The sequence below is a fragment of the Ursus arctos genome, unplaced genomic scaffold (genome assembly GCF_023065955.2).
Source record: "Ursus arctos isolate Adak ecotype North America unplaced genomic scaffold, UrsArc2.0 scaffold_14, whole genome shotgun sequence".
Classification (NCBI taxonomy): Eukaryota; Metazoa; Chordata; class Mammalia; order Carnivora; family Ursidae; genus Ursus; species Ursus arctos.
In genome coordinates this window covers 20,077,047-20,148,768 of record NW_026622808.1, presented here as the reverse complement: position 1 = coordinate 20,148,768, position 71,722 = coordinate 20,077,047, and the positions used below count along the sequence as shown (strand labels likewise).

The 71,722-nt window shown below is 43.8% G+C and overlaps 1 protein-coding gene across 2 annotated transcripts; it reads left to right on the top strand.

Annotated features, from left to right (window-relative positions):
• The first annotated feature begins 38,832 nt into the window (after nucleotides 1–38,832).
• Nucleotides 38,833–62,978, top strand: LOC113243036 (zinc finger protein 709-like). Of its 2 annotated transcripts, XM_026481490.4 has the most exons (5): nucleotides 38,833–39,019; nucleotides 58,406–58,530; nucleotides 58,890–59,016; nucleotides 59,199–59,259; nucleotides 59,854–62,978. In XM_026481490.4, exons 2-5 carry the CDS (start codon nucleotides 58,528–58,530, stop codon nucleotides 61,502–61,504), a joined length of 1,842 nt encoding a protein of 613 aa, XP_026337275.2. In that variant the 5' UTR covers nucleotides 38,833–39,019; nucleotides 58,406–58,527; the 3' UTR covers nucleotides 61,505–62,978. The 2 variants fall into 2 exon arrangements, with proteins under 2 accessions (XP_026337275.2, XP_048083003.1); XM_048227046.2 differs by lacking the exon at nucleotides 58,406–58,530.
• The last annotated feature ends 8,744 nt before the right edge of the window (nucleotides 62,979–71,722 follow it).

Here is a 71,722-nt window from a genome sequence, read left to right as displayed (position 1 = left end):
CCTAGTATACTTTTCTTTTCTTTCTTTCTTTCTTTCTTTCTTTCTTTCGAGAGGTGGGGAAGAGAGAAAGAGGGTGAGTGGGAGGGGGAGCAGGGGGAGAGGGAGAGAATTTCAAGCAGGCTCTACACTCAACTCAGAGCCCGACATGGGGCTCAGTCTCAGGACCCTGAGATCATGACCTGAGCCGAAATCAAGAGTCGATGCTTAACCCACTGAGCCACGCCGGCGCCCCCAAGAGCAGTAGTTTTACAGAAAACTAGAACAATATACAGACTTCCTATACAATCCCTCTACCTTGACACCGTTTGTCCTGTATTTTAGATTTCGTGTTACCGTGGTGCATTCATTACATTTGATGAGCCAACTTTGTTTTTTTTTTTTTTTTTGTTTTGTTTAAAGATTTTTATTTATTTATGTGACAGAGAGACAGCCAGCGAGAGAGGGAACACAGCAGGGGGAGTGGGAGAGGAAGAAGCAGGCTCACAGCGGAGGAGCCTGATGTGGGACTCGATCCCAGAACGCCAGGATCACGCCCTGAGCCGAAGGCAGACGCTTTAACGACTGCGCTACCCAGGCGCCCCTGATGAGCCAACTTTGAAGTATGTGTGAAAGTCCGTAGTTTGCGTGAGGGTTGACTTTGTCATGTAGTCTCTGGGCTTGGCTACTGTAAACGACATGACTCCGTCATTTCTGTATCACAGGACACTCTCAGTCTCCTGCAGATCTCGTGTGCTTCTCGTGGTCACTGATCCCGCCCTCCCACTGCAAACCTGGCAGCCAAAGATCCTTTAGTGCCTCTACTTTTATCTTTTCTGTAATGTCGCATGCTTAGAATCATGCAGTATGACTGGCTTCTCTTAGCAATATGATTTCAGGTTTCCCCATGTCCTTTTGGTTTCATAATCTCATTTCTTTTTATTACTGAAGAATATTTCATCCCGTGGATACGCCAGTTATTGTTTTTCCCTTTGCCTATTAAAATTACCTTGGTTTGGGACACCTGGGTGGCTCAGTCAGTTAAGCATCTGCCTTCGGCTCAGGTAACGATCCCAGGGTCTTGGGGTCAAGTCCCACATTGGGCTCCTCGCTCCGTGGGAAGCCTGCTTCTCCCCGTGCCTGCTGCTCCCCCTCCTTGTGCTCTATCTCTGTGACAAATAAATCAATAAATAAAATCTTTAAAAAAAAGATTTTATTTCTTTGTCAGAGAGAGGGGAAGAGAGAGACAGAGAGCAAGCACTCAGGCATCCCTAAATAAATAAAATCTTAAAAAAAAAACTTAAATGAAATTACCTTGGTTACATCTCAGTCTTGACAATGATCCATAAAGCTCCTATAAACATTCGGAGTTTTTTGCGAACGTGGGTTTTCAACCCATTTGGGTAATCACGAAGCACATGATTGCCGGGTTATATGGTAAGTAGAGGCTTAGTTCTAAGAAACTACCTGTCTTCCGAAGCTGGCGTACCATTTCCCATTCCCACCAGCAATGCATGAAGGTTCCCGTTGCTTTCGATCTTTGCCATTATTCAGTGTTCTCAGTGTTTTTACTTTTAGCCTTTGTAATAAGCGTCTGCTGGTAACCCTTCTTTAATTTGCAGTTTCCTAATCTGTAATTTTGAGATGGCTTTCATGTGCTTATTTACCATCTGTGTATCGTCACTGAAATGTGTGCTCAGATCTTTTGCCTATTTTTAATTGGGTCACTTATTTTCTTTTTGGTGAGTTTAATAGTTCTTTGGGTGTTTTGGATATTAGTCCTTTATGAGGTGGTTGATTTCCAAAGATTTTCTGCCAGTGTACCGCTTATGTTTTCATTCTTTTATCTCTGTGTTCACTGAGCAGGAATTTTTTTTTTAAGATTTATTTATTTATTTATTTGAGGGAGAGAGAGGGAGGGAGGGAGAGGGAGGGAGAGAGCACGTGAGCAAGGGGGAGGGACGGAGGGAGAAGAAGAGAAAGTCCCAAGCAGACTCTGTGCTAAGGCCTGAGCCCAAAGTGGGGCTCTGTCCCGTGACCCCGAGATCACAACCTGAGCTGAAACCAAGACTCAGTCACTTAACCAACTGAGCCACCAGGCGCCCCGGAATTTTTTGTTTTAATGAAGACAAAGTCTTTTTCTCTTTCTTTCTTGGATCTTACCTTTATTGTTGTATTTTAAATAAATCACCAAACCCAAGGTTAGTTAGATCTCTCCTATGTTAATCTTTCAGAAGTGTTGTTATTCTGCATTTTACACTAAGATCTGTGATGCAATTTGACTTCATTTCTGTGAAAGATGTAAAGTCTGTCTCTAAATTCTTCCTTTCTTCCTCCCTCCCTTCCTTCCCTCTCCCTCCTTCCCCCCTTCCTTCCCTCCCTCCCTTTCTTTCCTTCCTCCCTCCCTTCCTTCCCTCTCCCTCCTTCCCCCCTTCCTTCCCTCCCTTCCTTCCTTTCCTTCCTCCCTCCGCCCTCCTCTTTCTTTTCTCTTTCTTTCCTTTTCTTTCTTTCTTTCTTTCTTTCTTTCTTTCTTTCTTTCTTTCTTTCTTTCTTTCTTTCTTTCAGATTTTATTTATTTATTTGACACAGAGACAGCCAGCGAGAGAGGGAACACAGCAGGGGAGTGGGAGAGGAAGAAGCAGGCTCCCAGCGGAGGAGCCCGATGTGGGACTCGATCCCAGAACGCCGGGATCACGCCCTGAGCCGAAGGCAGATGCTTAACGACTGCGCCACCCAGGCGCCCCTCTTTTCTTTTCTTTTCTTTTCTTTTCTTTTCTTTTCTTTTTTCTCTTTTCTTTCACGTATGTCCAGTTTTTCCAGCATGATTTGTTGAAAAGACTGTTTCCCATCGAATTGCCTTTGATCCTTTGTCCTTTGTCCCTGGCGCCCTGGCCGGTCACCGCACGCGGCGTGACCATGGGGACGGTCGTCAGAGGACCATCCTGACTTGGTCTCCAGGGTTCATGACCGGGAGGTACCATTACGGTCTGTGGGGTTCCCTCCTTTGTCCTCAGGGGGATCCGTTTTCTCCTGCGTTTTCCAAATGTTTGATGAACAGGGTCTGAAACCACGACCCTGTCTCCCGGTCTGGTTCTTCCCAGGGCTGACAGTAAATCCCCAAATCCCAGATGTCTCCCGAGCTTCCCAGACTCCAGATTCACAGCATCATCAACTACTTGTCCTACAGGTGGGGCTGTTATGGAAACCCCAAGTTCTGCTGCCGGTAGCTCAAAAGGTCAGTACCTGGCTCTGTGTCACACTGGAACTACAGTGTATAAAAACAGTGTGCCTCTCCCCTCAAGATCTTTCCTGGCTGCGGACATCCTATGGAAAGTTCTTTGGATGGCAGTTCCTCTTTGAAAACTTTGATCTCTCCTGTCAGCACAGCACTTCCTGGGTCTATCACCTGGAAAATACTTTTTCACTTACTCCATTTGTCAATAGGGATAAAATGTATTTCATTAATAGAACTTGAAAGGCAGTAAAAAATACTTTGAAACCAGCAAAAAAGAGGTGAATTTCATAAATATAAAATATTTCAGTATTACATTCCATTTTTTTAAAGATTTTATGTATTTTAGAGAGAGCAGGATCAGGGGGAAGGGCAGAGAGAATCTCAAGCAGATTCCCCACTGAGCAGGGAACCCAACCCGGGGCTCCATCCCAGGACTCTGAGATCATGACCTGCGTGGAAACCATGAGTGGGAGGCTTAACCAGCCGAGCCACCCAGGCTCCCCTACATTCCATTTGTTAAGAATTTTGGAATCATTCTTTCTTCCTTTGAGCATGTGTATTAAGTTGCTGAGGTCTGCTCTTTACTTTTGGGTGACTTCATGGGGACCCTGCACTTGGCGGGGAGTCTGCTTCTCCCTCTCCCTTTCTCTCTGCCCTTCCCCATGCTCCTGTTCTCTGCTTGCTCTCTTACACATATAGATAAAAATCTTAAAAAAAAAAAAAAGACTCCCTGCCCACATTTCCTGCTCTGTCCCTCTGCTCTTTGCTCTTACTCCAGCCCTACCCTCAAATAACCAGTTTTGATGACTGTGTCATCCTCCCACCAGTGCTTCTTTATATAAAACCAAGCCAGTTTCAATGTCTGTTTTTCTTACGTGTTTGCTCTTGTCATAATTGGTAGGGGTCCGTGTTTGATGATTGACTACTGAAAATTTGAGGGTCACTCCTCCCTTTTCCCTGTAGTGCTACTGCTTTTTTTTTTTTTTAAGATTTTATATCCTTATTTGAGAGAGAGCACAAATTGGGGGGGTGGGCAGAGGGAGACACAGACTACCCATGGAGCAGGGAGCCCGATGCGGGGCTCAGTCCCAGGACTCTGGGATCATGGCCTGAGCCGACGCTTAACCGACTGAACCACGCAGACATCCCTCCCTTAGTGCTGCTTACCGGGACAGGCTGATAAGAAAGCCTTGGGGGCTCGTGCCCTGGGAGCCTCTGCTTGCTGGGGGGCTGCTCCTGTGTGCTGTGCTGCTCTGTGTCACACTGTGGGCCCCACCACAGCTGGGTTCTGTGTGCGGAGGACTGCGAGTGAGCAGTTTCAGTAATTCCTTGACCTGTTGGAACAGGAGTATGGGAATTGGACCCTCCTTAATTTGGTCCTGGGTTCGTGTCTTGGCTGGAGCCTATCTGTATTTAGAGTGAAGTTGTGAACGAGGCTGGGCTTGCCCCAGCATTAGGTGGGGTATTGGGGTGCACAAGGATGATGATACCTTGTGAATGAGGTAGATCCATCGGATGGCCACTTCCTAAAGAGCAGGGTTTCGGGTTTCTTTTTAAGATTGATTGATTTATTTGAGAGCGGGAGAATGTGCGTGTGAGAGCGTAGGCTGGGAGGGGCAGAGGGAGAGAGAATCTCAAGCAGACTCCGCACTGAGCACGGAGCCTGACACAGGGCTTGATCCCAGGACCCCGAGATCATGAACTGAGCCAAAACCAAGAACTGAATGCTCTACCCACTGAACCACCCAGGTGCCCCTAAAGAGCAGGTTTTGTTTTTTTTTTTAAAGATTTTATTTATTTATTTAACACAGATAGAGACAGCCAGCGAGAGAGGGAACACAAGCAGGGGGAGTGGGAGAGGAAGAAGCAGGCTCTTAGCAGAGGAGCCTGATGTGGAGCTCGATCCCAGAACACTGGGATCACGCCCTGAGCCGAAGGCAGACGCTTAACGACTACGCCACCCAGACACCCCAAGAGCAGGTATTTTATTTTTTATTTTATTTTTTTGTTTTTTTGTTTTTTTGTTTTTTTTTTAATAATTTTTTATTATATTATGTTAGTCACCATACAGTACATCCCCGGTTTCCGATGTAAGGCTCGATGATTCATTAGTTGTGTATAACACCCAGTGCACCATGCAATACGTGCCCTCCTTACTACCCATCACCGGTCTATCCCATTCCCCCACCCCCCTCCCCTCTGAAGTCCTCAGTTTGTTTCTCATAGTCCATAGTCTCTCATGTTTCATTCCCCCTTCTGATTACCCCCCCTTTCTTTATCCCTTTCTTCCCCTACTGATCATCCTAGTTCTTATGTTCCATAGATGAGAGAAATCATATGATAGTTGTCTTTCTCTGCTTGATTTATTTCACTTAGCATTATCTCCTCCAGTGCTGTCCATGTTGTAGCAAATGTTGAGAACTCGTTCTTTCTGATAGCTGAGTAATATTCCATTGTATACATGGACCACAACTTCTTAATCCAGTCATCTGTTGAAGGGCATCTCGGCTCCTTCCACGATTTAGCTATTGTGGACATTGCTGCTATGAACATTGGGGTGCATATGGCCCTTCTCTTCACTACGTCTGTATCTTTGGGGTAAACACCCAGTAGTGCAATGGCTGGATCATAGGGTAGCTCAATTTTTAACTTTTTAAGGGACCTCCACACTGTTTTCCAGAGTGGCTGTACCAACTTGCATTCCCACCAACAATGTAGGAGGGATCCCCTTTCTCCACATCCTCTCCAACAATTGTTGTTTCCAAGAGCAGGTATTTTAAAGAAAAAGAGCGGAGCTAGGGAAAGGCAGCCAGTAGCTGGTGGGCTGAGTCCACAGTCCTACGACCAGAGAGCTCACCAGGACCCTCAAATCGCTCTGCTACTGCTGCCAGTCCTGCCCCCACTGCACACAGATCCTGAGCCTCCGGGTTACTGGGGGACAGTGTCCAGCAGTGGGAGTAGATGACACTGATTTAAGCCCGCCGTGCTTGAACTCTGTACAGCAGCCACTTGTCATTGCGGGGGTGGGGGGGGTGGGCAGCGGGAGGCCACTAATCCTAATGGCACTGATTTGAGGCTCTCAGGAGGAAAGAATTCATGAATACTGGGGTAGAGGGGATAGCTTCCCAGCCCGAAAAGTATATCCAATGACTTAAAGATGGGGGAAGAACAGAGGGAGGGAACACAAGAAAAGAAGTACTAAAACAGAGGTCTGCAATCTGACCCAATTGGAAACTCAAAGAGACTAAAAGAATTTGTATAACAAAAGACAGGTCTGCTGGGCTTTCATCTTCAACATGGGTTATGAATGAATATTAACATCTGTAATGCACTAATGCACAAGTCTTTATAAACTAGGCTTCAGATTACAAGTAAACCTGGGAATCCCACCAAATGTAAGCAATTTAACTCACGATGGAAGAGGCATTGGTGAGTAAAATACTGGGGAGAAATAAGTGTTTCTTAAGCGTTGCTCATCTGAATCATCAGAACATTTGCCTTGGCTAATTTCTCATATTCCTATCACACATTGTCCTAGACTATCCCGTAGTGAGCAGAAGTGCTCTGAATCCATGATTCCTAAATTACGAGTAAAATGTCTTCACTACTTTTAAATTGCTTGACAAAATGATATCCCACTGAAATGACCCCTTTCCCCAATTAAATTAGTTAATAATGGCCCACGGTAAAGGCATTTAAGTATTTGAAACCATTGTGAAAAATCTATTTAGGATGAAGCGATTAGCCCTGGGCTTCTCCTTTAAATAGCCTTGTTTGGTCTGTTCTTAAACCTGGAAAGAATGAATGATCGTCACTATGGAAAGTCTGAGGTCTGTCCTGAAAAAACAGAACCACAAGAAACGGGATCAAAGCAGACAGGCCCAAGATGGCTGACAGAGTGGGCGGGGAATCTCTTTATTCCTTCACTGTACGCCGTTACGATGCTAAAATCTTTTCCCCAAGGATGCCATGACAGGAAACCTCTGACTTTAAGGAAGAAAAGGTGTGTAACCCACATTCCTGGAAGAGAGCACCCAGCTTTCAAGAAATGCCCGCCAAAGTGTTAACAACTGTCAGTAAAAGAAACCAAAACCCCAGTGGGCACAGTCGAGTTCTCCTGCTGAGAGTGTACTTTTACGTTAAATAACTTTCCTGTTTGTCGTGCTCTTCAGCGGTGTTGTGTCTGTCCTGGAATTCTTTCTCATGAGGAGACTAAGAGCCCCTGGCCACATCGTTTGGATGGGCTGGGTCTAGGCTCAGGGCCCAACCAAGGACTCCCCAGTCTCCCGGGCAACCTTGCGGCTCCTGGTATTACGTCATTACCGACTCCATCCAATCAGCACCTGGTATACATCCTGCTTTCACGGATTTGGCCACGTGTGTTCTGTTCAGTGCTTATTTTCACATACTCTTGGATGTATCTGACCTTCATCTCTGAAGGGACGTGAGACACCTTTACACGGTCGCCCTCGGGGAGCCTCAGCCTGGCCACCTACAGTCTCTGCAGGCAAGGTCTGGACTGCATCCGCCTTGTGCCGAGGGACCCAGATAGGGCCTTGCGCTAATGACACATCGTTCTCTGAGGACATTTGCTTCATAATCATTCAGGACATACAAGTAGTGAAAAGGGAGCTCTCGTAATGTGGTCGGGCCGTTGACTCACATCTGCTGGGAGGCCCTAATCCCTTGGTTAAATTTTTTGACATCAGACAGCTGCTCCTTCCCTGACCCTGTGAAGAGGTGGGTGTAATCCTTTCAGCAACCGCAACATCTACTAGGTTCTTTGGTGTTTGGGAGGCAACATAGTCCGTGTTAACAAATTTTGCTTAGGCCCATTTATACTGTTAATTGCAGATTGGCTCTTCTTGAGGTCACCCCTACCTCAGAAGGCTCTAGAATGTGTTTGCCTTGCCATATAACAGGCACTGGTGTTACTGCCTCCGGGTCTCCTTCAGTATAGAGGCTTCAGGATTTCCTCTCCCCCTCCCCCTGTTTGTGCTCGCTCTCTGTCAAACTTAAAAAATAAAGTTGCATATATATTACGTTTACTGAACCTCTTTTAAAAAGATTTTATTTGAGGGGCGCCTGGGTGGCGCAGTCGTTAAGTGTCTGCCTTTGGCTCAGGGCGTGATCCCGGTGTTCTGGGATCGAGCCCCACGTCAGGCTCCTCCGCTATGAGCCTGCTTCTTCCTCTCCCACTCCCCCTGCTTGCGTTCCCTCTCTCGCTGTCTCTCTCTCTCTCTCTGTCAAATAAATAAATAAATCTTAAAAAAATAAAATAAATAGATTTTATTTGAGAGTGAGTGACAGAGAGTACAAGCTGTGTGTGTGTGTGCAGGTGGGCGGGGTAGGAGGTAGGCAGAGGGAGAAGCAGGCTCCCTGCTCCGGGCAGCCTGATGTGGGGCTCGATCCCAAGACCCTGGGATCATGAGCCAAAGGCAGACGCTTCACCAACTGAGCCACCCAGGCGCCCCTATGGGCAGCATTTTAAACACATCAAGTTGCAGTATTAACATGAGGAGCTCTGCTGACGTACTGCACGGTGAACGTCTTAAAAATTATGTTAAAAACGATCATTTAAAGTCTTTGGAATTGAATGTAAAGGTAAGTAGGAAATGAGCATCAATTGAAGAGATTCTATGAGAATTCTACAAAAAAGGTGTGAATCTGTGGTATTTCGGCTGTGACTGCTCCCTCCCTCCCACCGTCTCAGCTCACACTCCACTCCAGAGTAGTGCATCCCCAAATACAATGTTTTCTGTTCCAGCTTCCTTTCGGGGCCCTTTTTTCTTTTTTTTCTAGGAGTAACAGGACTTCACCGTGTCTCATTCTATCTCGAGTTACTGATTCTGTGAGGTTGCATTGCACACGAGCGTGCTTGAGAAGTGGGAGCTTGTCTTGCGCCTCGCCCCTGCTCGTGTTAGACGGGCTGTAGCAGTGGGCATGGTATGCTAATACTGGGACCTGGTCACCCTTGCCTCAGCTCCTAAGTTGGTGGTTCCGTGTCAGCAAGAGACAAAAGCAGAACAAGCTGCTGTCCTTCCTCCACTGAGCGGTCCGTTCCTAGAAAGAGAATGGAATTCTGACAGAAGCTTGCCGTTGTCCCTCCCCATGCTCCAGAGCCCTAAGCAGAGAAATGATGCCCGAAGGTGAGGGGAAAGCAAGCTGTAAAGCAGCTCAAATCTCTGGGCAAAGTTGTAACTTCTGGTGCCAGAGATGACGAGAGTACAAGCGAAAGATGGGGAATGGACACAAAAGACAATTGGCAAAAGATCGGTGGATCTAATGAAAATGCAGCCGGGTCTGTAGGCAGCTCATTCACGGGAGGGAACCGGGAATACGGCTGCTAAGAGGAGTCGGCTAAGGCTCAGAGCGAGGATCAAATGCCACCTTCACATAGTATTACTGTAAAGGGTCCACGGTACGTTTGCATTAGTTTGTAGCGCAAATTTGTCCCAGGACTTTGTTGAGAAGAGTAAAGCCATCAGTCAGCAACGAGTCCGTTTTATCAAGTACGCGTGGTCCAAGAAAGAATAGAAGATGCCCCTGCCAGTACCGATGTCCGGGCTGACGGCCATAATCAGCTGTATACCCCCTTCTCTGCCAAAGAGCAACATCAGAGGCCTAACACTGTCAGGGATAGACTTCGCCAAGATCATCCAGGAAGTCATTAACAAAAGACAACCCTAACAAGGCCTGGAAGAGCGGGGCGTACAGAAGGTGCGGTATATTCTCTAAAGTGTCGTTGCAAGCAAATCACGAGAAATGCAGAGAAACAGGAAGGTATGACTCGTACGCTGGGTGAAAAAGGCAACAGAAAATGCATAGGAGAGTTTAACAGATGTCAGAGTTAGCAGAAAAAATATTTCAGAGTAGACATTACAAGTACATTTCACAACTAAGGGAAAGCGTGATTAAAGGAGTAAAGGAAATGACTGCGCCACCCTTCGGAATTCTGTCAAAAACAGCAAAGGAAGTTGGTGAGAATGTAGACAAGTTGGAATCCTTGGACACTGGTGGGAATATCGGTGCATCTGCCACGGGAAACCGTCTATCACTTTCTAATACAATGACCCCTATGATCCAGCAGGTTCACTTCTGGGTATGCTAGAAAGAACTGAAAGCAGGTTGTCAGAGAGATATTTGCATATCAGTGTTCGCAGCAGTCAAAAAGTGGAAGGTTGTCTATTAATTGATGAATTGATAAAAAGTGATAGACACATATAATGGAGTATTACTGAGCCTTAAAAAGGAAGGAAGTTCTTTTTTTTTTTTTTTTATTTTTTTTTAATGATTTTTTATTATATTATGTTAGTCACCATACAGTACATCCCCGGTTTCCGATGTAAGGCTCGATGATTCATTAGTTGTGTATAACACCCAGTGCACCATGCAATACGTGCCCTCCTTACTACCCATCACCGGTCTATCCCATTCCCCCACCCCCCTCCCCTCTGAAGTCCTCAGTTTGTTTCTCATAGTCCATAGTCTCTCATGTTTCATTCCCCCTTCTGATTACCCCCCCCTTTCTTTATCCCTTTCTTCCCCTACTGATCATCCTAGTTCTTATGTTCCATAGATGAGAGAAATCATATGATAGTTGTCTTTCTCTGCTTGACTTATTTCACTTAGCATTATCTCCTCCAGTGCTGTCCATGTTGTAGCAAATGTTGAGAACTCGTTCTTTCTGATAGCTGAGTAATATTCCATTGTATATATGGACCACAACTTCTTAATCCAGTCGTCTGTTGAAGGGCATCTCGGCTCCTTCCACGATTTAGCTATTGTGGACATTGCTGCTATGAACATTGGGGTGCATATGGCCCTTCTCTTCACTACGTCTGTATCTTTGGGGTAAATACCCAGTAGTGCAATGGCTGGATCATAGGGTAGCTCAATTTTTAACTTTTTAAGGGACCTCCACACTGTTTTCCAGAGTGGCTGTACCAACTTGCATTCCCACCAACAATGTAGGAGGGATCCCCTTTCTCCACATCCTCTCCAACAATTGTTGTTTCTTGCCTTGTCTATTTTTGCCATTCTAACTGGCGTAAGGTGGTATCTCAGTGTGGTTTTGATTTGAATAAAAGGAAGGAAGTTCTGACACAGGCTTCATGTGGACCTTGACATTACGCTGAGTGAAAGAAGTCGGACACAAAAGGACAAATACTGCGTCCTTCCACGTATATAAGGTACGTAGAGTAATCCAGTTCCTAAAGACAATGTAGCCTGGTGCTTGCGGGGCTGAAGGCACAGGAAATGGAGAGCTTTTATTTAACAGGTGTAGAGTTTCTGTTTTACAAGATGAAAAGGGCTGTGGCGATGGATGAAGGTGATGGTTGTACAACATTATGAATGTATTTAATACCAGTGCTCTCTGTGCTTAAAGATGGTCCAGATGGGGGGCACCTGGGTGGTGCAGTTAAACGTTGGACTGTTGGTTTCAGCTCAGGTCGGTGATCTCAGGGTCCTGAGATCAAGCCTTGGGTCGGGTTCTGCGCACAGCGGAGCGTCTCCTGCTCTCCGCTTCTCTCTCTCTCTCCTTGCTCCTCCCCCCCCACCCTTGAGCTCTCTCTAAAATAAATAAATCTTTAAAAAGAAAGATGGTTAGGATGGTAAATTTTTTTAGAAGATTTTATTTATGTATTTGACAGAGCGAGAGAGCACAAGCAGGGGGAACAGAGGGAACAGTAGAGGGAGAGGGAGAAGCAGGCTCCCCTCTGAGCAGGGAACCCAATGTGGGACTCGATCCCAGGACCCTGAGATCATGACCTGAGCTGAAGGCAGACGCTTAACCATCTGAGCCACCCAGGCACCCCAGGATGGTAAATTTTATGTATGTTTTACTACAATAAACATTTTTTGAAAATTAAATATAAAAGGACAGAGGTGCCTGGGGGCCTCAGAAGAGCAGGCAACTTTTGATCTCAGGGTCGTTAGTTGGAGCTTTAGTAGAGATTAAAAAAAAATCTACATCTCTAGTAGAGATCACTAAAAATATGTAAATAAATAAAAACTAAAAAACATAAGAGGACTAATGAACAATGAAGCCCTAGGTGAACACACAATGTAGAACTAGGGACGGGCAGAAGAGGAGTGCAAAGAAGTAAAAGGTTGTGGGAACTCTCCAGAAGATGTAAGCAGAGCACACCCCAAAAGATTCTTGCAAATGGAAAAGAATAACTTTGAAATATAACAATTCAGTAAAGGATGGTCAAGGCGGAGAACTGAACCAGTGGCCTGTGAGATAACGGGAGAGAAATAACACAGTACGGTGCAAAAAAGAGAGGTCGAAATCGTAAGAGAAAGATAAGAAATGCATATGAAGTGGCACCTGGTGGCTCAGTCAGTTAAGCGACCAACTCTCGATTTGGGCTCAGGCCGTGATCCCAGGGTCCTGAGATCGAGCCCCTCATCGGGCTCCACACTGGCCATGCAGCCTGCTTAAGATTCTCTCCCTCCCTCTCTGCTCCTCCCCCACCTCTCTCTCTAAAATAAATAAAATCTTAAAAAAAAGAGAGAGAGAGAGATGTATGTGGAGGCCAGATCCACCATGAGGAAATGTGGCCGGATCCCACTGGCTGGCTGCCACAACCCTATCCCCAGCCGCCTCCTTTTTTTTCTTACTTGAGAGAGAGTATGGGTGGGGGGAGGGACCAAGGAACAAACACTCCCCAATGAGCGTGGAGCCCAACATGAGGCTGGAACCCAAAACCCTGAGATCATGAGAGCCGAAGTCAGACGCTTAACCAACTGAGCCACCCAGGTGCTCCCCCCCCCCCCCCCCCCCCCCCCCCCCCCCCGCCAGCTGCCTCCTTTCTTTGACTCCACTCTGGAGGCCAGAAACGGGAAATACACTCATTATCACTTCCCTTGCAGTATAACATGGTTTGGCCAATGAGCCATTAGTCCCCAGAAAGATTTTTGTTTTTTTCTGATTTAAAATGCATATGCAATTGGTGCAACACTTTTTTTCTCCTTTCTTCCCACATGTTCGACTACAGACAGGATTCCTGGAGCTGAAGGAGCAGTCCTGGGACCGCAGGGCTAAGAGCATCAAAGAGTTGCCAATCGAAACCCTTTTGTTGAACAGCGGAATCTAAGCCAGCACGTTACCTGCCTTTGGGCCTCTTGTTAAGTGAGAAAAACAGGCACCTATTGGTTCAAATCATTCTCTACTCATGAAAGCGAATATAACTTCATTCCGTTTAAGAAGTTAGAAGAAAGATTGGCCAAGTGTATTCCCCACCCCACAAATGCAAGAAAGATGATAATAAACTTACAAACCTTATTATGCTATTAAAGCATATGAACAGAAGTTCTAAACAATGACGAGAAAAATTGAAATCCGTTGCTTTTGGGGGAATGAGTTAGGGAGGCATTGTGGGAGACCACTTTTTTTAAAAACGTATTTTTTGGCAACCACTTTTTAAATTTTTTTCTTAATTTTTAAAATTTGTTAGAGAAAGAGTGGGGAGGGGGTGGGGAGGGGCAGACGGGGAGAGAGAATCCCAAGCAGACTCCCCAAGGAGCCTGACATGGGGCTCAATCTCAGGACCCCGAGATCATGACCTGAGCAAGAGTCGGACGCCCAACCGACCGAGCCCCCCCCCCACCCCCAGGGCACCCCTGAGACCACTTTTTATTGTTAGAAGTTTTATGGAATTACTTGATTCTAGAACTATATATTACTTTGTTAAAAATGTAAATTAAAAAAATTTAATGAGTGAATGGAAACAAATCTAGGAACTTTGACCCATCTTGATAGAGTAGAAAGATTATGGAGAGTCAGAGCTGAAGTCTTGCTTCTGCTGCTTACTATTAATTCAATCTTGGGCGATTCATTTAGCCTCTAAGGCTGGGTTTCTTCCATTGTAAAATGGGGCACTGATTTGTACAACCTCCGTAGGAGGGGGCAGGCTCCACCCTCCTGGGATAGATCAGGTGTCCACCCCCATCCCTTTCCTGGCTCCGGTAGGATCTCAGACGCAGACACCTGCAGAGTAATGCTGCTTCTGTATTCCCTGGTTTCCATTCTTGGTTGAAAGTGCTGTTTTGGCTTTGTATTTCTCTAAACCATAAACATTTGGGTATTTTCCATAGTCCCAAGGTCCCTGGTTATTCGTCAAACTTTGAGAATTTCAAGTAGAAAACAGGTAAATCTTAGATTTGAGAGCATTAAGGACAAACCTCTCTACGTCCACATTTGAAGAGAAAATGTATTTCTTTATGCTTTGAACACTGTAAACAGGTAAACTACAAAAATAAAACGCTGGAGCAAACTTCCAAATCATGAGAATAATTAAGCTCTCATATTGCTGTAAAAATGACAGCAACGTGCAGGGTATTTTTGTCAAAAAACACATGTGGATGTTTCTAAACAATACCTTATTAGCTGTGTTTTCAAATGACTTGTATACTAACAAATGTTACTGTCTTTACTTTTCACTTTTTTTTTTTTAAGATTTTATTTATTTATTTGACAGAGACAGCGAGAGAGGGAACACAAGCAAGGGGAATGTGAGAGGGAGAAGCAGGCTTCCCTCTGAGCAGGGAGTCCGACGTGGGGCTCGATCCCAGGACCCTGGGATCACGCCCTGAGCCAAAGGCAGACGCTTAACGACTGAGCCACCCAGGTGCCCCTTTACTTTTCACTTCTGAGTGCATTTATTAAAATATTGCTTGTCAGTAATGGGTATTCTGATCCACTTTGTTACTTTTTCCATTTAACTATTATACATTCTGATTCAGTATTGGCATATACATGCAATTTCTTCTCAAGCAAATTTAATTTTTATTCTTAAATATTTAATTGTCCTTAAACTGACATGACATAAATGCTTCCCTCTATAAGAGTCTGCAGCCTGGCTCCTTGCTTTGCAGTTCTCTGGACTGTTTGTTTATTTTATTTTATTTTTTTAAGATTTATTTATTTGTCAGAGGGAGAGAGAGAGAGAGAGCACCAGCGAGCACAAGCTGGGGGACCGGCAGAGGGAGAGGGAGAAGCAGGCTCTCTGCTGAGCAGGGAGCCTGATGCGGGGCTGGATCCCAGGACCCTGGGATCATGACCTGAGTGGAAGGCAGACGCTTCACCCACTGAGCCACCCAGGTGTCCCGTTCTCTGGGCTCTACAGTGGAGCCTGCCCACTTCATGAAGCGCGAAATAAAATTAGCTTAGAGCAACTAGATTATTCTTGTTCGTTATTTTAACTTATTTAATGAGTCAACAGAGGCCTGCATCTTTTGATATAAAAGGACAAAGACAGGACCATGATTCAAAGTAGGCCTTTCTTGCTGAGGGACTGTCTTGATGTTAACTTTTTGATTGTCCCTTTTCTACCAGGCACTCTAGACTCAAAACTCGTAATAAGCACAAAATTAATCAAGGCACGCTAGGTTCTGGATATAGAGAGATAAAAAAAGTTCTTACAGGGGTGCCCGGGTGGCTCAGTCGGTGAAGCCTCTGCCTTAGCTCAGGTCATGATCCCAGGGCCCTGGGATTGAACCCACATCTGTTTCCCTGCCCAGTGGAAAGCCAGCTTCTCCCTCGTCCTCTGCCTGCCGCTCCCCCTGCTGTGGTCTCTCTCTGTCAAATAAATAAAATCTTAAAAAAAAAAAAAAGTTCTTACAGTCCTGGTACTTTTAGTTGGGGAAAGAGACATTTTTAAACAAATGATAAGGCTTGGCTTATTAATAAGAGGTTTGAAGGTAAGTGCACAATGGAATGTGAGGTAACGGGACCCAGGGGTGTGTTGTCTGTCTCCTCCACGGAGGGTAGTGACCTCAGTGATTAAGGAAATTAAGTACCCCTAATAGAACCAAGTGCTCGAGAGGTCATGGAATCCTTCAGCTGAGGTACCAGGTGTGTGCGGGTGGAGACGGGATGGGTGGAGCCTCAGCGCTGTTGACAGTTCAAGTATCAGTATGCAGCCAGTCTTTATTGCATGCGGTGAGGTAATTTTTAAAAAAGATTTTATTTATTTATTTATTTATTTGTTTGTTTGTTTGTTTATTTATTTATTTAAGAGAGAGCACCAGCGGTGGGGGGAGAGGGAGAAGCAGACTCCCCGCTGAGCAGGGAGCCCAAGGCGGGGGTGGGGGGGCGGTTCCATTCCAGGACTCTGGGCTCCTTGCCTGAGCTGGGGAAGATGCTTAACCAGCTGAGCCCCCCAGGCCAGCGGGGTGAAGTAATTTTTAAGTGTGTTTGTAAACAAGGGTCATAGCTCCATGAGTGGCTTCACAGCCTCACGCCAACCCCAGAACACTCCCTGGTCCCTGCTGGCTTGATCAGGCGCCCCTCTTGCTCTGAACAAGGGTGTCGCTCCACTGGAACCGACTCTGGAACTCCCTGCGCACACCTGTGTCCCCACGTTTAGAGGGACCTGCAGGAAGACTCCACTGCCCCTCCAGGGCCGGGACCAAGTTTTGCCTAAGCCATCGGACCTCCTGCCCTGTTGCCACTCAGGTGCGGAGGGGCGGGTCCTTGCGAGCTGTCCAATCAGGGGCGCAGCAGGGGCAGGTGGGTGTGGCGACGCTCCGCAGCCGCGTGGACGCTGATGGTCTTCCTCGAGGTCAAGTTTCACGTGCGCTTAACGGTCACAGGTGGCTCTGCTGCCGCGTCAATCGCGCGGTGACCTTCGCGGGCTGCGGGAACCGCAGGGACAACGCCGGCGGACCGAGAAGCACTGGACATGGTGAGTGTGCGGGACCGGGTGTGCCAGGACGGGGCGGAAGGGTTGGCAACTGGCCGTGGCGAGACCCGACCTCCCGCGGGAGCCCCCGAGTATGCGGAGCCGAGTCCCAGTGGCGCCGCTCGGACCTCAGTCCCCCCGGCGCGCGGTGTGCGGGCTGGGCGGGCAGCCGGGACCGGGCGTCCTGTCCCGTCCCTGCGCGCGTCCTTGTCTCCCCTGATGGTGCGGTGACCACGGGAAAGATCGTCAGGGAACCGTGGTGACTCGGTCTCCGGGGTTCGTGCGCTGGAGGTGCTGTGGTCTGTGGGGTCCTCAGTCTCTCCTTTCTCGCGAAGGGCACCCGTTTTCTCCTGAGTGTTCCCGACATTTGGAAAGCAGAGGGTCAAATCCACGTCCCTGTCCCTCAGCCTGTCCTTTCCTTGGACTGGAAATGCTTGTTTCCAAATCCCGCCCCGCCTCCCCAGACGCCAGCTTCCCCTCTTCAGTTCACAGCATTAGTATCAACTATTTGTCTTCCGTGGTGCAATTCGAACAGACACGGTATTTTGTTTATCGTTTTCACACAGTCAATGGATGGCTCATTTTAAAGGGTTTATTTTTTGTTTGTGGATATTTTACATGAGAGGAAGCAGAGAATAATCACCTGGAACAACGTTGTGGGAAATCCTTGTGCTCCTCCCCCCAGGATCTTTCCTGGGCTCAGCTACCCTTTGGAACTTTGAACATCCTTTGAAACTTTCTCCAGTGATTTGTCCTGACAGCACTGCCTCTTCCTGGGTTCGTTGAAAACATTTATTCACTCTGTTTTAAAGTCTTTGTTTTACAATAAATGTATTTAATCAATAGGTCTTGAAAAACAGTGTATTTCCAAAGAGGCAAGAAAAAGGAGATATTCAGGAAAAAATAGTATTATATTGCACGTGTTAAAGTTTCTTCTTTTTCTTCCCCTAGGCGGTGGAGTTTGTTTCTGAGGTCTGTTCCTTATTTTTGGGTGATTTCAAATGAAATTCCAGGGCTTGACTTGCAAAACTGGAGTGTTCAAGTGTGATTGTTTATTAAACAATTTCCTGTCATGCAAATAATGAAATAACATCATTATTTTTTGAAAGCAGGATATACTTGTGGGTTTTCTTGTTAGAAAAATACCTTACAGGTTTCTCCCTGCCTTTTACATAGTCGCTGGATCTGAGGGATTTTTTTTAAAAGATTTTATTTATTTGAGAGAGAGATAGAGAGCATGAGGGAGAGAGAGAACATGAGAGGGGGGCGGGTGAGAGGGAGAAGCCGACTCCCTGATGAGCAGGAAGCCAGATTCTGGACTTAATTCTGGGACTCCAGGGTCATGATCTGAGCTGAAGGCAGTCACTTAACCAACTGATCCACCCAGGCGCCCTGAGGGATTTTTAAAAAACATTTCATTTATTTATTTGAGAGAGAGAGAAAGAGAGAAATCGTAAGAGAGCAAGCAGGGGGAGGAGCAGAGGGAGAGGGACAAGCAGAGCCTGGCTCAGAGCCGGCCACGGGGCCCAACCTCACCACCTGATGTCATGACCCCAGCTGAAATCAAGAGTCATACTCTCAACCGTGAGCCACCTAGGTGTCCTGGGTTTGAGGGATTTTGCTGGATTGTTCAGACAACTGAGTTTGTGTTACTTAAATTATCAGTGCTGGTCTAGAGGAACTCTAGTGGGGTCAGAGGCATGTAGTCAGTGTCTCTAAAATAAGGTGCCACCGTGGTCTTCGCCCCCTCCCCCCTCCTGCCTGGAGCCTGTAAAGTACTTCAAGGCCCAGTTGTTTCTCTGTGGGGCTTCCCTGCAGGTGTCCTACCTCACACACACCTGAGAAGGAGCCCTTTCTACTGAGAGAAAGTATAGCGCCCTGGAAAGCTGGGATGGAAGTGTACAGGGTGGGGTTGGGGGTGGGGACATGACACTCTCTGAGGTTGTAACTGTTGTTCCCTTGGGCCTTTTCTAGACATAAATTGGAGTTTTGCGTCCACAGTGTAAGCCCACCTCAGAGTGTAAATTGTTTACGTTGAGAAAGTCTGTGAAGGTCAGTTCTGTGTTCTGAATTAGGGTCAGTGAATGGGGAGGTTGTTTGGGTCAGAAGCTTGAACTGAATCCTGCTGAGAGTTTTCTCACCTGGGAGAATGGAATGGAAGCCTGAGGAAGGGAGCGGTTCCATTATGCCCCGGGGAAGGGGAGGGTGTGCGGGGCTCCCAGAGTTCATGCCTGTGGCTGCTCAGGTGTCCCTGCCCTCCCTCCCCAGGGACTGACCCACTCCAGGGCTTCTGCCCCACCGGGAGAGTTTAGAATGTGGAACCTTCTGAATGTGGCTTTCCTTCCGTCCTGGGGGAAGCAGGCTGCTCCTTTGCTGAGTCCAATGTTTGTTTCCTGGATTCCTTTCCTGATCAAATCGTGCAGCAGAGGGCTCTGGTTTCCCTCAGCACTCGGGCTCCTCAACTGTCAGTTGATTGAGAGAGAGAGTGTGGGGAGAGCTAGAAAATTAGGGAAACCAAGTAGAATTTGTGTTCCATTTAGGCAAGAGAACGTCAAGATGGGAGATGAATGTATTTAAGTTCTCAGGTACATATTGAATTTGGGATCAGTTTTTGTTTGTATGTGTCCCTGGAGAACACCGACATTCAACAGGCTAAAGCAATTGAATTCCTATTTTAATTGATGTGAGGAAAACTGCCCAAAGTTTATGTAAATTTTTGAAAATCCAGTGCATTTAAGGAGCTAAACTCAAATCCCTCAAGCATTAGAATATGCTGCTTATCCCTGAAAATATCCTGAGTGTGGATTAGGGGAAGGACACACTGTTGATGGTAGATTGTGGAGCACAATGGTCAAGAAAGAATCCTTGAGATGTTTTATGGTGCAAAAAAGGAGTTTTTGCTATAGAACCGGACGGGGTCGTGGGCAGAGAGCTGCACTGTGATTGTGAGGAGTGACTGATTATGTAGGGTTTTCTATCCTATGGAGGTGAAGGTGACGTTAGGGCTCTAGGAAATTGAGTCTATAGGTTCCTGGAGGCCTATCATTAAGATGGTGTTTTTCTTGTAAATCATTAAGAAAGTTAACCAAGTAGAGTGTAGTTTCAGGTCCTAAATGACTGTGATCTTTATCAGCTGACCATTTGTTTTTCCCCTGCCTTTGTTCTTAGGCAGTGACTAGTGCCCGAGGAATGTTATATGTATATCCCACCTTATGGCGGTGGTTTGGGGGTGTCCGCTCGTGTTTTGCCCTCAGCTTGCCTAAAGGCTCTCTCGTCAGTGATGCTGTAACCAACTAATGTGAGTTTGCTCCTTGGTGAGTTACAGTAGAGACTACACCAGGGGGAGTCCTCACACAGAGGAAACTATTTGCAACAAGCAAGGAGATCCCAGGGAATAATTTCCAAAGCCCCGACTCGCAGCAGGGGTGAGTGGGTTCCTTTTCTTTAGGGTTCGGATGAATATCCAGAAAGGAGAATTTTTTCCTCATATGTAGAGGTGAGCATAAGGTTTCACATGCATCTTTTTTTTTTTTTTTTAAGATTTATTTATTTTAGAGAGGGCATGAGTGGGGGGGGGGCGGGCGGCAGAGGGAGAGGGACAGGGAGAATCCTCAGGTAGACTGCCCTCTGAGTCCGATGCAGGGCTCCATCCCAGGACCCTGAGATCATCACCTAAGCTTAAATGAGGAGTCCTCTGCTTAACCGACTGAGCCACCCAGGCGCCCCAAGGTTGCCCTTGCGTCCTAAGGAAACATGACTGTACGTACAGTGTGTGGTAATGAGGCTTGTGCTCCTTGAACTCATGACTGTGAGATCAAGGCCTGAGCTGAAATCAAGAGTTGGTCGCTTAAGGGACTGAGCCACCCAGGCACCCCTATTTATTCTTTATTTTTAATTTTTTAAAAGATTTTATTGGGGGGGAGGGGGCCGAGGGAGAAACAGACTCCCCACTGAGCAGGGAGCCCGATTCGGGACTCATCCCAGGACCCTGAGATCATGACCCGGGCAGATGGCAGACGCCCAACACCCTGAGCCACCCAGGCGCCCCGGGGCGGAGATTTCAACATTACAGTGAAGTAGAGGTAACTGTTGGCCACTCCACGGTAGGCTGCTCAGGTGTCAATCTCAGATTGTCTAGGCCCCTGGAGCTCTTGTTCTTGTTTGCCGTAAAAGATAAAGTTCACGTTCCTGTGACGAAAGGGTGGGGTTCAGAGGACATCTTGCTGGTGACACTTTTACAAACCTCGTTGACGCTATGGGGCACAGTTTCAATCCTGCAAAAACAACTCAAGGGTGTGCGTTAGGTCAGTCTTTCCGTTTGAAACAGCGCTGGGAGTTGTACCATTGACTTGTCCCTGTCGCGGTTAGGCCATTTCCTGGCAGGTAGAGACCGTCCACTTTTGCGTTCCTTCTGTTCCCTTAAAACCCTTAACTACTGAAGTTTTTGCATTTCTTTGTATTAACACCTCCTAGGAAGTACGGCCAGAGGTGTGCTAGGGCAAGTAGAGCTGGTAAGGCACAGATCACAGAAAATAGCTACGGGCCTAAAATAACTTCTCTTCACCTGGAAACTGTGTTCTCGTCTTTTGCTGGGGACCCGTAACTGTCTGCTTACGATGCCGTGTTCTTTTACTTAGAGATTTGAAAATGTTCTTTTCTTTTTTTTTTTTTTTTTAAAGATTTTATTTATTTATTTGACAGAGATAGAGACAGCCAGCGAGAGAGGGAACACAAGCAGAGGGAGTGGGAGAGGAAGAAGCAGGCTCATAGCGGAGGAGCCTGACGTGGGGCTCGATCCCACAACGCCGGGATCACGCCCTGAGCCGAAGGCAGACGCCCAGCCGCTGTGCCACCCAGGCGCCCCTGAAAATGTTCTTTGTATGGTTTACACTTTTGTAATTGCTAGTGTTTAAAGAAATTCTAGGACGTCTGGGTGGCTCAGTTGGTTAAGCGTCTGCCTTCAGCTCAGGGCCTGATTCCAGGGTCCTGGGATCCAGCCTCTCGGCGCTCCTTGCTCGGCGGGAAACCCGCTTCTTCCTGCCTGCCGCTCCCCCTGCTTGTGCCTTCTCTCTCTCTTTCTCTGACAAATAAAATTTAAGAAAAAATAAATTCAATCTTAGAATAGTTTCCAATGTACAAATGTTCTGGGTAAAAAAAAAACTAGTAAATAGTATATCATGGTATATATGTTTCTCCGTTTATTTTAAATAAATCTGTTAGCTAAGGAAACTTGCTGCCCGTACATCCTGGGCCCCTCCCACACGGTTACTCCAGGCCCCTTCAGATACACAGTGTGGATCATTTGTTGAACTTTGTTAGTGGTCTCCTTATATAAAAACAAGCCATTGCAAATGCACATTTTTCTTATCTGTGTTTGTCCTTGTAATGAACAGTTGGACTCACATTTCTTGTTGTTTGCTGACAGCTGAAGCCTGCCCCCGTCTCTGAACTGTGCCCCCAACCTGGAAGCTCCCCACTCTGGCACTGACTTCAGATTCGAATCACCCAGACCCCTGCCAGGGTGCCGAACTTTTGCTCTGCCCCACCCCCAACCACAGCGAAACCCAGAGCAGGTGGGTACCTTTGCTTGCGTTCCAGCCATTTCAGAGCTGGTTGAGAGGCCCACCCTCCCCAGAGCTCTGTATTATGTAAGTCCCAGGCTTCCCCCATCCTCTCAAGGTGTGTGTGTGTGCCACATGGGTGCATTCTTCAGGTGGGAACCACACGTCTGCAGGTGACTACAATAACTGGCTCCTCGAGCGGTAGGTCCTGACATGACCGCCACCCTGGGTCTGCTTCTCTTGCTCTGACTTGCTCGCCTGCTCTGTGGTCTAAGGGCGGCCTGCACTGTCGTGCGCTGGGGAGTTTGGTGCTGTGACCTGTGCTGCCCGTGTCACAAGGGTGACCTACCCAAGCCTCAGTTCTGAGTTCAGCCTACCAGAGTCAGCCATTAGGAGAATCCCTAGGCCTGTGGGAGCAGGAGTGTGACTGGGAGTAGGACTGGGGCTCTCCTCAGAGTGTTCCTGGGTCGATGTCTTTGCTTGTTGGCCCCACACACCTGAGGGTGGGGTGGCAGAGGGGACTCTATCCTGTGCAAGGGGAGGGGGGCTGGGTGGTCACTCCTGAAATACCCGTCATTGAGTTAGAGAAAGAGAAGAGAGGGTGAACGGCAGCCAGTAGCTGGTGGGCTGAGTCCACACCCCTAACCCCAGGGACCCTTCTGTCCCTCTGCTGCCACCCCTGCCTCTACTGCAGCAAAGATCCGGAGCCTCAAGTTTAGGGGACGACACTCATGGTCCCCCTGTGGCTCAGCAAACCCTATAAAGCCACCAGTTGTCACGCAGGAGGCTCCTAACCCTGCCAGCGCTGCTTTGAGGCCTCTGGAGGAGCAAACGTGTAATCCCAGAGTGGAGAGTATGTCCAGGGATGGAAAAAAAGAAAACTGGAGAGGAAGCAAAAGAAAAAAGTGTTGAAACCAAAGTCCAAAATCTGGCCAATTGGAAATCCAGCCTGCACTGGAAGAATGTACACAATGCGAAGGATAAAAGTACACTGGTGGCCTTTGGGCCTCTACAACACGGGCTCTGGATTAATCTTGCCATCTGCTGTCATATGTTAATTTAGGAATCTTCATGCAAATAATCAATACTGACGTTCAACTTGCAGTTATACCTGGGGACGCTACTAAGTTTTAGCAAGATACCCCGATATGTCTCTGAGGAGTTCCTGAATGTAAAACAGGAGACAAAAGGGTATGCCGTGCCTTAATCATCAGAAAACTATTGTCTCAACTGCCCATGGTCATAACCCCGCGTCCGGAAATACCGTACACCAAGCAAAGAACGTCTGAACCAACGAGCCGTGAATTAAATATAAATGAAGTCTTTGGCACTTCCCGATTTTCTTGAAAATAATGGGACTCTCTGGACTTTATCGCACTCCTACCCCCACCGCCCGGCAAAATTACTTAATAAGATTGAAAACTATTTTATCGCGCCTGTAAAGAAGTGGTTGGTGCCTGAGCCGAAGTCGTCATGTTCTTAAACCCAGAAAAAATGGGTGACACCTCAGAGGGGATTGTCGCAATTGTGAGGTTGTGGTCACACAAACGAGCCCCTGTTCCCAGGCCCCGGGATTGCTGAAATGACCACACCCCATAGCCTGCCCTCACGGATTTGGCGGGGCCTGCTGTGTTCCGTGCCTGTCTCGGCAGCACTGGCCTCACAATGCAGTTGCCTTCACCTCGAGCTGTGCACCTCTGAGCTGCGGCCACCTTTCCCTGGGAGCAGAGGTACGAGTGACATTCCACTAAGGACCTCCTCCCCCGAGGACGTTTGGTTGTCATGCCTACAGGATGTACAAAGATGGGAAAAAAGGAGCTGGCGAAAAGCAGACGGGCCATCAGCGTGCAGTGTAAGAGGCCCTGCCACCGCGGCCAAGTTCCTGCTATGATTTGGTAAACAGGGGGCAGCTGTACCACCGCCTTCGGGGTGCCGTGAAGAAGCAGTACACACGCATCTTTTAGGTTCTTCGGACATTTGGGAGGTAACCTATTCCTTGTTTATAAATTTTACTTGAGGGGCGCCTGGGTGGGTCAGTCGATTAAGTGTAGGCCTTTGGCTCAGGTCATGCTCCCGGGGTCCTGGGAATCGAGCTCGTTGCCCAGCGGGGGGCCTGCTTCTCTCTCTCCCTCTACCTGCCGCACCCCCTGCTTGTGCTCTCTTTCTCTCTCTCTCTCTCTCTGTCAAATAAATTAATAAAATCTTAAATAAATTTTACTTGAGCCCCTTTATGCTGTTATATGCAAATTGGCCCACTTTGAATGAGCCCTCCGCCCCCCCCCCCCCACAACTGCAGAAGGCTCTAGACTGTTTAAACTGCCATACTCCTGTTAGTGCCCTCAGGTTCTCCTTCACCAGAGAGGCTCCAGTGACCTCCCATGGCTCTGGAGTTACGCATGTGGCTTTAAGTTGTCTGTAGGCTTCTGATGCAAGAACCTGCCGTTTTCGGCCCACACTACATGCCATTAGCGCTGCAGTTTCCACCAGGTACCGGGCTTTCCTGACAAGAGAGGTTCTCCCAGGCCCTGAGCATGTGACCCTCCATCCAGTTATCCATTATACGTTAGGTCCTGGAAACAGCAACCCATGAGCTCAGCACGGCTACTGAGACCTCCTTGAGACACAGTGGAACCAAACCTGAGCCTTCTGGCATACCCCGCCACGGGAGGGGATGGCCTCCCCTCTCCTCAGTGCCCTGCTAGGTGCCGTTGTGCTGGAAGAGGTCGCCCCTGTCCCAGACCCGTTGGCTCCTCGGGGGAGCTCCTTGGGTTTAACTGAGTGAACTGCAGTGGGGAGTTTATCTTTTTGGATGACATCACCACATCCGTACAGGATGGAGCTCAGTGAGATTTGCTGCTTTTTATCACTTAATTGGGACATCCTTGATAAAGAATGGGGTCCAAACATAACCCAAACGTCCCAAAGTAACAAACATCAGTCGGTGATATTGTTTTAAAACTTCTTTGATAAATTAGAAAAGTGGTAAGAAAAATGATCAGTTAATTAAACTATGACTAACAAAATTTTTTGAAGTTCCCTTCTGAGTTTCTATTCTCTTAATGATAATTGTCATGGAAACAGAATATTGCATTACAAAAATTGCTTCCAGTTCTTCAATTGCCTTACAAATAGTAAAATACTATACTTCTATTCTTGTGACAGCTTCCCCTTTTTTCCCTAACTTTATTATGACATAAGTGACAAATAAAATTTGCATATATTTAAGGTGTACAATGTGATGATACACACATACACTGTGAAATGATTACCACAATCAAGCTAATTAACATATCTATGCTTCCGTTAAAAAAAAAAAGACAAATAATGGCTGAAGATGTCCCAAATCTTGGCAGAGATGTGGCCACCGTGGTAAATGAAGTCAGATGTCGCCAGACAGGTTCAACCCCAACCAAAGAAGACGCCATGGACGCATTATAATCAAATCATCAAAAATCAAGACAGAATTTCGAAAGTAGCAAGAGGAAAGTGCCTCATCACATACAAAGGAATCCCAGTTAGACTATCAGTGTATTACTCAGTAGAAACCCTCCTTACAAGCCAGAACAGAATTGGGTGCTATATTCAAAGTGCTGAAAGAAAGAAACAACCAAGAATGCTTTTCCTAGTAAAGCTGTCCTTCAGAAATGAAGGGAAGATAAAGACTTTCCCAGACAAACAATCGTTGAGGGAGTTTTATCATCAGTAGACCTGCCTTAGGAGAAATGCTATAGGGAATTTTTCAAGTTTAAATGAATGGATGCTAATTAGCAACATGAAAAAAATGTGGAAGTATGAAACTAACTGGACAAACTTTTTGTTTTGTTTAAGGATTTGATTTTTTTTTTAAATATTTTATTTATTTATTTATTTGACAGAGATAGACAGCCAGCGAGAGAGGGAACACAAGCAGGGGGAGTGGGAGAGGAAGAAGCAGGCTCATAGTGGAGGAGCCTGATGTGGGGCTTGATCCCAGAACGCCAGGATCACGCCCTGAGCCGAAGGCAGACGCTTAACAACTGAGCCACCCAGGCGCCCCAAGGATTTGATTTTTAAAAAGATTTATGTATGGGTCGGGGAGAGAGAGAATGTCCAGGGGAGGGGCAGAGGGAGAGGGAGAGAGCAAAACTCACAAACAGACTCCCTGCTGAGCACAGAGCCTGAAGTGGGGCTCCATCTCATGACCCTGAGATCATGACCTGAGCCGAAATCGAGTCAGATGCTCAACTGACTGAGCCACCCAGGTGCCCCTTAAAGATTTGATTTTTAAGTAATCTCTACACCCAACATGGGGTGAGAACTTACAGCCCTGAGATCAAAAGTTGCATGTTCCACTGACTGAGTCAGCCAGGCACCCCTATTTTTTTGTTTGTTTGTTTTTTAAGTAGGTTCCATGACCAGGTGGAGCCCAATGTGGGGCTTGAACTCACAACCCTGAGATCAAGATCTGAACCGAGATCAGGAGTTGGACACTTAACTGACTGAGCCACCCAGGCGCCCCCCTGTTTTTGTTTCTAAGATAAACCAAATTGACAACCTTTGGCTAGACTGAGAAAAAAATATTGAAGATTCAGATGACTGAAATCAGAAATGCAAGAGGAGAAACTAACGGACATCACAGAAATACAAAGGATGGTCAGAAACTATAATGCAAACCAATTGAGTAATCTAAAATAATTGGCTAAATTCCTCAAAACATACAACCTATCAAGACTGAATCATGAAGAAACAGAAAATCTTAGCAGACCAATAATGAGTAAGGAAATTGAATCACCAATAAAGTCCCAACAGAGAAAAGCCCAGGACTAAATGGCTTCATTGGTGAATCCTACCAAACATTTAAAGAGGAATTAATACCAATCCTTCCTAAACTCTTGCAAAAACTGAAGTGGAAGGAACAACACTTTTTTTTTTTTTTAAGATTTTCTTTATTTATTAGAGAGCAGAGCGAGAGTGAGAGAGCACAAGCAGGGGCAGAGGGAGAAGCAGATTCCCCACTGAGTGGGGAGCCCGACGTGGGGCTCAATCCCAGGACTCTGGGATCCTGACCTGGGCCGAAGACAGACGCTTAACCACTGAGCCACCCAGGCGCCCCAGGAACAACACTTCTAAACTCATTTTACCAGGCCAGCATTACCCTGATACCAAAGCTGGACAAATCCATGAGATACACCACATTAACTGAATGGAGGAAGACAGTGATCCTCTTAATAGAGCAGAAGAAGCCTTTGACAAAACTCAACACCCTTTCATGTTAAAATTTCCCCACAAATTTAGTATTGAAGAAACTTCTATAGATTCTGCTTTAAGTGAATTCCTGCAGTATTCTTTCTGTGTCTGACTTATTTCACTCAGCATACCGTCCTCCAGATTCAACAAGGAGATGTCAGGATCTCCTTGCTCTGTAAGGCTGTTCCTTTGTATATGTACACACCCCATTTTCTTTCACCAGTCCTCTGGCAACACGTAGGTTGTCCCCATAGCCTGACTATGATGTGCAGTACTGCAGTGAACACGGGCATACGGCGTCTTTTCAAAAATAGCAAGTGTTGGTGAGATGTGGAGAAAACGGAACCCTCGTGCACGGGTGGTGGGAATGTAAATGGGTGCAGCCATGTCGAAAATTGGAGGTTTCTCAAAAAATTACAAATAGAGCTACCATACAATCCAGGAATTTCACTTCTGGGTATTTACCCAAAGAAAGTGAAAATGCTAGTTTGGAAAGGTATGTGCACCCTACGTTCATTGCATTATTTGCAGTAGTGAAGATATGGAAGTAAACTAAGTACCCACTGATAGATGAATAAAGGAGACGTGACAGATAAAAAATGGAAGTCTCGTTACCACCGGTCACCATACAAAATGATTACAATATCATTGACTATGTTCCCAATGCTTTGCTTTACATCCCTGTGACTTAATGTATTTTATAACTGGAATTTTGTAAACCTCTTAATCCCCTTTACTGATTCCATCAGTCATCCTACCCTCTTCCCTTGTGGCAACCACCAGTTTGTCCTCTGGATATATATTTCTGTTTTGTTTTCTTTGTTTTGTTTTTTAGGTTCCACATACACATGAAATCATGTGGCATTTGTCTTTGTCTGACTTATTTCACTTAGTATAATACCTTTTAGGTTTACCCATGTTGTCACACGTGGCAAGATTTTATTCTTTTTTTCTGGGTAAGTAATATTCCTTTTTGTCTTTCTGATACTAGCCATTCTGAGATATGTGAGGTGATATCTCATTGTGGTTTTGATTTGTGTTTCCCTGATGATTAGTGATGCTAAGTATCTGTTTGGGCGTCTGTTGGCCATATGTGTGTCTTCTTTGGACAAATGTCTCTTCAGATTCTTTGCCCATTTTTATATTTTTTATTTTTTAAAATATTTTATTTGTTTGTGAGAGAGACAGCACAAGCAGGGGGAGCAGCAGCCAGAGGGAGAAGCAGACTCCCCGCTGAGCAAGGAGCCCAGTACGGGACTGGATCCCAGGCAGATGCTTTACTGACTGAGCCACCCAGGTGTCCCCCTTTGCCCATTTTTAAATCAGATTTTTTTGGTGTTGAGCTGCATGAGTTTTTCGTTTTGTTTAGATTTTATTATTTATTTGAGTGACAGAGGGAGCACGAGAGACAGCACATGAGCAGGGGCAGAGGGAGAGGGAGAAGCAGGCTCTCCTGCTGAGCAGGGAGCTCAACACAAAGTTCAATCCCAGGACCCTGGGATCATGACCTGAGCTGAAGGCAGATGCTTAACTGACCGAGCCACCCAGGAACCCCAAGTTGTAAAAGTTCTTTATATATTTTAGATATTAACTACTTCTTTGATATATCATTTGCAAATATTTTCTCTCATTCAGTAGTTTGCCTTTTCATGCCTTTGATGGTTCCCTTTGTTGTAAAAATCTTTTTATTTTCATGTAGTCCTACTTGTTGACTTTTGCTTTTGGTGCCCTTGCCTGAGGAGACATCCAAAAAGATACTGCTGAGCCCAATGTCCAAGATTTACAGCTCATGTTTTTTTTAGGAGTTTTAGTTTCAGGTCTTACCATTTAGGTCTTTAATGTATTTTGGGTTTATTATTGTATGTGGTGTAAGAAAGTGTTCTGGTTTCATTCTTTTGCATGTTGCTGTCCAGTTTTCCCACCACCATTTATTGTCTTTTCCTCATTATATATTCTTGCCTCCTTTGTCATAGATTAATTGACTAAGTATGGGTTTATTTCTGGCCTGTATTCTGTTCCATTGATCTCTCTGTCTTCATGCTAGTGCTATACTGTTTTGATTACTCTAGCTCCATGGTAGAATTTGAAATCTGGGAGCATGATACCTCCAGCTTTGTTAATTCTCAAGATTTCCTTGGCTATTCAGAGTCTTTTGTGGTTCCATAAAATTTTAGGATTATTTGTTCTAGTTCTGTGAAAAATGCCAAAAATGCTATTGGTATTTTGATAGAAATTGCACTTATTCTGTAGATTGCATTGGGTAGTATGGACATTTTAATAATATGAATTCTTCCAATTCATGAGCATGGTATAGTATTCCATTTATTTGTGTCAGCTTATGCTTCTTTCATCAGTTTCTTATAGTTTTTAGAGTACAGGTCTTTCACCTTCTTGGTTAAAATTATTCTTAGGTCTTTTTATTTCTTCAGATACAATAGCAAATGGAATTGTTAATTTCTTTTTTTGATAGTTATTGTATAGAAATGCAACAGATTGTATATTAATTTTATATCCTGCAACTTCACTGAATTCATTTATTAGCTCAATAGTTTCTTGGTGGAATCTTTAGGATTTTCTATATATCGTATCATGTCATCAGCAAATAGTGATAGGTTTACTTCTTCCTTACCAATTTGGATGTCATTTTTTAATTTGTTTATTATCTATCTTTTTTCCTATTTATTTATTTTTAGAGATGGGGGAGGGGCTGAAGGAGAGAGAGAGAAAGAAGCTTAAGCAGGCTCCATGTCCAGCATGGAGCCCAATGTGAAGCTTGATCTCTCTTCTGGCCTGCTAAGTTTCTGCTGAAAAATCAGCTTGTGGTCTTATGGGTGTTCCCTTATATGTAACAAGTTGCTTTTCTCTTGCTGCCTTTAAGATTTTCTTTCTCTTTAATTTTTGACATATTATTATGTGTCTTTGGGTGGACTTCATTGGGCTCATGTTGTTTAGTGCTTTCTGTGCTTCATAGACCTGAATGTCTGTTTTCTTCCCCAGGATAGGGAACTTTTCATCCATTATTTTTTTTCAAATATGTTTAATGTCCCTTTCCCTTTCTTCCCCTTCTGGGACCTCCATAATGTGAATGTTAGCATGGTTGATGTTGTCTGAGAGGCCCCTCAAACTATCCTCATTTCTATTATTCTTTTTCCTTTTTGCTGTTCAGTTTGGATGATTTTCACTACCCTGTCTCCCACAATGCTGATCTGTTTTTTTGCATCCTTTAATCTGCTGTCAATTCCCTCTAGTGTATTTTTCCTTTCTTACTTGTATTCTTCAGCTCTGATTGGTTCATTTTTAATATTTTCTCTTTGTTGAAGATCTCACTGTGTTTGCCCATTCTTCTTCTGAGTCTGGTGAGCATATGACCATGACTTTGAACTCTTTATCAGGTAGATTGTCTCCATTTATTTATTTTCCCGAGGTTTTGTCTTGTTCTTTTAGAACTTATTCTTCTGTCTCCTTATTTTCCTGTTTCTCTGTGTTTGTTTCTATATATTGGGTAGATCAGCTATGTCTCATGGTGTTGAAGGAGTAGTCTTATGTAGAAGGCATTTTTGGGGCCCAGAAGTACAGTTCCCTTAGTCACCAGAACCAGGCACTCCAGTGGTGTTACCTGTGTGGGCTGCCTATGCCCTCTCTTGTGCATGGGCCATGACGGCTGCAGGCATGCTTGTGGGAAGGCCCTGCTGTGATTGTTGTGGGCACACTGGTGGGTGGGGCCTCCCGCCCTCACCAGTATAAGAGGTGTTTGGAGGGGGGACCAGTGCTGGCCAGGCTACCTGCTCTGTGTGGTGGTGGGGATGGGGGCAGGAGCTACGAGGGGTGTGCTGATCCTGGCCAAGGCCACCTGCTACATGTGATGGTGCAGTAGCTGCTTTTGGGGGGCTTTGGTCCTAAGATGTGTCAGGGTGGCACCTGCTGGGGTGGACAAATTCAGCAGGGTGGGTCTGCAGGGGAACACCAGGGTGAGGTGAACAGTGCTAGCAAGGTCCATGTAGAGTGTCAGAACTGGCACCTGCTAGCATTGGTCAGCTAGTCTGGTTCCCAGCAGTGCCTCCCTTCTTGGGGAACTTCCTGCCCCTTTGGCACAGTCTCTAAAATCTGTCAGTAAATCTCTTTTACATATGGCCCAGGTACTTTTCAAACTGCTGTCTCTGCGCTGAGTCTCTGGGTGAGTTTGTGCACTGGTCCTTTAAGAGCAGAGTCTCAGTTTCCTATAGCCCACCAGCTCTCCTGGAGTTAAGCCCCACTGATTTTCAAAGCCCCTGGAGTTAAGTCCTGCTGATTTTCAAAGCCAGACATTATGGAGGCTCCTATTCCTAGTGCCCGTCGCCAGAGCTGAGGGTGCCTGATGTGGGGCTTGAATCCTTTCCTCCTCAAGGTGGATATTTGTGCCTGTGATAATTTTCCCAGTTGTGGGTCCCTCACACCAGGGGGCTGCATCTCAGCCCCTTCTACCTATCCTGATGTGGCTTTTTCTTTATAGCTTTAACTTGGAAGTGCTGTTATGCTAGTGTGCAGGTTGTTCTCGGAGCATATACACCTGCTCTCTGTGTGGTTGCAGTCTTGGCATGTTTATGGAGGAGGCGAACACGGGATCCTCCTCCACCATCTTGATTGGGATCCAGCCATTATTTCTTTAAGCTTTCTACCCCTCTCTCCCTCCCAGGACTTCCATATTGCATATGATACTTCTCTTGATGGTGACCCATCAGTCTTATAAGCTCTCTTCATTCCTTTTCATTCTTTTTCTTTTTATTCCTCTAACTCGGTAATTTCAAATGGTCTGTCTAGAGTCTCACAGATTCTTTCTTCTGCTTGACCAAGTTAGCTCTCACAGTTATCTATTGCATACTTATATCAGCCACTGTATTCTTCAGCTCCAGAATTTGTTTGGTTCTTTATGATTTTTATCTATCTGTTGAACTTATTTTTCTCTCATATTGTTTTCCCGATTTCATTAAGTTGACTGTGCTGTCATGAAGCTCATTGATCTTCCTTAATTATTATGAGCTCTCTGACGATTTGTCAATCTCCGTTTCTGTGGGATTGGTCACTGAAAAATTATTGTATTCCTTTGTGGTATCATTTTTCCTTGTTGTTTTGTGTTTCTTGAAGTCTTGTGTTGCTGTCTTTGCATTTGAGGAAATGGTCAGCACTCACAGTATTTACTGACTGACTTTGGGAGAGAAAGGCCTTCACCAGTCAGCCCAACTAGATATTCTAAGGCTGTCTCAAACTTTTTCTATGGACACACCCACATCATGCCTCTTTTGCATCTTTGGGGGAAATTCTTGAGGCTATATGCCTTCTCTTGCTCTTTCAAAGCCAAGTTGGGTGCTGAGAGCTTCTCATTTGTTTTCCCTAAGGTTGTCCCCTGAAATACTCAAGTGTCTGTGCCTTCTCCCAATTCCACCAAGTCAGACTGGTTGAAGGTACATGCTTGGAAGATATCTGCTTGTGCTCATCGTCTTGGTATGCAGGGAGCTGGACCCAGGGTGGGGGCTGAGGCATGTGGCGCAGCAGGCACACCCATACGCCAGCTGGAAATGTCCCCGGCAGCTCGTATGTGAGCCTCCTGATGGTGTTTGTAGCAGACAGTAAGGTCTGCATTCCTTTAAAAAATTTCCAAGTCTTGGATGGTATGAGTCCTACAGATTTGCCGGTATCAGCCTTCCAGCCACTTATCCATCCTGATCCCCTACATATTCTTTTTTTAAAAAATATTTTTATTTATTTGAGAGAGAGAGAACGAGCACACAAGCAGAGGAAGAGGGAGAAACAAACTCCCCACTGAGCAGGGAGCCCGACGCAGGGCTTGATCCCAGGACCCTGGGATCATGACCTGAGCTGAAGGCTGACGCTTAACTGACTGAGCCACCCCAGGCACCCCTTGCCTACATATTCTTCGAGAAGAAAGCAGTGGCTCTCTCGTGCAGTGTCCTATACCACCGAAGCCAGTGCTCACTTTGCTCTCTCTTTCCCTATGGAAGGGATCCCAGGCCAAACTGAGGGGGTCTCGACCATGAGGTGGGCTGCTTTGAGGGAGGGGTGATGCAGGTAAAGTGAAACTGTTCTTCTTACTATCTGCAGTCTGTTTGCTCTCAGTTTATTTGCTCCAGTGGTGTGCTGGAAATTCCCTGGACTTTGCAAAAGGATTTCTCATCCTTGGGTGGCTGTCAAAGCTGGTACACTGTGAGGAGATTTTAGTAGAAAAGTCTTATTCCATCTTCTTTGTGACATCATTCTTTTATTGACCCATATTTAATTTAGAAGTGTGTTATTTAACCTCGAAGTATTTGGGGGTTTTCCAACTATCTACTATTGATTTCTAGATTTCTATTGTGCTTGCAAGCATATTTTGTATTATTTCTTTCCTTTAAAATTTTTAAGCTGTGTTTTATATCCCAGAATATGGTCTATTTTGGTGGATGTTTCATGTGAACTTGAGAAGAATCTATATTCTGCTGTGTTTGAATGAAGTGTTGCATGGGTTTCAATTATATCCCCTTGTTTGATGGCACTATTTAATTCAGCTGTGTTCTTCCTGATTTTCTTCTTGCTGGAACTCTTAATTACTGGTGGAGTATGTTAAAGTCTGCAGCTATGAGTGGATTCATCTATTTCTCCTTCAGTTCTTTTTTATTTTATTTTTTAAAAGATTTTATTTATTTGACACAGAAAGAGAGAGAGCACAAGCAGGGGGAGCAGCAGGCAGAGGGAGAGGGAGAAGCAGGCTCCCCACTGAGCAGGGAGCCCGATTCAGGGCTTGATGAGGGGCTTGATCCCAGGACCCTGCGATCGTGATCTGAGCCGAAGGCACACACTCAACCAGCTGAGCCACCCAGGTGTCCCTCTCTTTCAATGCTTTATTTCACAAAACTCTCTTCCTGTGTACATAGCTTCTGAAAATAAGTCCAACTTAATTCTTATCTTTGTTTCTGTATAATTAAGGTTTTCTTCCCCCTAGCTTCTTTCAAGATTTTCTCTTTGGTTTTTTCAAGTTTGAGTATGTATTTCAAGGTGCACATTTTTAGGGTTTTTGTTGTTGTTGTTGTTGTTCTTTTTTGTTTTGTTTTGTTTTTTTATCTTCTTTGGTGATCTCTGAGTTTCCTAGATCTGTAGTTTGGTGTCTATTATTAATCTGGGGACAGTCTCATCCATTATTGCTTCACTTGTTTGCTCCTTCTTCATGTATTCTCATTATGTGTAGATCTTCTGTAATTTTCCCAACGTTCTTGGATTTCTGTTCTATATTCTTTTTATTTCAGTGTCAAGGACCCTATTGACATCTTCTTGAGCTCACTGAGTCCTCATACATTTCTGCTGTATTGATGAGCCCCCCCAGGGGAATTCATTTCTAGTCTGTTCTTTTGGGTTTTTTTTATTTCTTGTATTTTCCTTTTGATTCCTAGAGTTTCTGCCTCTTCTTACATTAGTTATCTACTCTTGCATTTTATCCACTATTTCCATAGATCACAAGCATATTAATCACGGTTGCTTTACATTTATGGTCTGATAATTGTAACATATTGCTACATCTGAACCAAGTTCTTTTGCTTGTCCTATTTCCTGAAAATGTATTTCTTAAGTCAGTATGCCTTTTAACTTTTTGTTGAATGCTGGGCATGATGGGATTGTGAAAACGGAACTGGGGTAAATAGGCCTTTAGTGTGAGGGTTCATGTTTATCTGAGTCGGGTTTAGGCTGTGTTTACTATCTGTTGTGGCTGTCGGAGGCTAAGATATTCTCAGATGTCCTTGCTTTTGTCACCCATGATGTCTTTAGGGTTTATGGAGGCTTCTTAAATAAGTTCTGAAATGTATAGTTCTTTCGGTTTATTCCAAATAGGAGTCTTCCTGATGTAGTGGAATGTTGTGGGTAGAGAGTGAGTGTTCTGTATCATATGATCTGGTTTTAGTATTTTAATGAGCATGTGTCCTTGTGCTGTGACCTTCTTTGGTATAATAGGAAAGGTATTTGGCCTTTTCCATGGTTCCCAGCCAAGACTTCCTGAAGCTCTTGGACTTTCTGAGTGATAAGGGTGACAGGAGTTTCTTATGTTCTAATGAGGCAATTGTTTGCTGGCACCTAGATAGCTTCAGGATGGGAGTTTGTCTCCAGGAAGACCAAACTTGGACTGGAGGCTTAGAACTTTTAGCCCAACTCCCAACCTCCGGGGAGTGGGGAGGAAGGATTTGGAGATGGGGTTATTTGCCAATTGCCAATGATTTAGTCATTCATGCCTGTGTAAAGAAATTCCATAAAATCCCCTAAACCTCAGGATTCAGAGAGATTCTAAGACATCGATGTGCTGGAAGTGTGTTGTGTCTGGAGAAGGCACGGAAGTTCCCTACCTCCTGCACATACTTTGCCCTGTACGCCCCTTCCATTTAGCGGTTTCTGACCTGTGTCTTTTATAATAAATCAATAATAATAAGAGCATTTTATTAGTTCTAATAGTGCTTCTGTCAAACTAACAAACACAATCCAGGGAACCTTTGAATTTGTAGTTGGCCATGCAGAAATGTGTGTAGCCACCCCTCCCCCCATTTGTGGCAGGCATCCGACGTGGGGGCAGTTTTGTGGGATTGGGCCCTTAAACTGTGGAATATGATGGTAACTGTATTTCATATTGGAATTAAATAGAATCGTTGAGACGCCTCAGAGGCTCAGTTGGTTAAGCATCTGCCTTCGGCTTGAATCATGATCCCAGGGTCCTGGGATGGAGCCCCTCATCGGGCTCCTTGCTCAGCAGGGAGCTTCTCCCTCTGCCTGCTGCTCCCCCTTGCTTGTGCTCGTGCACGTGTTCTCTCTGACAAATAAAATCTTAAAAAAAGAAAACAAAAAAAGAATTAAATAGAATTGTAGGCCACTCTCACCCTTAGTGTTGGAGAGCTGGAGAACCGGTGTTGGGAAACACACATGTATTTGCTCTCAGGAGTAAGAAAAAAAAAAAAACAAAAAACCTTTCAACCTTGCAAGTATTTCTAAGTCCCGCCCCCTCAACTTAGGTCAGGTAGGAAAGCTAAATGGGTCTCAGGTTGGCTATTTCATCCCCCCACCTCCCCACCCCCACCGTGTCAGGTAGGTTCTGGTGAAATCCCAGTTAGGCTCTTGAAAAGCAGATTATATTAAGGACAGGCCTTGTTAAAGAGAATGATATGGGCACATGTCAAAATGGCTATATTTCTGTCTTTCTTTCCAATTCTGCACACAGCCATTTGTCCAGTGATTAATGCTTTCATAGTTCGGTGGTGTTGATTTTAAGTTTGTTAGCTTTTTTCCTAGTGAGGATAGGAATGTCACCTCTAAGTTCCTTACATGCCAGATGACAAACCAGAGGTCTCTATTTTTTAATGTTTGTTGGGTGACAGCTTTAAAAGCCTCATTCCTCCTCCTTCTCCTTGTGCCCTGCATCTGAACAATGTGACAAGAAAGCCTGGCTGCTCACTGCTTTGGTGCCGGCAAGAGATTCAGTTCCAGGAAGCCCCTGCCCTTGTGCCCAAACTCACTGTAGACAACCCCTGAACTTCAACCTAGGCCGGGCTCCTTTCCTTGCTCTTTCTTTTCTTTTTCTTTCTTTAAAGATTTTATCTATTTATTTATTTTGGGGGGAGGGGCAGAGGGAGAAGGAGAGTCTTTTTTTTTTTTTTAAGATTTTATTTATTCATTTGACAGACAGCCAGCGAGAGAGGGAACACAAGGAGGGGGAGTGGGAGAAGAAGAAGCAGGCTCCTAGCAGAGGAGCCTGATGTGGGGCTCGATCCCAGGGATCCAGGATCACTCCCTGAGCGGAAGGCAGATGCTTAACCACTGAGCCACCCAGGCGCCCCGAGAAGGAGAGTCTTAAGCAAACTCTATGTTGAGCGCAGAACCCCACTCAGGGCTCGATCTTATGACTCTGAGCTGAAACCAAGAGTCAGTTGTTTAACCGACTGTGCCACCCAGGTGCCCCCTTTCCTTCCTCTTTCAAGGTATTTCCCACCTGCTTGGGAGGACTGCCCTCCCCGGAAAACTCCCATTATCAAAGTAATTAACCTTTTTGTTTTTTCCTGGAAGGGATATGTTGTCAACCAAACCTAGAGTGGGGACCCACCTGACTCTGCAGGTGACCATAACAGTTATAGAAGGGGTAACATGGTATATATATTGCAATACACTTTGCTTAATTATTCTATTAATAAATACTCCAGATCTTTACATATCAATACATGCCACCCTTTGTTTAAGAAAAAGAATAGTAGGTATGATGATAAGTATATGCAAGCAATTCTTTCTAAAAAGACAGTTGGATTTTAACCAATTTTGCCACCAAAACCATGAGTGAAAACTCGGATTGCCAAATTACAGAACCTATACAAATTATGTTCTTTTCAAACAGAATTTCTTAAGATTTTTATCATTAAATATATTGAGGAAAGAATTACAAGATGTTTTGGGGTAGGATTTGCTAATAATAATATACACATCCTTGAAGTCATCATCAAAATTCCTAACTGTGGGCAGTAGTGAGAGTCTCCTCATGTTCCCTTGCGTGGCTCACCTCTGTCCTGCCCCATAGATGACCACTGTCCTGATGCTTTGTTTATCCTTGACACCTTTACCAGCTATTATCTTCCCCTAAGCAGTGTTCTTTCAGTTTTCCTCCTTCAACCTCTGAACAGGTAAGTATGAACGGAATTATACAGAAAGGTTTTCAGGTGGTTTTTCGCCTTAGTGTGTGTCTCATGTGCGAGCACCTGAGGCTTCGGGCCTGGTCTAGGACTGTGGGGTTCAAGGCTCCCACCCAGCTAAGTGGCCTAACGCTTTGAGATTCTTCAAATATAAATGAGGGCGGGGGGGGGTGGGGTGGGCGGGGGACGTGGTGGGCAGACGACTCCCTGCTGGAAGATGGTCAAGGATCAAAATGGAACCAGACCTATGATGAGGTCACTTTTGTCCGTGTTTGTGAAGAAGGGTCACGGCTCCGTGAGTGGCCTGGCGGCCTTACGGTTCAAAGCAGTGTCTTCGGAGAGAACAGGTTGCAGCCCACTGCCCAAGCAAGGTCGGCTCAAAGACGTGACCTCCGGCCCGCTGTCACTCAGGCGGGCGGGGGCGGGGCCTTGCGAACGGTCCAATCAGGAGAGTCGCCGGAACCGTACGTGCGGGCGGCGCTGTGGACGGCGGGGACTGTGTGCCGTCGCTGCTGTCCGTCCGAGGCTCGCATCACCTCTCGCTGTCCTGAAAGGCTTCGGGAGCTTCCGCCACATCCTCTGTGGCCGTGACCTCCGCTGGCCGCGGCAATCGTATGGTGGTCGACCCCGTACCCCAGAAAGCCAGCAATGGTGAGTGTGCGGGGTCGGGAGTTGGGCAGGGGGGCCGGTGGGACCGACTGGAACCGGCCGTGGCGGGACCTGGCCTCCCCGCGGTGAACTCCGGAGTCTGGGGACCCGAGGCCGCCGGTGGCGCGGCACGCGGCGCGGGGCCGGGCTGGCTGCCGGGACCCCCGCGTCCTTTCCCGTCACTGTGCGGCCGCGTCTCCCTTAGACTGGGCGATGACCACAGGGAGGGTCATCAGGGGACAGTCATGCCTCGGTCTCCCGGGTTCGTGTGCGGGAGGTGCTGTGGTCTGTGGGGTCCCCAACCTTCTCTCCCGGGGGGACCCGGTTTCCCCTCACTTTTCCAGACGTTTGGGGAGTAGGATCTCAAAGCCACGACCTTGTGCTCCCAGCCTAGCTCTTTATAGGACTGGCAATAAATGCCTAAATTTCCAGATCTTCCCCTGCATTTGGAAACGCCATCTTTCCTCTCCAGTTCATAGCATCATTATTAACTATTTGTTCTCCATGATGTGTTTCAAATACGCAGTATTTTATCATTTATCCACAGAGCCATGAAGGGCTCTTTTTAAAGACTTTTTTTCGCGGGTATTTTACCTGAGAAGAAAGCAGAGAATAACCACCTGGAACTGTTTTATAAAATCCTTGTGCTACTCGCCCCAGGATCTTTCCTGGACACTGACGTCCTATGGGAAGTCCTTTGAGTGGAGGTTCTTTAAAACTTTCCTGGGTTATCTGTCCTCTCAGCACTGTCCCTCCTTGCATTTGTCACTCTGAAAAGATTTATTCACTTGAGACTTAGCTGGGGAGACAGTATAAAGTATTTCTAAAAAAGTGAATTTCAGAAAAAAAAATTACTTTCCATTTGTTAAAATTTGTTCCCTTTTTTCTTCTAAGTGGGTATAGTAATGTTCTGAGGTATTTTCTTCCTTTCAGGTGATTTTAAAGGGCCTATCAGGGCCTAGACATGTAACATTAAGTATTGCAACACAGTTGTTTACAAATCAGTTTCTTTTCTTGGAAATAATTGACATCTTCATTTTCTGACAGTAGAAAGTTGGTTTTCTTGTTGAACTAGTAAAATTCCTTAAAAATTTCTTTCCTCCTTTACACATAAACATTGGGTGTCTGTGATTTTGCGGGATTCTTGAACCACTGGGTTTATGTCATTTAAATGATCAGTGGTGGTCCAGAGCACTGTGACTGGGGAGCAGAAGCCTGAGGCCAATGACTCCACGCTAAGGGCAGCTTTGAGCTGGCAAAGGCAAAGGGAGTTTTCTTAGGCCTCGATGTTTTTGCATGTTTGGGTTTTGCGTCTATGATAATGGTGCACTCACGGTGTAATTTGGGTATTGAGAAACTCTGTGAAAGTCTGGAGTTCTGTCTCCTGGACAAAATGTTTATGAATTTAGGAGTTCATTTGGGTCACAACCTTAAACTGAATCTGCCTGAGAGTTTCCTCATTTGTAATATTGGAAACCCTGGGGGAGGGAGTTCTGTAAGCTGCCAGGAGAGTGTCCCTGCCCTCCCCCCTTCACCGGGGGCTGACCCACTGTGGAGACGCTGTCTCGACTGGGAATGTCTAGAGCCCAGCTTGGAAGTGTGTTTAATTTCTGAATGTGGGTTTTCCTTCTCAACTCAGAGTAAGCAGGCTGCTTCTCTGAGCTGATTTGAATGTTTGCATTTCTTTGCTTGGCATTCTTTTTTATCTATTGAATAATATTCCAGTCCTTTCAGTCTAGTTTCCCTTAGTAGTTTGCAGTTTTATTTCCTGTCTGAATGGGTAAGGTTTTTTATTTCTTGGGCTTTGAAAATGTAGGTTGATTGAGAAAAATGTGTGAGGCAAGAAAATCTTGAAACCAAACAATTTTTATTCCTTTTAGGCAACAATCTCAACCTGTGAGATGGGCATACTGACGTTCTCAGGCACATTTTTCACTTTTATTTTTATTATTTTTTAATATAAAGATTTTATTTTTAAGAAATCTCTACACCCAACGTGGCACTCGAACTTACAACCCCAAGATCAAGAGTCACATGTTCTACTGACTGAGCCCACTGGGCACCCCTCATTTTTCATATATGTGCATGTCTCTAGGGAACTTTGACATTTAAAAGGCTATATACTATTTTTTAAGGCAAATGAATTTCTGTTTTAATTGATGTCAGAAAAACTACCCAAGCTTATGTAAATCTTTAAAAATCCTAGTAGGTTTCAGGGTTTAAGTGCAACTCCCTAATGCAGCGCAACATGCTAGTCATTCCTGACAATATCCTTAGTGTGAAATATAGTGGAGGGACACACTGTGATATCCCTTGTCCTTTTAGAGAATTGAAATTTTTCATTTTTTATGGGTTGCAGTTTCATACCCGTTAGTGCTTAAAGAAATAAATCTTAGAATGATTTCCTATGTAGAAAAGTTTAAATTAATTTAAAATTACATTTAAAGTAGCAAAAGTTGAAAGCACTATTAAGTAGTAAAATATACTATATATAAGTTTGTTTCTTTTATATTAATTGCATGCTAAGGATTATAGTTCATAAGAAACTAGTGGGCTTCAGAAAAAAATTTTAAAATATGAAATGAGAGTTCAGGTTTTTGTTAGAGCATTTCATGTTTACAGAAAAATTAATCACAAAGTACAGAGTTCCCACTTGACCCCTCTGTATCCACAGTTTGCAATATTTTTTATATCTCCTGTTACTGTGGTATATTTGTTAAAATTGATGGACCAGTAGTCATGCATTAAAGTCTACTGTTTATATGAACATAAGACGTTTTGTGTTATGTACAATCAGTGGGTTTTGGCAAAACTATAATGCCACGTGTCCATCATTTCTTTCTTTCTTTCTTTTTAAGATTTATTTGTTTATTTTGGAGAGACAGAGAGTGTGCCTGTGCGAGGGGAGGAGGGGTAAGGGGGAGGGAGAGAGAATCTCAAGCTGACTCCGTGCTGAGCGTGGAGCACAATGCGGGGCTCCATCCCAGGACCTTAAGATCACGACCTGCACCGAAACTAAGAGTTGGATGCTTAACCAACTGCTCCACCCAGGCACCCCTGTGTCCATCATTTCTATATCCTATAGAATAGTCTCTCCTTTTCCTAAAAATATCTTGTGCTCACCGGTTTATTTATTTAATCAGCCTTCCCTCCAACACCCCAATCTTTCACTAAAAGATCTTTTTACTGGCTCATAGTTTTGTCTCTTCCAGAATGTCATATACCTGAAGACAGTGTATTTAGCCTTGTCAGAGTGTCTTCTTTCACGTAACATAAAGTTTCCTCCTTGTCTTCTGTTGGCTTTATCCTTTTTTTTTTTTATCACTAAGCAAGATTTATCATATGCATATACCACAGGTGGTTTATTCGTTCTGCTATTGAAGGATATCTTGCTAAACTCCTGGCAGTTATGAGTAAAACATCCATAAACAGTCATTTGCATGTTTCTGTGTGAGTACAAAGTTTCAGTTCATTTGGGTAAATAAATACCAAGGAGTATGATCACCAGATCCTCTGGTAAGAGTATGTTTAGTTTGATAAGAAACTGCCTGTCGGGGCGCCTGGGTGGCACAGCGGTTAAAGCGTCTGCCTTCAGCTCAGGGCGTGATCCCGGCGTTCCGGGATCGAGCCCCACATCGGGCTCCTCCGCTATGAGCCTGCTTCTTCCTCTCCCACTCCCCCTGCTTGTGTACCCTCTCTCGCTGGCTGTCTCTATCTCTGTCAAATAAATAAATAAAATCTTAAAAAAAAAAAAGAAAAAAAGAAACTGCCTGTCTTCCAAAGTAGCATAGCATTTTCCATTCCTACCAGCAGTGAGTGAGGATTCCTGTCGGTTTACATCTTCACCGGTATCTGGTGTTCTGAGTGTTCTGAATTGTATACATTGTAATAAGTGGCTAGTGATATCCATTTATGTTCTGTTGATCATTCCCTAATGATATTTGAAGTTAAACTTCTTTTCATATGCTTATGTGCAATCTGTATTATCTTTGGTGATGTGTGTTCAGATCATTTGCCCATTTTTAATTGGATAGTTTGTCTTAGTTTTAAGAATTCTTTGGCCATTTTGGGTGTCCTTTATCAGATAACTGTTCTACAAAGATTTTCTCCCTATGACTCATTTTCTTTTCTTTTAAGATTTATTTATTTGAGATAGAGCAAGAGTGAGAGTGCACAAGCAGGGGGAGCAGCAGAGGAAGAGGGAGAAGCAGGCTCCCCACTGAGCAGGGAGCCCAACACAGAGCTCGATCCCAGGACCCTGGATCATGACCTGAGCCGAAGGCAGATGCTTAACTGACTGAGCCATCCAGGCGCCCTGTGACTATTCATTTTCTTACCACTCTCTTTTGCAGAACAGGGTTTTTATTTTATAAAATGAAGCTTCTCATTTTTTTCTTCCACGGATCTTGCTTTTGGTGTTGTTATCTTAAAATTCATCAATTAACCCAGGATCATCTCCTGTGTTATCTTTTAGGAGTTTTTAAACTTTAGATTTACGATATATTTTTGGTTAAGTTTTGGGAAAGGTGTAAGGTTAGTGTCTAAATTCATTTTTTGTTTTTTTGGTTTATCTTTTGCATGTGGATATCCACTCTTCCTAGCACTGTTTGTTTAAAAGACTTTTTCTCAGGGCGCCTGGGTGGCTCAGTCAGTTAAGTGTCTGACTCAGGTCAAGTGTTCTGCTCAGGTCATGGTCTCGGGGTCATGGGATTGATCCCCATGTCGGGCTCCACACTCAGTACAGAGTCTGCTTCAGATTCTCTCTCTCCTTCTGCCCCTACCCGTGCTCATGCATGAGGTCTTCTCTCAAATAAAATCTTTTTTAAAAAAGACTTTTTCTCTCTGAATTGCCTTTTTGTCCTTTGTCAAAGATCAGCTGACTACATTTGTGTGGGTCTGTAGGAAAGCAGTTGACTTCTGCATCCTTCAAACTTGCTATGCTCTGTTATTTTCAGAGTGATCGCTGAAATTGTTGGGGACTCTATCAGATATTCTACATGGAAAACCATGTGCTGTGTGACTCACAGGTCTATTCTTTGCTTCCCAGTCTCTATAACTTCTATTTCCTTTTGTTGCCTTACTGCATTAGCTAGGTCTTCCAGGACAATGAGGAATAGGAGTGATGAGAGGAGACTTCTTACCGTGTTCTTTATCTTACCGGAAAAGCAACTAGTCTCTCACCATTAGTATGATGTTAACTACAAGTTTCATGTAGATGTTCTTTTTCAAGAACGGAACTCCTCCCCTCTGTTCCTAGTGTGTTATCATAAGTGTGTGTTGGCTTTTAGCAAATGTTTTTTCATTTTCACCTCCTTTATTCCTGAGATTAGTAATCTCTGTCTTCCTTCTTTTCTCACTTAGATTGACTAGACATTTAACAATTCCATTAATCATTTCAAAGAACTAGCTTTTGGTTTTCTCGATATTGTCTCTTAATTTCCTGTAATTTTTAATGTCTTTTATAAGTTTTACCATTTTATTTTCTCTATTTTTATTGAGATATAATTGACATGTAACATTAGTTTCACATGTACAACATAATGGCTTGGTATTTGTATATATTGTGAAATATTTCCACAATAATTCTAGTTAACATCCTTCATTGCACATAGTTACAGTTTCTTAGCATAGAAATTTTAAGATCTACTCTCTTAGCAACTTTCAGATATTCAGTACTACAGTACTATGAGCTGTTGTCACCATGTTGTTTGCTACATCCCCATGACTTACTCATTTTATAACTGAAAGTTTGTACCTTTTGACCTCCCTTCACCCATTTTCCCCACCATTCACCTCTGGCAACCACCAGTTTGCTTTCTCTATGAGTTTGTATTTTCGTTTTAATTTTGGGGGGATTTACTTAGCATGTGCGCACGCATGGTGAGGAGGGTCCGGGGGGGAGAGTGTCTCAAGCAGACTCTGCTTAAGCGCGGAGCCTGAGGTGGGTCTTGATCTCACGACCCCGAGATCATGACCGGAGCCGAAACCGAGAGTGGGATGCTTAACCGACTGTGCCACTGGGCACCCCTGTGTTTTTGTTTTTAGATTCCACATATAAGTGAGATTATACAGTATTTGTCTTCCTCTCTGACTTATTACACTTAGCGTAATGTTCTCAAAGTCTGTGTGTGGATGGTAAGATTTTGGGGTGCCTCGGTGGCTCAGTCAGTTGAGCCTCTGACTCTGGATTTTGGCTTGGGTCGTGAGATCGAGCCCCATGTAGGCCTCCACACCTGTGGACCCTGCTGAAGATTCTTTGTCTCCCTCTGCCCCTTCCTACCCTCTTACTCAAAAAAAAAAAAAATTATTCTTTTTTATAGCTGAATAATATTCTATTAATATTAATCAGTTTGTCCATTGGTGAACACTTGTTTCCATATCTTGGCCGTTGTAAATAATCAGTGAATTAGGTGCATGTATTTTTTTCGAGTTGGTTTTTTTCCAGTAAATACCCAGAAGTGGTATTGTTGGATCACATGGTCATGGTATTAATTTTTTGAGGACTCTCCATACTGTGTCCGTAGTGGCTGCACCAATTTACATTCCCAGTAACAGTGCACAAAGGTTCCCTACATCCTCATCAACACTTGTGATCTGTCTTTTTGATACCGGCCATTTTGACGGGTGTGAGGTGATATCTCGTTGTGGTTTTGATTTGCGTTTCCCTGATGACGAATGATGTTGAGCAGCTTTTCATATACCTGTTGGGCATCCGTATGTGTTCTGTGGATAAATGTCTATTTAGATCCTCTTCCCCATTTTTTAATTGGATTCTTTTTTTGGTGTTGAGTTTTATAAGTTCTTTATGTATTTTGGATATAACCCCTAGGATATAACCAGAGATATGATTTGTAAATATTTTCTGCCATTGAATAGGTTGCCTTTTTATTGATGATTTCTTTTGCTGTACAGAAGCTTTTTAGTTTGATATAGACCCACTTGTTGATTTTTGCTTTTGTTGTCAGATCTAAAAAGTCATCTTTAAGATTGATGTCAAGGAGCTTACCACCTGTTTTCTTCTAGGAATTTTATGGAGTCATGTCTTACACTCAAGTCTTGAATACATTTTGAATTGATTTTTGTATATGGTGTGAGAAATGGTCCAGTTTTCCCAGCGCTATTTATTGAAGAGACTGTCCTTTCTCCCATCGTATATGTTTGTTTCCTTTGTTGTATATTAATTGACCATGAAGTGTGAGTTTATTTCTGTATTCTCTGCTCTATTCCATTGATCTGTATGTCTGTTTTTAGGCCAGTGCCTTACTGTTTTGATTACTGTGACTTTGTAACATAGTTTGAAATAAGAGAGTGTTATGCCTCCAGATTTGTTCTTAAGATTGCTTTGGCTATTCAGGGTCTTTGTGGTTCCATGCAAATTATACGATTGTTCTATTTCTGTGGAAACGCCATGGAAATTTAATAGGGATTGCATTGAATCTGTAAATTGCTTTAGATAGTATGGATATTTTAACAGTAGTACTTCTTTCAATCCATTGAGCATGGACTATCTTTGCGTTTATTTTGTGTCACCTTCTATTTCTTTAATCAATGTCTTACCGTTTTCAGTATTTGGCCTTTCACCTTTTTAAGTTTATTCCTGTTTTGTTCTTTTTGATGAAATTGTAAGTGGACTATTTTTACTATTATTTATTTATTTAAAAATTTTTATTTATTTATTTGTTAGAGTGAGCAAGCACAAGCAGGGGGAATGACAGGCAGAGCGAGAAGCAGGCTCCCTGCTGAGCAAGGAGCCCAATATGGGACTCGATCCCAGGACCCTGAGATCATGACCTGAGCTGAAGGCAGATGCTTAACCTACTGAGTCACCCAGGTGTCCCCTGGACTATTGTTAAATTTTATTAAGTTTTTTATCTTCATTCCAGTATAGTTAACATACCTTTAATTTTTTTTATTAAGGTAAGGTGGACTGTTTTCTTAATTTCTCTTTCTGATGGTTCCTTATTAGTGTAAAGAAATGTAACCAAACGGTTTTTTGGTGGAGTCTTCAGAGTTTTCTATATACAAACAGTTCCCAACTTAATGATGGTTTGACTCAAGATTTTTTGACTTTTTGATGGTGCGAAAGCAATACACATTCAATAGAAACCATGCTCTGAATTTTGATTTTTCCATTCTCAGTGTGCAGTACAGGGCTGTCTTGTGGTACTAGGCGGCAGTAGCAGCCAACGGTAGCGGCCAATCAGTACACAGATATGAGGGTAAATGATTGTTACAGTTAAAACCCTTCTGTCCCTATACAACTGTTCTTTTTTTTTTTTTTACTTTCAGTATGCTATTCAGTAAACTACATGAGATATTCAATACTTTGTTAAAAATAGGCCTTGTGGGGTGCCTGGGTGGCTCAGTCAGTTAAGTGTCCGATTCTTTATTTCAGCTCAGGTCATGATCTCCAGGTCATGGTATTGAGCCCTGTGTAGGGCTCCTCGCTCAGCAGGGAATCTGCTGGAGATTCCCTCCCTCCCTCCCCCTCTGTCCTTTCCCCCAAATAAATAAATAGATTTTTAAAAATAGGCTTTGTGTTAGATGATTATACCCAACTGTAGGCTAATGTGAGTGTTCTGAGTACAATTAGGGTAGGATAGGCTAAGCTTAGATGTTCAGTAAGTTAGGTATAGAAAAGACTTTATTTATTCATTTGGGAGAAAGAGCATGAGCCGGGGAGGGTGGGCAGGCAGAGGGAGCACACTCCCCACTGATCTGGGAGCCCAATGCGGGGCTTGATCACAGGACTCTGAGCTCATGACCTGAGCTGAGCCACCTGGGTAGCCCTACATTTTCAATTTAGAGATAGTCCCAATTTATGATACATCAGTACACAACACAGTCAGAAGTTGAGGAAGATGTCGAATATCATGTCATCTACAAACAGACCATTTTACCTCATTTTTTCTAATCTGGGTGCCATTTTTCTTTTTCTTGCCTAATTGCCCTGGCTAGAACTTCCAATTTTATGTAGTGGGCATCCTTCTCTTGCTCCTGATCTTAGCAGAAAAACTTATAGCTTTTCAGCATTGAGTATGAGGTTATCTGTGGGCCATATGTGGCCTTTATTATGTTGAGGTACTTTCTCTGTATACCCACTTTGTTGAGAGTTTTTATCACAAATGGATGTTGAATTTTGCCGTATGTCTTCTGCATCAGTTGAGATAATCATGATTTTTAATCTTCATTTTGTGAATATGGTTTATCACATTGATTTGTAGATGCTGAGCCATCTACAGTGCATCATGGAATAAGTCCCACTTGGTCATGGTATATGGCCTTTTTAGTGTGTTGTTGGACTCACTTCGCTAGTATTTTGTTGAGGACTTTTCTAGCTTATGTTTATATTGGACTGTAATGTCCTGTGGCATCTTTGTCTGGTTTTGGTATCAAGGTAACACTGGCCTCATAAAATTAGTTTGGAAATGTTCCCTCCTGTTTTTTAGTAAGAGTTTGAGAAGGATTTAGTATTACTTTTTCTTTGAATGTTTGGTAGAGCTTACCAGTGAAGCCATCTGGTCCTGGACTTTCGTTTGTTGGGATGTTTTTGATTACTGGTTGACTCTTTTTACTAGTAATCAGTCTGTTCAGATTTTCAGCTTATTCATAATTCAGTCTTTATATGTATTTTGTTTCTGAGAGTTTGTGTCTTCTAGGTTGTCCAATTTTTTTGGTGTATACTTGTTCGTAGCAGTCTCTTATGACCCTTTGTATTTCTTGTGTATATTGTAATGTCTCCTCCTTCATTTCTGATTTTATATATTTGAGTCTCTTTTTTTCTTGGTGACTCTAACTAAAGGCTATTCATTTTATTTGTCTTATCAAAAAACCAACTCCTAGTTTCACTGATTTTTTTCTGTTATCTTTATAATTGGTATTTTGTTTATTTCCACTGTGATCTTTGTTATTTCTTTCCTTCTTCTAACTTTGGACTTCATTTTTTCTTTTTTTCCTAATTCCTTGGGGTATAAAGTTGGGTTTGAGATCTTTCTTGATGTTAGCATTTATTGCTATGAACTTCCTTCTTGGAACTGCTTTTGCTGTATCTCATAAGTTTTGGTATGAAGTATTACCATTTTCATTTGTGTCAGGATATTTTTTTACTTCTCAGTTGATTTTTTTCACCTGTTGGTTGTTTAGTAGCATGTTATTTAATCTGCATATATTTGTGAGTTGTACAGTTTTGTCCTTGCAGTTGATTTCTAGGCCTACCATTGTGGTTGGAAAAGATGCTTGATACGACTTAAATCTTCTTAAGTTTATTAAGACTTGTTTTGTGGCCTAAGATATGATCTGTTGTGGAGAATGTTCTAGGTGCACTTAAGAATGTGTATGCTGTGTATTCTGTTCCTTTTAGATGGAATATCTGTTAAGTCCATCTGGTTTAATGTGTCATTTTAATTCAGTGTTTCCTTATTGATTTTTTTTTGTCTGGATGATACATCTATTGGTGAAAATAGGATATTAAAGTCCCCCACTGTTACCGTATTGCTATTTCTCCCTTTAGGTCTGTTAATATTTGCTTTATATATTTCGGTGTTCCTATTTTGAGTGTATAAACATTGACAAATATTATATCCTCTTAATGGGATTCACCCCTTTATCTTTATATAATGACCTCCTTTGTCTTTTATTACAGTCTTTGTTTTAAAGCCTATTTTGTGTCATACAAAATAGCTAGTTTTATTTTGGTTTTCATTTGCATGGAATATCTTTTTCCATCCTGTCATTTTCAGTCTGTATGTTACTTTCAATCTGTATGTCTTTGCACCTGAGGTCTTTTGTAAGCAGTATAGGTTTTTATTTTATTTTAAAGATTTTATTTGAGAGAGTGTGCGCACCCACGTGCACACACACAAGCAGGGGAGGAGGAGAAGCAGGTGCCCCACTGAGTCAGGAGCCAGATGTGGGGCTCAATCCCAGGACTCTGGGATCATGACCCGAGCCAAAGGCAGCTGTTCAACTGACTGAGCCACCCAGGCGCCCCAGCAGTATAGATTTTTAAAAGTCCATTCAGCCACTCTGTGTCTTTTGATTGGAGAATTTAGTCCATTAATATTTTAAAGTAATTATTAGGTATGTACTAATTGCCATTTTGTTCACTGTTTTTTGGCTGTTTTGTAATTTGTTCTTTCCTGGGTCTCTTGTGATTTGAGGATTTTCTGTAGGACTATGTTTATTTTTTTAAAGATTTTATTTATTAGACAGCAAGAGAGGGAACACAAGCAGGGGGAGTGGGAGAGGGAGAAGCAGGCTTCCCGCTGAGCAGGGAGCCCAATGTAGGGCTCGATCCTAGGACCCTGGGATGATGGCCTGAGCCGAAGGCAGATGCTTAATGACTGAGCCTCCCAGGCGCCCCTGTAGGACTATGTTTAGATTCTTCTCTCTTCTATGTGTCTACTATAGGTCTTTGCGATTGCCATGAGGTTAATAGAATAGCTTATATTTATAACAATCTATTTTAAGTTGAGAACAATTTAAGTTTGAGTGCATTCTGAAACTACATTTTTATTCCATTTTATGTTTTTGATATCACAATTTACATCTTTGTGTATCAGTTAACAAGTTAGTGTATTTTCATACTTTTGTCTTTTAACCTCAACTTTTTTTTTTTTTAAAGATTTTATTTATTTATTTGACAGAGATAGAGACAGCCAGCGACAGAGGGAACACAAGCAGGGGGAGTGGGAGAGGAAGAAGCAGGCTCACAGCGGAAGAGCCCGACGTGGGGCTCGATCCCACAACGCCGGGATCACACCCTGAGCCGAAGGCAGACGCTTAACCGCTGTGCCACCCAGGCGCCCCTTAACCTCAACTTTCATGATTAACCCACCATCTTTACATTAGTCTGAATTTTACTATATATTTACCTTTAACAGTGTGATTTGTACTTTCATATTTTCCTGTTACTAATTAGCATCCTTTCATTTCAATTTAAATAAGTATGGCTTACAAGGCCAGTCTCCTGGTGATGAACTCCTTTAGCTTTTGCTTCGTTGGAAAACTCTTTTTCTCCAATTCTGAAAGACAGCTTTACTGAGTTGAGTTTTCTTGGTTAGCAGTTTTTCTCTTTTTAAAAAGATTTTATTATTTGTCAGAGAGAGGGAGAAGCAGGCTCCCTACTGAGCAAGGAACCCAATATGGGGCTCGATCCCAGAACCCTGGGATCATGACCTGAGCCAAAGGCAGATGCTTAACCAACTGAGCCACCCAGGCGTCCCTAGCAGTCCCCTCCTCAAGCATTTTGAATATATCACACCACTCCTTTCTAGCCTGCAAAGCTTTTACTGAAAAATCTGATGGTCTTACGGGAGTTCCCTTGTACATAACAAGTGTTTGTTGTTGTTTTCCTCTCTTGCTGGTTTTAAGAGCCTCTCCTTGTCTTTAGCTTTGACACTAATTATAATGCTTCTTGGTGTGAGTCTCATTGTGTTCATTTTTTTGGGAACTCTCTGGGATTCCTGGATCTTGGTGTCTGTTTCCTTCTCCAGGCTAGGGAAGTTTTCAGCCATTATTAATGTTCAGTTTTTTTGCTCCTTTCCTCCGTGGGAGTCCGATAATGCAGATGTTGGTCGGCTTGATGGAATCCCATAAGTCCCTTAAGCTGTCTTCACTATTTTTCATTCTTTTTTCTTTCTGCTGTTTTGATTGGGTAAGTTCTGCCCTGTCTTCATTTTTCAGTTCAGTTATTCTTCAGCTCTAGGGCTTCTGTTTGGTACTTTGTTTTCTATCTGTTTGTTGAAATTCTCACTTTTTTCATCCGTTCTTCTTTCCTGAGGGAGGTGAGCATTTTTATCACTGTTGTTTTGAACTCTTTATCAGATAAATCACCTTTTTTTCCATTCAGGTCTCTTTCTAAGGTTTTATCTTTTGCTGCTTTGGTTTCCGTGACACTTTGTTAGGTTTTATGTGTTAGATAAAGCAGCTGCCTCTCCCGGGCTTGAAGGAATGACCTCATGGAAGAGAGACGTTTGTTGTCTCTCAAACCTTGGTGATTGTCCAAAAAGGCTATTTTTAGTTGCCCCCAGTAGTTGAGGGGGTGCCAAGACCTATCAGTGCCCCAAGAGGAGGATCCCAGTCAGCACCTAGATTCAGGCTGGTTAGAAGGCAGACCCTCAGGCAGCAGCTTTTAAAGTTTGCAGCATGACCTCTTAGGTGAAGACCGGGTGACGGCCGTGTCTGCCTCCTCCTCTGCCCTGAGCCCTGGGAAGTAACCAGTTCCGAATGGTTTCTTTCTTTGGTGCCGTCCCATTGAATACAAGCCCTGCCGGCCACCAAAGGCAGGATATTAAGGGACTCCAGGGCACTGTATACAAGCTCTTATGTTGGAGATTCGTACAGCATGGGGGGCTTGAGGCAGGCCCGAGGGAGCATGTGAAGATGGTGCCCACTTGTTAGGAGATGGAGGGGACACAGTGGAGTATCCCTCAAACTGAGAAGGCACTTCGAGACCAAAAACAAAACAGGCCACTTCAGACCGTTCACAGTTTTATTCGGGGAACCTTACCGAGGGGAGAGTGGGCAGAAGGTGGTCCACGGTAGCCACATAGTTATTCTCCAGAAGTCCAGGCCTCAGTCCACAGATTTTATAGAGGAAGGGGACACAGAAGGACACTGTCGTAAGATCAGAGGGTTGCACGTACCTCAGAGAGCGTGCATGCACCTGATTGACAGCTAACGTCTAATTGGATCTTGTGGCACCACCTGTGTGCCGGAAGGGGAAAGACTGTGTTATCTCTGACAGACCGATGGAAGGCTGGAACAAGCCTCCCCTCTTGCCAGCCTTGGTGGGCATTCCTAACGTGGGCATATTAATCTCCAAGGGGCCAGGAACACGGAGCCCCAAGAGAAGTCATTGAGCAAACATGAGCAAGATTGGAGGGCCAGAGTGGCTGTCAGTGTTGTCAGCACTCCTATACCCCTGTCTTCGCCAGTCTCTGGAGAGGATGTAGTTCGGGTGCTAGGTATGTATGTGTAATTAGCAGCTTACCCCCCAGGGGCGCCTGGGTGGCTCAGTCTTTAAGTGTCTGCCTTGGGCTCAGGGCGTGATCCCGGCATTCTGGGATCGAGCCTGGCATCAGGCTCCTCTGCTGGGAGCCTGCTTCTTCCTCTCCCACTCCCCCTGCTTGTGTTCCCTCTCTCGCTGGCTGTCTCTCTCTGTCAAATAAACAAATAAAATCTTTAAAAAAAAAAAAAAAAAGGCAGCAGCAGCTTACCCCTCAGAACACAGCTATGCAGATAAACTAATAGGCCTCTTTCACAGAGACCGGGTGCCTCGGTCTGTTGCCTTTGCTGTGCCCTGGGAATGGTGGTAGCCAGTTAAGAACTCTTTCTCCATTTGTTAGTCTTGTGGGGACCCACGGGCGTAAGCCCCACTGACCACCGGAGCCAAGCAATCTAGAGGGCTTTCCTGGGCAGCAGAAATGTTCTGCAAAAGTCAGAGTGTCAGGCAAGGCGTATGCTTCTGGGAAATACTGGAGAGCTGGAGGCACAGGGAGAGCACAAAAATTGCCTGTTTGTGGATAGCATTGCAGTAAGCACTTAGAGGACCGTTAAATTAGATGCCTGCCTTTCAAGCTGACACTTTGATTAGCAAGCAAGCTTTTTTTTTTTTGGAGCGGGAGGGGCAGAAAGAATCATAAGCAGGCTCCAGGCCCACCGCGGTGCCCGGTACAGGACTCAGTCTCACGACTTGAGCCGCCATCAAGAGTCAGACGCTTAACCAGATGAGCCACCCCGGCGCCCGTCAAGCGAGCCTCTTCAGCAGAAAGTCTGGGTGCTTCTCAGTCAGCTGCCTCTGTGCTGGGTCCTGGGCCGGCTCGGTCTGCACGTGTGAGCTTTTTTTTTTTTTTTTTTTTTTAAAGATTTTATTTATTTATTCGACAGAGATAGAGACAGCCAGCGAGAGAGGGAACACAAGCAGGGGGAGCGGGAGAGAAAGAAGCAGGCTCACAGCAGAAGAGCCTGATGTGGGGCTCGATCCTGTAACGCCAGGACCACGCCCTGAGCCGAAGGCAGACGCTTTAACCGCTGTGCCAACCAGGCGCCCCCGTGTGAGCCTTTTAATCACTGTTTCAGTCTGCTGTAGCTGCCTGGTCCCATGGATGCAGGCTCCCCTGGCTTTCAAAGGTAGGTGTTTGCAGGCTCATCTTCAAGTTCAGGTCTTAAAAGTTGGGGGTACCCGATGTGGGGTTCAGAACCTTCACTCCTCAGGGAGAAGCTTGGGATTTTGAGTTCCCTCCTGATTGTGGGGTTGCTGCACCAGCGGTGGGTGTCTCCACCTCTCCGACCTGCCTTCACGTGGGTTGTCCCCGTTCATCCGTGTGCAGGAGTTGCTTAGCCAGTGTTTGGGGTTTGGGTTTTTCCCAGGAAATTATTCCATATGTAGATTCAGTGTGTCTGTGGGAGAAAGTAAGTTCAGGATCGTTCTATGTCACCATCTTGAACTGGATTATTTTATTCTGCTTAAGGTTTAATTGGTGGTTCTTTATTGTTTCCTCGAGTAGTTGCTTACATTATTGTCGACCTTTTCTTTCCCCCCCTTTGGTTGGTTTGTTCAATGGTATAAATTTCCTCCTAGGCTCTTAAATTGCTACACCAGACAACTTTTAATAAATTCTATTTCGTATTGTTCAAAATAATAATAATGATTTCCTTAGACTTTTTTGATTCCAATATTTACAAGTTTTTTATCTCTGTGTCTTTGGGGTTTTCCAACTACTTTCCTGCTCCTGATTTCTAGATTAATGCTGCTGTTTCCTGAGAACATATTTTGTAGGATTTCTTTTGTTTTAAATTTAAGGTGTTTTATATCCCAGAAGGTGGTTTGTCTTGGTGAATGTTGCATATGAATTTGAGAAGAATGTGTCTTTGCTGTTGATGATATAGTCCATGGATTTCAGTTAAACCTGTTGCTCATTGGTGCTCTTCAGTGTAACTAATCCTTCCCGATTTTCTTCCCGCTGGAATTCAGGTTACTGATGTGGGGGTGTGGATGCGTCCAGCTTTATGAGTTTTGCCCAACGTATTTTGCTCTTCTGTCGTTAATGCACATACACAGAAAGGATTGTTATATTTTCTCAGAAATTTGACCCCTTTATCATTACATGATTCCCTCTTTATCTGAAATTTCCTGCTTGAAGTAGGCTTTGTCTGAAATTAATATGCTCTGCCTGCTTTCTTTTGATTACTGTTGGCATGCCATACTTTCTCCATCCTTTTAAGTTTGTGTATTTATATTTAGTTCTTTTTAATGTGCTGTTGTAGGGTTTAGACCATTGGTGTTTAAAGTGGTTATTGATAATGTCGATTAATATCTACCATGCTTTTTACTCTTTCTTTGTTGTCCTTGTTTGTCTTCCGCCATTTTTTGGCCTTCTTTGGCTTTGAGCATTTTATCTCTTCTCAGCCTATCAATTATGTTTCTTGACTTTGTTTTCTTGAGTTTACCTCATGTCAGAGTATTCCTAATTTCTCCCTGTCCCTTGTAACAGTGTCATTCATTTCACTTAACCAAAAGCTATTACTGATACAAAAGTGACATCTGTCAGATTTGTTAGTAAAAGAAGAGGTATTTTACCTTCATTAGTTTCTTTCCTAATGCTCTTTCTTATTTCCCTCCCAATGAATTTCTTTTCATGTTCTTGAAAAACAGGTGTATTCATGTCAAATTCCTCAGTTTTTGCCCCAGAAAGTCTTTATTTCTTCCTCATTTTTGAAGAATAATTTTAACACAGAATTGTAGGCTGGTGGTTTTTTACTTTCAGCACTTTGTTTCACTCCAGTCTCTTCTTGCTGAAATGGTTTTGGAAAGAAGTCCAATTTAATTCTTACCTTTGTTTCAGTGTAACTGAGGTTTGTTTTCCCTCTGTCTGGGTTCTTTCACTATATTCTCTTTGTTTTTGATTTTTCTCCAGTTTGAATAGGATGTGCTTGAATTTGCATTTGTGGTTGTCTGGGTTTTTTTTTTTTTTCCTTTCCTGTTTTGTGTTCTCTTAGCTTCTTGGATCTGCAGTTTGCAAATTCGAATGGTAAGAAGATGCAGTGATGATTGCTTCATTTACTTTTTCTGTTCTTTCTGCCTTTCTTTTCCATCAATTATTTCCATTGTGTGTATTTTACCCTTGTCATTATCCGAGAGTTCTTGGATACTGTGTTCTTTTTTTCTGTTTGCTTAGGTTCCAGTGAAACAGATTCTTCTGAGGACAGGCCTTGTTAAGAATAGAATATTCTGGGCATATTTCAAAATAGCTTCTTTTCTGTCTCCCAATTTTGAAGACAGTGGTTTGCCCTGTGTCCTCAATTCTCTGATGGATCTAAGAAGCGTTGTTTCATTTTTTTGCTTTTTCCTTGTGAGGGAGAGACTGCTTCTAAGTTCATTATATGACCAAAACGCCAAAAACCCAAAAAAAACAAAGACCCACGTCTCTGACTCTGATTTTTAATGTTTGACTGCTCACAGTTTTTTTTTTTTAATGATTTTTTATTATGTTAGTCACCATACAGTACATCCCCGGTTTCCGATGTAAGGCTCGATGATTCATTAGTTGTGTATAACACCCAGTGCACCATGCAACACGTGCCCTCCTTACTACCCATCACCAGCCTATCCCATTCCCCCACCCCCTCCCCTCTGAAGCCCTCAGTTTGTTTCTCATAGTCCATAGTCTCTCATGTTTCATTCCCCCTTCTGATTACCCCCCCTTTCTTCCCCTACCGATCTTCCTAGTTCTTATGTTCCATAGATGAGAGAAATCATATGATAGTTGTCTTTCTCTGCTTGACTTATTTCACTTAGCATTATCTCCTCCAGTGCCGTCCATGTTGTAGCAAATGTTGAGAACTCATTCTTTCTGATAGCTGAGTAATATTCCATTGTATATATGGACCACAACTTCTTAATCCAGTCATCTGTTGAAGGGCATCTCGGCTCCTTCCACGATTTAGCTATTGTGGACATTGCTGCTATGAACATTGGGGTGCATATGGCCCTTCTCTTCACTACGTCTGTATCTTTGGGGTAAACACCCAGTAGTGCAATGGCTGGATCATAGGGTAGCTCAATTTTTAACTTTTTAAGGGACCTCCACACTGTTTTCCAGAGTGGCTGTACCAACTTGCATTCCCACCAACAATGTAGGAGGGATCCCCTTTCTCCACATCCTCCCCAACAATTGTTGTTTCTTGCCTTGTCTATTTTTGCCATTCTAACTGGCGTAAGGTGGTATCTCAGTGTGGTTTTGATTTGAATTTCCTTGATGGCTAATGATTTTGAACATATTTTCATGTGTCTGTTAGCCATTTGTATGTCTTCATTGGAAAAGTGTCTGTTCATATCTTCTGCCCATTTTTTGATTTATTTGTTTCTCATGTATTGAGTTTGAGAAGTTCTTTGTAGATCTTGGATACCAGTCCTTTATCTGTAGTGTCATTTGCAAATATATTCTCCCATTCCGTTGGCTGCCTCTTAGTTTTTCTGACTGTTTCCTGGGCTGTGACTGCTCACAGCTTTGAAGCTCATCCCTCCTTCCTCCTCCTTGGTCCACTTCTAGCCAAGGCAGCAAGAAAGCCCAGTGCTTCCTGCGTTGGCCGTGGCAAGAGGTTCAGTTCATACAAGCATCTGCCCCTGTGTGTGAACCTTTAGTCCACTCACAACGTCAGAAAAAAGAAAAGTCTGCATGCTTTTCCCTGCTCTCTCAAGCCATTTCATGCCTGCTTGAGAGGCCTGCCTTCCTCCCAGAGACCTCAGTTACGGAATGAACTCTTTTACACCCTCTTGGCAGTACGTGGTGTCATCCGGTACTCGGGTGTTGGCCATTGTGCTTCTGTGCACCAGATCGCCGCTCATAAATGAGAGAAAATGAGACGGCTCCCTCTAGAGTGGCTGGTCAGGAAACTTCCTCCTGAAATTGGAGAATGGAGATTTTATGTTCTTTTGGAGGAAAGCACTGCTGAATCCTTTACGTATTTAATAATCATGAACAGACTCACCATCAGACCATTGCGGATGTCCGTGAACTCCCTCGCAATCTGCAGTTCTTAACCTATTTGTCAAGCATGGGCCAGAGTGCACTGGTACAGTTTGACCAAAGAGAGTTCTTCTAGCACCTTTTCACCTCTGTATGTGTCCTGAAAAATGAGAAGCAGCCCTGAGGCTCACGTGTATAGGGTTTTTGTGGAGATGTCTGAGCCCTCACTTCTGAGTAACTTCCTGGCTCGGGACACAGAGAATGGAAAAACTGAGTGCATTAAGTATTACCCAAGTGAAAAATACTACCTCACAAGAATATTTTCATTTATCGAGCTACATCTGGCTACTTCTAATGGCCTGGAGTACCTCAGGCCAATAAGGCAAGCTGATCCTTGTTACAAGTTGCATTTCCACAGGCCTCCTGGACTCTCATGTTTGGTGATGGGACTAGAAGAACAAGCTTCCAGTTCTTCATTGTGTTTTATTCATTAAAACCTCATGCAGATTTGACCCCGTACATCATGGAGTGCTGAGTTAAATGGTAGGTAAGAAGGAAGGAGATGAGAACCTTTTTCTCAAAAGGAATTAGTGTGCTTAAAATAATACTTGTTTCATGTGTATAGCATTTCTCTCATTTCTCCAAGGTGCTCTAGAGCCTGCCACTAGAGAACAGTAACATTTAAAGTGATCACAGTAAAGATGAATAAATAATTAGCATGTGTTGTTCTTGATGCTGTTAAATTTATGAGGAAGTGTGAACAGAAAGTTTCTCATGACCAAGACATAAAATAAATGTTTGGAGACCAGAGAATCATACATAATCTTCCTATAAATTGAGTATAAACCCCCAGTGCTGTCAGAGTCATGTACGCTGCTGTAAACGTATTTGGGATGTTTTAGGACTCAGTGACATTTGAGGATGTGGCTGTGAACTTCAGCCTGGAAGAGTGGGCTTTACTGGATTCTTCACAGAAGAAACTTTACAGAGATGTGATGCGGGAAACCTTCAGAAACCTGGCCTCGATAGGTAAAGACATTCTTACTGAACTTTGGCCATTAGAGAACAGGTATTTCTTGCCCATCGGTCTTGTTCTGACATGTGGGAAAAGACTACATTAGAGTAAGCTACGCCCATCATAGACCTAAAATCTAGTAATTTTTCTGTAATTTCTGATAATGTGGAGTTATTTTTCTCCATCTGCATTTTAGAGAAAAAATGGAAAGATCATGACACCGAAGATAGGTACTACACCCAGGGGAGAAAACTAAGGTGAGTCACACAATATAGCAGTGTCCCACATGAGAATCCTACTATATCATGAATTTTTAAAAACCAAATTATTCAGGGGCGCTTGGATGGCTCACTCAGTTAAACATCTACCTTTGGCCTGGGTCATGATCCCAGGGTCCTGGGATCGAGTCCCACTTTGGGCTCCTTGCTCAGCAGGGGCCTGCTTCTCCCTCTCCCTCTGCTTGCCACTCCCCCTACTTGTTCTCTCCGCCCCCCACCCAATGGGTAAATAAAATCTTGAAATAAACCCAAATTATTCAAATTTATCCTTAAATTTTTTTCATTGAAAATATTTACTTAAACGTGACATGGGTGTTCAGTGTTTGCAAAACTGTCCACTTGGAAATAGCATAAGGAAACCCCGTGTGTTAATAATCCCATGTGTTAATAATCTTTGTTTACATAATAGCTGTGGTCAAGTCCTATGTATGGAACATTCAGTATATTAACTTTTCAAGCAATTCAGAAAGGGCGGGAAATCATTTTGCTCTAAATTATAAAAATGTAATTCCAATACACTAATATTATGAATTACTAAGAAATCATTAATAATATACTTCTCATTTTTTACAGAATTCATATGGTAGAAAAACCTTGTGAAAGCAAAGAGGGTCATCAGTGTGGAGAAACCAGCAGCCAGACTCCAGATCTTAATCTAAACAAGAAAACACCTTCTGGAGTAAAGCCACCTGAAGGTCATCGGTGTGGAGAAGCCATCACCCCAACTCCAGATCTTGATCTGAACAAGAAAAGTCCTTCTGGAGTAAAACCACCTGAAGGTCATCAGTGTGGAGAAGCCATCACCCCGACTCCAGATCTTAATCTGAACCAGAAAACGCCCTCTGGAGTAAAACCATGTGAGTGTAGTGTGTGTGGAAAAGTCTTCGTGCGTCATTCATCCCTTAATAGGCACATCAGATCTCACACCGGACATAAGCCATATGAGTATCACGAATATGAAGAGAAGCCATATAAGTGTAAGGAATGTGGGAAAGCCTTCAGTTACCGCAAATCTGTTCACAGACACGAAAGGACTCACACTGGAGAAAAACCGTATGAATGTCAGGAATGTGGGAAAGCTTTCACATGGCTCACAACTTTTCGAAGACACATGATAACTCACACAGGAGACGGACCTTACAAATGTCAGGAGTGTGGGAAAGCTTTCAGTTGTTCTACTTCATTGCGAACCCACGAACGGACTCACACTGGAGAGAAACCCTATCAGTGTAAACAGTGTGGTAAATCCCTCAGGTCCCCGCTGGGTTTGCGAATACATGAAAGAAATCACACTGGAGAGAAACCCTATGAATGTAAGCAATGTGGTAAAGCCCTCAGTTGTCCCAGTTCCTTTCGAAGACATGAAAGGACTCACACTGCAGAGAAACAGTATGAATGTAAACAATGTGAGAAAACCTTCAGTTCTCCTCTAGGTTTGCGAATACATGAAAGAATCCACACAGGAGAGAAACCTTATGAATGTAAGGAATGTGGGAAAGCCTTCATTTCTCTGTCAAGCATTCGAACACACATGATAACACACACTGGAGATGGACCTTATAAATGTAAGCAATGTGGGAAAGCCTTCATTTGTCCCAGTTCCTTTCGCTCTCATGAAAGGACTCACACTGGAGAGAAACCCTATGAATGTAAACAGTGTGGTAAAACCTTCAGTTGGCCCAGTTCCTTTCGAATACATGAAAGAACTCACACTGGAGAGAAACCTTACGAATGTAAGGAATGTGGCAAGACCTTCATTTATCGCACAACCTTTCAGGGACACATGAGGAAGCACACTGGAGAGAAACCCTATAAATGTAAAGAATGTGGGAAAGCCTTCATTTCTCCCTCAAGCGTCCGAACACACATGATAATGCACACTGGAGACGGACCTTATAAATGTAAGGAATGTGGGAAAGCCTTCAATTTTCCCAGTTCATTTCGAATACACGAAAGAACTCACACAGGAGAGAAGCCTTATGAATGTAAACAGTGTGGTAGAGCCTTCAGCTGTTACACATCCTTTCGAACACATGAAAAAACGCACACTGGAGAGAAGCCCTATGAGTGTAAGGAATGTGGAAAAGCCTTCATTTATCGCACTACCTTTCGAGGACACGTGAGAATGCACACTGGAGAGAAACCGTACAAATGTAAAGAATGTGGGAAAGCCTTCAGTCGTCCCAACTCATTTCGAAGGCATGAGAGGTCTCATACTGAATAGAAACCTCTTGAATGTAAGCAGTGTGGGAAAAACATCAACTGACCTTCATCCTTACATGTGAAAACCCCCACTGGAAAGTAATCCAACAAATATAAGCAAGTCTAATATAAGTTAATCCGTGTAAAATGTTCCAGAAAACTGTAACATGAAAGAATCGCTATGAAAGTTATAAATATATCATCAGTGCCTCATTCTTAAAGTGGGTCTCTGGACTGTGGATATTTACTACTTTCAAAAATGAACATTGAGATGAGAGAATTCTGTACGTACTCTTATTACTGTTGTTTAAAAATTAATAGATATTTGTTTTCTCCTTAAATCAGTTAACATTTTTCTCTTTCCATTTTGTAGTTTGATCCATGGGTGAAGTGGTTTCTGAATGTGCAAATAGGTTTAATTTTTATGTAACGTCTTAATCGAATTATTGATAAATGACATTTTGGTATTTGTTGGGATTTTCCTACTGGCCTCCTGCGTGTCAGCTACTGGATATCCATTACCCATCATATATTCCATTTTTCTTAGGAGAAAAGCAGTTCTTGCTTCGGCCAAAAGAGCCTTAATTCTGTTTTCCTTGCTAATAAAAAAGATGGCATAAATTTGTAAACATGCAGTTTATTATGAAGTATAGTCTGATCAATTATTTCCATCTTTTGGCCTTTGCCACTCCTTCTGGCTGAGATTTGAATCATCAACTTTGCATTAAGACAGAACCATGATTGGATAATAAAATGTAGAATTGGAGATGGCGCTCCTAAGTTGTGTTTTGTCACCTGGGTAATGTTGTGGCATTTTCGAGATTCTGTTTCCTTTGTGATTCTACCCCTGTAGCCTCCCTTGCGTGAGACTTGGGAGGCAGGAGTACAGCAGGCATTAGGTTTCAGAGCCACCGTACAGACAGACAGAAGCCATATAGGAGCTTTGAGGATACCTGCTTGCAGCCTGTTTTCCTGATCCCTTGCCTTGCCAGTCAGGAGTGTCCTAAAACCACAATTAACTGCTCGACTTCCATTTCTCAGAGGTGCAGGTTTCCACATACACCTTCACAAGTTCCACATCAAAGATCCATCACAGTTTGGATTTTCCTGCCAGCCCCCACGTGCCCACCAGCCAATTAATTTGAACTTTCATGGTTGGGAGTGTTCTCTGTTGCTCACTTTGCTCTCCTCTATACTATTCACTTAAGATCTAATTTGTATAGTAAACACCTTGTCTTGGTAACACTGCCAGTGACCGTGTATTCCTGATTCCACTGTGATAGCTACAGTGACGCAGTCCACAAGAGCCACCCTGGACTTTGTTCCTCTGCTGCGCTGTGCAGCAACTGCTCTGACCCTGTCCTTCCCTGTGAGAACTGGCACCTTCCTCATACCAGGCAGATGATGGCTGTTTCCCTTTGCTCACAGCTGTGCATAATTCCTCAGTATGTTTTCAAGTATGTTTGTATGTGATTAAAAGCAATGCATCTGTCAAACAAGATCTTCTGTAGTCATTTCTTCAAACATCTTATTAACTGGGGCACCTGGGTGGCTAAGTTGATTAAGCGTCTGCCTTTGGCTTAGGTTATGATCCCAGGTCCTGGGATCAAGCCTGCGTTGGGCTCTCTGCTCAGTGGGGAGTCTGCTTCCCTCCTCCCTCTGCCCCTCTCCCCCATTTGTGCTCGCTCTCAAAATCTGAAAACATTTTATTAACAGTTTTAATACAATTTGTATGCTAACAGATACTGAGTCTGTCATTTCCTGAGAGCAGATACTAAAATAGCCCATTGTAATTATGAATTTTCAGATCAACTTTGTAACTTTGTCAAGTTAAGCCTACGTTCTCAGTATTGCCTTGTGTATACACGTTGAGGTACTGCTCATTCTTCTGTAGGTGCAGTCTTTGTCCTCTGTGTAGGGCTACTTGCTATGATCAGACCGTGTTAGATATGCAGCGACATTACTCTTTCAGGTGTGCCACTGATGAAACCAAAATGCAAGGACTAAGACATTCTAGACATTGATGTGATCAACTAACTCATTTCTCAAAAAAAGAAAGAAAAAACACACTGGGCTCTTGAAAAAGGCATTCATTGGGGCTTGCCTCTTGTAAGCCCAGGCTGCAGCCGTCATGGAAGCCAGAACGGTGTACTCAGACAAACCTGCTGTCTTCTGAATGGGTCTCCTGCTGTTCAAGGCATTAGACTCAACCCTCAGTTTTTAGGGCCCATAACTTTGTTCTTGTCATCACGTTTGCTGGCAGGTTATGAGAAGAGGCCTTTCCACATCTGACATTTATGTCAAAATGGTCGTTTTCACAGGCCCTTATTTATTGTAATCGTGCCCAACAGCCAACACTCTTTTATCCCACCCCTGGACCTTCCTCCCAACATCACCTGCACTCTGTACCCTGCATGTCAGTACTTCATTTGGGGCTCCCTCTTTCAGAACCACCTCAGGGCCAACTCAACACAAATGGGATATTTCTACCAACTACACGCATGCACTCATTGTCATGGGAGTCACTGGCACTGTCCTGGGCACATATGATGTCATTCAACAAACTCACATCACTGAGCCCAATCAAAAAATGTCCCAAACGCTCTAAGCACAGGTAGCAGACAGCTAATGTTTGAGAGGTTTTCTAAGGAGGAAAACTGGCAACTGTGGTCGCTGATGACTACCTGGCTTTAGACTGTTTATGGCCAGGCAGGGAGAGTTCCGTTCCCTTAAAGGGACTGCTTGCTGCATGTAGACAACACTGGCAAAGTGTCATCAATAACTCAACAAATGAGACAATGGATGAAAAGAACCAATAACATTACTAAAGTCATTGAACAGATCTCTGGAAGCCTACTGACCTGATACTCCTGGATCTCTCCCAAAACCTTGGGATGACTAGATTCCGATGCTTTTTTCAAGTTTTCCTCATCTTGATTCTAACATGTTGCTTGTGCTTTTCATGTGACTTTAAAAATTCATATTCAGGGGCACCTGGGTGGCTCAGTCGGTTAAACATCTGCCTTCGGCTCGGGTCATGATCTTGGTGTCCTGGGATCGAGCCCCGTGTTGGACTCCCTGTTTAGTGGGGAGTCTGCTTCTCTCCCTCTGATCCTCCTCCTCACTCGTGCTCTCTCTGGCATGCTCTCTCTCTCTCTCTAATAAAATCTTTAAAATTCAATTCATATTCAAATTCAAATTTGTGTAAATACAATGTGGCATAATTCAGTCAACAATCATCAAAGAACGAACTTTAGTAAAGACACTGACTCCTTTTTTTGATGTTTGACTACTGGCTTTAGATACCCACTCACCCTGCCTGGCCCACAATGGACAATAAACTAAGAGGGTTCACACATGCCCCTTTTCTTTTTGTGCTTATGTTAGGAGGGTCAAACTTTGAAAACCCACAGCCTCAACTCCTTGACACGTTAAAGGCTCTACCTGCTTTCTCCCTCTTGATCCAGCCACCTGAACCCACTTGCACTTGCCCTACTTCTTAAAGTCCCTCTGAGTAATGAACTGGGAGTGGAAGCCACTCGATCCAGTGACCTATAGGAACACAAACTATAAGAGATGAGTTGCTCGAGAATTGACTACCTTGAGAATTAAGTAGTTTGGGGGACACAGTCTTGAGGTACTCCCCGCAATTCACAAATTCTTCCTGCAGAAGCCAAACCAGGTTCTCACTTTGAGATCAGAAAAAATTGCCTCACGCAGAAAACAGAAGGAAATGTTTTGATATGTACACAATGCAATCTGTTCTCTGTAACTTGGGCCATCCTCCAAAGAAAACCAATTTGCCAAAGCTTTATCTGATTGGGGAAAGAGCGATTGCACAACTCCAGCCTTCTTCACCTTTCCTCTTTGACAAAAGGGGCAGAATAAAGGCCAAGAGCCTTTTCTGATTTTCATAGTCAAGGGATTCTATGCCATCAAAACATCACAGGTTTAATCATAACATAATAGAACGTGTTGCCTCCCAAAAACCAACGCATCATATCGGCAGGGTACCAATGTAAGAACTGGTTACAAAAGCTGCAGGACACAGACTCTACCTAAGATTAAGTTGCTCGGGAGCCAAACACACTGAGGAGAAAAATACAAGGACACTGAAGCATACTGAAGTCCCTGATACCTACAGCCACAATAAACATTAAACTCCAATTCAAGAACACATAAAACCTCCCAACTAAAGGCCTATTTTCCTCAAATCCTATTAACTGATACACCGTGTCTGGCTTTCAACCAAAAACTGGAAGGCATACTGAAAGGGAAGAGAAAACTTTAAGAGACAAAGCAATTATCAAAAGAAGACTCAGGTACAGGAGAGACTTTAAACAACTGGGCTATGAATTGTAAATAACTGTTAGTTTCACACAAAGCCAGCTTCAGAACAAGGAAGATTATCTGGGAGAAAGAGGGGCATTACATACTAGTAAATGTGCCAATTCCCCAGGAAAACATAATAAACCTTAATATTATGTGCCAAGCAACAGATTGTCAAAATAACTGATCCAAAATGTACAGAACTGCAAGGTAAGATAGACAAGTCCACAATTATAATTGAAGACTTCGACATCCCTCATCAGATCTAGCAGGTAGAAAATTGGCAAATGAATTGTTGAAGGCAGCAGTACCATCAATCAACTGGTCTTAGATGATATTTATAGATGACTTCATCCAACAACAGGATAGACATTCATCTCAAGACATTCATCTCAAGATAACATGGAACAAGTACCAGATAGACTACATTCTAGGCCATAAAACACACCTGTAAAAAAGTAAAGACTAGAAACCCTACAAAGTATGCTCTCAGACCACAGTGGATTTAAACTAGAAGTCAGTAGCAGAATGATAGTTGGAAAACCACCAAATATGGAAGACTGAACCCCACACTTTTTTTTTTAAAGATTTTATTTATTTATTCGACAGAGATAGAGACAGCCAGAGAGAGAGGGAACACAAGCAGGGGGAGTGGGAGAGGAAGAAGCAGGCTCATAGCGGAAGAGCCTGATGTGGGACTCGATCCCAGAATGCCAGGATCACGCCCTGAGCCAAAGGCAGACGCTTAACCGCTGTGCCACCCAGGTGCCCCTGAACCCCACACTTCTAAATAACACATGCATCAAAGGAATCTCGAGAGAAATTTTAAAATATTTCAGCTGGGGCACCTCGCTGGCTCAGTCAGAACAGCATGTGACTCCTGATCTTGGGGTCGTGAGTTCAAGCCCCATGTTGGGTGTAGAGATTACTTGAAAACAAAAACAAAACAAAACAACGTTAAAAAATATTTCAGCTAGGGACACCTGGGTGGCTCAGTTAAGTGTCTGCCTTTGGCTCAGGTCATGATCCTAGGGCCCTGGGATTGAGTCCCACATCAGGCTCTCTGCTCAGCAAGGGGTCTGCTTCTCCCTCTCCATCTGCCCCTCCCCCCTGCTTGTGCGCACGCACAGGCTCTCTCCAATAAAAATATTTTCAGGAGTGAAGATGGCAGAGGAGTAGGAGTCCCCTTTTTCAGCCGGTCCCCTGAGTCGAGTTGGATAGGTACCAGACCATCCTGAACACCCACATAATCAGCCTGAGACGCAGGAAGATGCATCTGGATCTCTACAACTGAACATCTCCAGCGCTGAGTATTGAGGTACAAAGCGGGGAGCCGTGAAACCTTGCACAGATATCAGAAGATAAACGGAAGGGGGAGGGAGCCGCCGCGTTCGGGCACCGGGAAGCGGTAGCCACCTACACGGGGGAGCGGGCGGGGCTCGCGGACGGCACCCGCTAGAGAGCGGACTGAGACCATGAGCCAGGGAACGTGTGCCTCCAGACTGAAACGGAGCTCCGGTGCGCTCACTGGAACCAGACTGAGACCGGGAGCTCCAGGAGCGTGCGGGGGCGGCTGGCAGTGTTAGAAAGACAAAGGACAGAGACGCGCCAGCCCTGGAAGTGAGGGCTGGGACGCCGGCTGTGGGGCGCACATCCCGGACGCTGCAGGGTTGAGCAGCACCAACAGAAACAGAGTTAAAGTGCCAGAACATCAGTGGAGAGCAGTCCGTGATCCCTCTGTTCTGAGACAGAGGCTGAGATTCGGCCACTGCTGCTCTGACTCTCAGAAGATGCACAGCAAACCGCCAGGGAAAGCCGCCAGAGAACAAAAGCCTGAAAAGACCGGCTCACAGTGTGCCCATCCCCATTCCCCCTCGCAGGGGACACGGAGACTCTACCCAAACTGGGTTGCCTGAGTATCGGCGCAGCAGGCCCCTCCCCCAGAAGGCAGGCTGAAAAATCAAGAAGCCCACATCCCTAAGGACCCTATAAAACAAGCGCACACTGCCTCAGTCCCAGTCAATAATTTGGGCTCTGCACAACCCTGCAACCTCTCCTCATCAGAATGACGAGAAGGAGAAATCCCCCCCAGCAAAGAAAAGACAATGAGTCTGTGGCCTCTGCCACAGAACTGATAGATATGGATATAACCAAATTATCAGAAATGGAGTTCAGAGTAACAATGGTCAAGATGATGTGTAGACTTGAAAAAAATATTAACGAAAATATTAACGAGACTATAGAATCTCTAAGGGCGGAAATGAGAGCGAATCTGGCAGAAACTAAAAATGCTATGAATCAAATGCAGTCAAAACTAGATTCTCTGACGGCCAGGGTGAATGAGGCAGAAGAACGAATCTGCGAATTGGAGGATGGGTTAGTAGAAGAGAAAGTAAAAACGGAAACTTGGCTCAAAAAAATCCAATCTCAAGAATGTAGGTTACGGGAGATTACTGACTCAATGAAACGTTCCAATGTCAGAATCATCAGCATCCCCGAGGGGGGGTGGAGAGAGAGAGAGGTCTAGAAGAGATATTTGAACAAATTGTAGCTGAAAACTTTCCTAATCTAGCAAAGGAAACAAGTATTCGTGTCCAAGAGGCAGAGAGGACCCCTCCCAAGCTCAACCACGACAAACCTACGCCACGTCACGTCATAGTGCAATTCTCAAATATTAGATCCAAGGATACAGTATTGAAAGTGGCCAGGGCAAAGAAATTTCTCACGTACCAAGGCAAAAGTATCAGGATTACGTCAGACCTGTCTACACAGACCTGGAATGAGAGAAAGGGTTGGGGGGGGGCATTTTTAAAGCTCTTTCAGAGAAAAACATGCAGCCAGGGATCCTTTATCCAGCAAGGCTGTCATTCAGAATTGATGGAGAGATAAGGACCTTCCAGAATCGCCAGTCACTGACCAATTTTGTAACCACGAAACCAGCCCTACAGGGAGATATTAAGGGGGGTTCTAGAAAAGTAAAAAGGCCCCAATAGTGATACAAAACAGAAAGTTACAATCTATAGAAACAAAGACTTTACAGGCAACATGACATCATTAAAATCATCTCTCTCAATAATCACTCTAAATGTGAAAGGCCTAAATGCTCCCATAAAACACCACAGGGTTGCAGATTGGATAAAAAGACATGACCCATCCATTTGCTGTCTACGAGAGACTCATTTTGAACCTGAAGATACATCCAGACTGAAAGTAAAGGGATGGAAAACCATTTTTCATGCCAATGGACCTCAAAGGAAAGCTGGGGTAGCAATTCTCATATCAGACAGATTGGATTTTAAACTAAAGACTGTAGTTAGAGATACAGAAGGACACTATATTATTCTTAAAGGATGTATCCAACAAGTGGATATGACAATTATAAATATCTATGCCCCCAACAGGGGAGCAGCAAGATACATAAGCCAACTCTTAACCAGAAAAAAGAGACATATAGATAAAAATATGTTAATAGTGGGGACTTCAACACTCCACTATCAGCAATAGACAGATCACCTAAGCAGAAAATCGACAAAGAAACAAGAGCTTTGATTGCCATACTAGACCATATGGACCTCATAGATATATATAGAACACTACACCCCAGAACAAAAGAATACTCATTCTATTCGAATGCCCATGGAACATTCTCAAGAATAGACCATGTTCTGGGTCACAAAATAGGTCTCAACCGATACCAAAAGACTGAAATTATTCCCTGCATATTCTCAGACCACAATGCTTTGAAATTGGAACTCAATCACAAGGAAAAATTTGGAAGAAACTCAGACACTTGGAAACTAAGAACCATCCTGCTCAAGAATGACTCGATAAACCAGGAAATCAAAAATCAATTTAAACAATTTATGAAGACCAACGAGAATGAAACACAACAGTCCAAAACCTATGGGATACTGCAAAGGCAGTCCTAAGGGGGAAATACATAGCCATCCAAGCCTCACTCAAAAGAATAGAAAAATCTAAAATGCAGTTTTTATATTCTCAACTCAAGAAGCTGGAACAGCAACAGAGGGACAGGCCTAATCCACTCACGAGGAAGCAGTTGACCAAGATGAGAGCAGAAATCAATGAATTAGAAACCAGAAACACAGTAGAGCAAATCAACAGGACTAGAAGCTGGTTCTTTGAGAGAATCAATAAAATTGACAGACCACTGGCAAGACTTATCCAAGAGAAAAGAGAAAGGACCCAGATTATTAAAATTATGAATGAAAAAGGAGAGGTCATGACCAACACCAATGAAATTGGAAGGATTATTAGAAACTATTATCAACAGCTATATGCCAAAAAATTAAGCAATCTGGAAGAGATGGAGGCCTTCCTGGAAACCTATAAACTACCAAGACTGAAACAGGAAGAAATTGATTTCTTAAACAGGCCAATTAATTATGAAGAGATTGAGTCAGTGATAAACAACCTTCCAAATAAAAAAACTCCAGGCCCGGATGGTTTTCCTGGGGAATTCTACCAAACATTCAAAAGAAGAAATAATTCCTATTCTCCTAAAGCTATTTCAAAAAATAGAAACAGAAGGAAAGCTACCAAACTCATTCTATGAGGCCAATATTACCTTGATCCCCAAACCAGGCAAAGACCCCCTCAAAAAGGAGAATTACAGACCGATTTCCCTAATGAATATGGACGCCAAAATCCTCAACAAGATCCTTGCTAATAGAATCCAACAGTACATTAAAAGGATTATCCATCATGACCAAGTGGGATTCATCCCTGGGATGCAAGCGTGGTTCAACATTCGCAAATCGATCAGCGTGATACATCATATCAACAAGAAAAGACTCAGGAACCATATGATCCTCTCAATTGATGCAGAAAAAGCATTTGACAAAATACAGCATCCTTTCCTGATTAAAACCCTTCAGAGTATAGGAATAGAGGGTACATTTCTCAATCTCATAAAAGCCACCTATGAAAAGCCTACAGCAAATATTATTCTCAATGGGGAAAAGCTGGAAGCCTTTCCCTTAAGATCAGGAACACGACAAGGATGCCCACTCTCGCCACTATTATTCAACATAGTACTAGAAGTCCTTGCAACAGCAATCAGACAACAAAAAGGGATCAAAGGTATCCAAATCGGCAGAGAAGAAGTCAAAATGTCTCTCTTCGCAGATGACATGATACTCTATATGGAAAACCCAAAAGAATCCACTCCCAAACTATTAGAAGTTATAGAGCAATTCAGTAATGTGGCAGGATACAAAATCAATACTCAGAAATCAGTTGCATTTCTATACACGAATAACGAGGCTGAAGAAAGAGAAATTAGGGAATCCATCCCATTTACAATAGCACCAAAAACCATACGTTACCTTGGAATTAACTTAACCAGAGACGTAAAGGACCTATATTCTAGAAACTATAAATCACTCTTGAAAGACATTGAGGAAGACATAAAAAGATGGAAAAATATTCCATGCTCATGGATCGGAAGAATTAACATAGTTAAAATGTCCATGCTACCCACAGCAATCTACACTTTCAATGCTATTCCGATCAAAATACCAATGACATTTTTCAAAGAACTGGAACAAATAGTCCTTAAATTTGTATGGAAACAGAAAAGGCCCCGAATCTCCAAGGAACTTCTGAAAAGGAAAAACAAAGCTGGGGGCATCACACTGCCACATTTCGAGCTGTACTACAAAGCTGTGATCACAAAGACAGCATGGTACTGGCACAAAAACAGACACAAAGACCAATGGAACAGAATAGAAAACCCAGAAATGGACCCTTGGCTGTTTGGGCAACTAATATTTGATAAAGCAGGAAAAAACATCCAGTGGAAAAAAGACAGTCTCTTCAATAAATGGTGCTGGGAAAATTGGACAGCTACATGCAAAAGAATGAAACTTGACCACTCTCTCACACCATA

Excerpts from the sequence above, each read along its gene's own strand:
- LOC113243036 (XM_048227046.2), top strand. Across the intron at positions 59,017-59,198 it reads CAGAAACCTGGCCTCGATAG|AGAAAAAATGGAAAGATCAT; the intron begins GTAAAGACATTC and ends TCTGCATTTTAG. Across the intron at positions 59,260-59,853 it reads ACCCAGGGGAGAAAACTAAG|AATTCATATGGTAGAAAAAC; the intron begins GTGAGTCACACA and ends CATTTTTTACAG.